The following is a 72089-nucleotide window of genomic DNA, read 5'->3' as shown; positions in this document are numbered from 1 at the left end:
TTTCGCTTTTTTTCCCCCTTTTTCTTCGAAGCTAATCTAGTCTATTTTGTTTGCAAGTAATAATTTACGAAATTGGTTTCTCTTTTCTGTTGATCATTTGTTTTTACCCGTTCGGCAATGTTAGATCTATCCTGCAAATCATGATTTGGGATATGTAGAGAACTATTTTGATAAAAAAAAAATTATCGGCTCGATTTTAGCAAGAAGCAGGGGAAAAAATAGTACCGTTCAGTTGTGATCTGTTTAGTGTGATTGCTATTAGGTCTACCTTTACTTCGTGCTGAGAAAATAGGTATTAGTTCCTTTTTTTCTCTTAGATTATGCTCTATGGCGATTACATTATGTTATATGTGAGACTATCCTGAATCCTGAATCATTGTTGAACCAACTATCCTGAATCCTGTATTCTAAAAAAATTATTGTAGGACTTGCTTTTCTCTTTGGCAAAGCGAAGACTTTGTCATCTTAATTACAAGTATTTTGTACCGAAAGTCCGCAATTTTTGTTCCTGTATCACCCATGTTGTTGTAAAACATGCCAGATCTGTTAATTTGAAAACTCAGGAAAAACATGACAGCGTCCCACCTTTTTTTGATTTTGTTCAAACGGACCAAAATACCCGTGTACTAAATAAAATCAGTTTTTCTAGGTTGTTAATAAAAATATTCTAAAATTATTTAAATTTACACATACTATTTCACTAAATTATATATATACTTTTTTTTTTTTAATATTTGTCCATAAAATGTTGAAAATATCAACAAGTGTTATTGCTCTCAGTTATTATTTTACTATAGTTTCCAAATTACGGAGTTTGGATAAAGGGAACAAAGCTAAAACTAAATGGTTTTACTAAAATTGTTCAGAGACTCTAGATTGTGTAGAAACACAAAGATACATGTATATGCTTCCAAGTATATTGCACCAACTTACATGTTTTATCCCTATATTTCTCTAAGAAATTAAATAATTATTAAGTGTAAACAATGTGAATAGATTAGAATCTGATAATTGAACAAAGTTTGTTTATCAGTGTCGCATAAACTTCAATCTAGAATAAAAAAAAACTTCAAAATGAAGTTAACCGTTCAACTTTGGCATTGCAGCAGAGCTTGTTGAAGTTGCAAATGAAGGAAATAGGTAGTGGATGGTTGGTGTGGGAGTTGTGGTTTAATGGTAAAGCTCAAGAGATTCAATTTGTGCAACAATAAACAAATAAATAGCAGATAACAAATGGTAAAGCTCAAGAGATTTTTTTTTCTTAAGAGAGAGTAAATTAAACATGTAGTCAGCCACACACTCAGCACTTGGAACCATTTTGAATCCAACAATAAACAAATAAATAGCAGATAACAAATGGTAAAGCTCAAGAGACTTTTTTTTTTCTTAAGAGTGTAAATTCAACATGTAGTCAGCCACACACTCAGCACTTGAATCCAACAATAAGCACAATCCAAGCCTCAGGCCATTTTTGTAATGACCTGAAAATAAAATGTTGCAATTGAATAGAGGATGAAAAGTTTTTCTAATGTGATGTCTTCATCTTTGGAGAGTAAATAGTGAGGCTTTTACATTTTATTTGATATTCCAAATCTCTCTCTATATATGATTAGCAAAATTTATAATGAGTATGTTGAGTGTTTTGCATCACTGGATCTTTGTCCTGATTTTTTTGTAGTATGTTGAGTATGTTGATTTTTATGCTTCAGTTGATTCAAAATGGATCTTACGGCTGGTTGACATCTTTGAAAGTTTTGTGCCCACTGGTACTCTCTCTCTCTCTCTCTCTCTCTCTCTGATTCTGTACTACTATTTTACTTTCACTAATATTTTGTAGATTTTGGTATGATGTTTTTGGGAGAAACCAAGAATTACAGTGAACTAGAGCAGACATTAATCCAGAAGAATTTTTCTGGGAGCAGCAACTGTGGAATGGCCTTCAAAACAACCATAAGAAAACAGAAAACACCCTTGGGATTTGCACCTGTGCTGTTTGAATCATTGCCTTCTTTCGTACCTTGGTCTCTTAAGATACCTATGAATGATGGATATCACGAATCTTTCTCTTTAGGCTACTGCTTCTTATAACATTATTCCTCGTTACTCTGACTTGCTCAAAAGATTTGTTTTGAGTCTGGATGTTAATCAATTATAGCATTATTTAAATGCTCGATTTAGCAATGCCTGGGTTCTTTGGTGTTCAAAAAAGGCTTGCAGATGCAGAGGTGCGTCTGAATGTTTCAATTCAATCTAATCTGGCAACTCAAAAGTTTTCAGCTGGATTTTCCTTGCAAGCGCAGCAGAATCCCAATTGTCCAATCATACCTGGATTGCCTGATGATGTGGCCAAGTTCTGTCTTGTTCTTCTTCCCCGGAAACAGCTCCCTGTTATAGGTGCTGTTTGCAAGAGATGGAGATCTTTTATTAAAAGCAAGGAGTTTCTTGTTATAAGAAAGGAGGCTGGGAAGATCGAGGAATGGTTGTATATCTTAACTGGTGATCTTGATGGCAGTGGGAACCATTGGGAAGTATTGTCTGGCTTAGGGGATAACAGAATGGTGCTTCCTCCAATGCCTGGTTCTAAAAAAGCTGGGTTTGGAATTGCTGTCATTGATGCTTATCTGTTTGTTATAGCTGGCTACTCAGTTGACATAGGGAAGGAGTGTGTTTCAAATGATGTTTATCAGTATGATTCTCGGCTTAATAGGTATCTCTCACTCTCCTCCATCATATTACATGCCTAGTTTGTCCTTGTAGCCTGCTTTGTATTGTTGAGTGTCTGGATGAATGGTGATTATGACTTAATTTGAAGTTCCTCTTAGTTTTACTCATAAGATGCTGAAATTTTCCATAATATTCCTTCTATAAATTGACACATTCTACCAAAAATAATTGTTTTTCATTTTTTGCTGTATTGAGTTTGCTCTCATTCTCGTCGCTCTCCTGTTCTACTTTTTGTATAAAAATTTTGTTCAATATAAATTCATCATGTGTTCAGGAACAAAAACTTGAAATGAGAGGATGGTTTAACAAAGGTGTATTCTTGAAACTAGATTACAGTGGTTTCAAGAGGGCTAGCATAGTTTTATTTTTTTCTATCCTTTTATTTCCCTTGTCTAATGAACCCTAATTTAACAGAACAACTTTAACATGGTTAAACAATGATAGTATTACTTTTTGTTGGTTTTGTTTCTCCAGGAAAAGAAATTCAAAATCTGTTTTCTTTATTCAGCTGTATGCCATCTAAAAAGATTGACAGTAGCATAAAATTCTAGGTTTACACACACATTTGAAATACATTTTAAGTATTAAACACTTAATAAGTATTATAGTTGAATATGAAATATAACTGGTAGTTGGATGAAAAAATCAAGTTGAATTTGTTTGTTTGAGTATCGATGCTACTTGCATTGTTATTATGGCAAGCCAGTAGATGACCAATACTTTGTCAAGACTACTTGTTTGCTTGAGTCCCTGTATTCAGCACAAGTCTGTTACTTTTCTGTTTTTCCTAAGTGCAAACGTTTTTCTTGGATTCGCAAAGATAACAAAACTGTGTCATGCTGAGATCTAATTCAATCCTGCAATCCCTAATACTAGGGAGGATTTTTACGTACATCTTTCTCAATGCTCATAGACATAACCTGTAGGGATGGAAAATTCACTTAAAGTATACTTTCCTCAATGTAGCGTAAGTGATCATTTGGGCATCCAAGTTACAGGGAGATGATCTGCTTTTTGGCAAGTAGCATGCTGGAGTATCTTAAAGGCCGCTGCCATCCAATTTGTTAAGAAATTTTAGGAAAAGAAAAGCTTATAAATTAGTATTCCACTAACTAAAGTTCTTAAATTCAGTATAGTTACTGATCACACTAATCAACTAATTGAATTATAGAAAAGGTTTGAATAAAAGTTGTTTTTGGTCATCTATTTTGGCCTGTTTTTGTGACTTTAATCGTCTGAATTAAGTTAATTGTAGGAGGTTATTGGTCCCAAAAATATAAAACAACCTGCCATTTATCAGATTAAAAGCTAAAACCCTTAGCTACAAGCTAATAACTCCTTTTTCTGAATCATTTTAATCATGTTAAGCAGATCTGTGTCATTGCTATTGATGTTAGCTATGCCCATTCAGTTTTTTCTTTCACGTCGATTGATTAATTGAAAAGCATTGCTTAAATAAGGTAGAATTTCAACATATGTAGTGGCTTTTTCAAGTAAAGAGATAGAACAACTTCGTTAGAAATTGCTTTCTTAGTAATGTGCTTTTGCATGGTGATTATATCTTGTTCTTTTAGTCTTTTCTCCTACAATTCGATGATGGAATCATACACTCTTATCTTACCCATCCAATTGGATTATCATGAATCATGTGGGATAAGCTTGCTTAATAATAGAATTAAAAAAAAAAGGACTATTTGAAAAGCTAGTTAATGATGACCTTCCATGGATTCACCTATATAAGCTGCGGCTAAGGTTGCAAAAATAAGAGCTTGAATACCACTTGTAAATAATCCAAGAAACATGACAGGTATAGGAACTGCTGAAGGGACTAAAGAAACAAGAACAACACCTACTAATTCATCGGCTAATATATTTCCGAAAAGTCGAAAACTAAGAGAAGTTTTGTTAAATCTTCTAGGATGTTAATTGGTAAAAGGATGGGGGTTCATGAGTTCTTGCCAATAACCATGGTCGTTGAATAGAAATATTAAACTGAAAGCCCATACAAAATGAGCACCCAAGAAAAAAGACCATATGCAGATAATGAAAAACCATAAGATTGAATTCCTTGAGATGCCTGTGCTTATAAGAAATCTAGGAGTCACCCATTAATAGTAATGGAACTCTGCGCAAAGTTTCCTCCTGTAATATGAGTTACTACTTTATCACTTATAGTACCCCAAACATTCGACTGCATTTTCCAACTGAAATGTAAAATAACTAACGAAATGGAATTGTACATCCAGAATATCGAAGAGTTAGCGCCGGACTAGATGAAAATCTAAGTTTATCGAAAGCTTGGTCTAAAATTCCCGAAAAATTAGCTTTTTATGATTACATTGGTAATAATCCGGCAAAAGGAGGATTATTTAGAGAAGGGTCAATGGATAACGGGGATGGAATAGCTGTTGGATGGGTTAGGGCACCCTGTCTTTAGAGATAAAGAAGGGCGCAAGCTTTTTGTACGTCGTATGCCTACTTTTTTTGAAACATTTATGGTGGTTTTATAGAATTGTGAGAGCTGATGTTCCTTTTAGGAGAGTAGAATCAAAGTATCATTGTAAATCGCTTCATAGAATATGATTGCTAAAACATAAAAAAAACAATTGCTTAAAAGAAAAAAGCAACTCAACATTTATATAGTGAACATAAAGTTGCTCAAAGTCAAGTCAACCTACTAGATTTAAAAGATCCCTCTTAAGTTGACACGATGTGTAACAGATTGATTACTGACGTCAGACATGATAGCGATTATCTACGGGCTAATGAGAAGGAATTGAGTAGAGCCTGAAGAAATCAAGGAGAAAATTCATCATTTGCTAAAAAAAGAAAATTTTGTTAATAATTGAGGGATGAATCCTCATACGACTAAATAGGTGTTTATATAGATTCTAAACCCTAAAACAAAGAAAAGAAAGAAAATCTCAATTTATGGACATTAATTCCTATCTCATAAAGAAAAGGAAATTTCTTGACAGAAATCGAAATTAATAAACAAGACCCTAAATCCTAATCTATGAATATCAAAAATACTTTAATATCATAAAAATAAAAATTACTAAAAATAGTAATAAAATCTTCGGAGGCTCCGACGAAGGCCTAAACATTATTTTTTGAGATCAAAACTTAGCGGTTACGGATTCCCTCTAACAATTGTAGATCTCTAAATTCTGCATGTGTGGCCACCGACAGAGCTTTATTTCGAGTTCCGAGTTAAAAGTTATAACCCTTTAAAATTCAAGGGGTGGTCCTACATCAATTACCAATTTGATGTAATCAAGCAATGAATATATCATGGCACTTTGTTTATCATGATTAATTGATTCATTCAGTACTGCTCTACTGCACATTATCAGTCCACAAATATTAATCTAATGAAGCGTTTCTTTTTTACAGATGGAGCACATTGACCAAGATGAATATTGCTCGTTGTGACTTTGCCTGTGCCGAGCTTGATGGTTTTATATACGCTGTAGGTGGAATTGATTCTCATGGTGATTGCTTATCAAGTGTCGAAGTGTATGACCCAAGCATAAATAAGTGGACCATAATCGAAAGTCTTCGTTGCCCAAGGTGGGGTTGCTTTGCTTGCAGCTTTGAAGACAAACTTTACGTGATGGGTGGCCGATCTAGCTTCACAATTGGTAATACCAAGTTTGTGAATGTGTATCATCCAGAAAGCCACTCGTGGAATGAGATGAGAAGCGGATGTGTTATGGTCACCGCACATGCTGTGCTCGACAACAAACTGTTCTGTATCGAGTGGAAGAACCAGAGAAAGTTAGCAATATTTAATCCGGTTGATAGTTCTTGGAATAAAGTTCCAGTGCCTGTTACTGGTAGCTCATCCATTGCATTCCGCTTTGGGATATTTAACCACAAGTTGTTACTTTTTGCGCTCGAAGAAACGCCTGGATATCAAACACTGCTCTATGATCCTGATGCTCCAGTAGGATCTGAATGGCAGAGGTCTTCACTGAAGCCCTCCGGCTTGTGCCTGTGCAGTGTGACAATCAAGGCATGAAGGTTCCTTATGTAGGTCGGCTTATCATTTCTTTGTTAAGTTGGCCTTAGTGTTGTTGTCGTCTTCATTAGGTGGGCTTTAGGTTGCTAAAGCCATTTGGCTTCTGCATTGTGTGTGATTTCAATTCAGCTCTACTATGAAATGTCTCTGATCCTATTTGAGTTCAGTCATATCACTCCCTAAAATGTGACTGCATAATATTTCACATTTGCTTCAATATTGAACTTTATTTACTTACCAAGCACTACTTTTTGCAGATCATTGGATGAGTAAACTAGTGGTATTAATCAGTTCCAATTGATACTGCTCAGAACTCTAAGCAGCTTAGTTCGATCATTTTTTTTCAGGATCAAGAATTTTGAGACATCAAGTCGAGATGAATATCTCATGTCTATAACATCATCATTTTAACTTCCAATAAGGATGGCACATATATGATCTGGGAGGGCTACGAGCCGATTAGTCTTATGTGGTCAAAATTGCAGTCTGATCAATCATTGTGATCCAAATAGGCTCATGAAGAACAGGAAAGAGTAGAAGCCCAACAATCAGTCAAAATGAATCAGGCAGTGTGATCAATCATTGTGAACCAAATAGGCTCATGAAGAACAGGAAAGAGTAGAGCCCAACAATCAGTCAAATGTAATACTTTTGCATTAGGGGACTCGTTGAAATCAAATCTCCAATGTGTATTACATTAAATTACATCCTACGTAGCTCATGGTAGAGACCTACCAAAACATCAGTTCATATTCCTAGTCCAGTTCCCTCCTTTCTTCCCAAATCAACCCAAAAGGACGAAATAATAAATGAATCTGGCAAGGGATGCTTGCACTAAATCATACCTTGACGTACCATACACATGACTCTCTAGGATTGGAGATGGCTCGAGCCTCTGCTCTGTTATAACTTGCAAAATTGGCTTCTGAGCTGCTGGTGGTGAAGGATGCTTGCACAGCTATCGTCATCTCATGTCGCAACATTGAGGTTTTCCTGCCTGCAGTTTCTCCCACATGCACATCATTTGCCTAGGGGACTGGTAATGAGCGGTGTAGTAATCGTTAATGCAACCGAACTGGCAAAATTTGAGGTTGTGGACGTACTCCACGGGGTTCTTAGTAATGTTGAACTTCTCCACCCACATGCCCATGCTCACGTCTTCCATCTTGAATAACTGCACAAGAGTAAACAAGTTACAGCAATGCCACACGTGCAAGAAAGAATAGCTGCAGTATCCTAAAACTTGTACCAGTGATCCTTTAAAGGTCTATCATTTTTCAGGCATATTTACTTGCATATAGTCTAAGCTATAATTAAAGATTTTGCTATCCCATAAAATGCAGTCCGCAAAAGTTAGGGATATTTTTACATTTTCTAAGGAATGAGTTCAAGTGGCACTTTTAAAATGGAAATGTGAATGTTGCTTAAAAAAGTAAAAAATGGAAAACACACGCACAACAAAAAAAAACGGTTGTTCAATGTTCAAGAGCAAGAGTATATTACTTTGGAACAGTGTTATTTGTCAAGTGTCAAGAAAAATATATTACTTTGGAGAAGTGTTATTAGGCATTTTGTATGTTGTGTGATTAAAAAACAAAAATGAAAAACACACGCACAACAAAAAAAAAAACGGCTGTTCAATGTTCAAGAGCAAGAGTATATTACTTTGGAACAGTGTTATTTGTCAAGTGTCAAGAAGAATATATTACTTTGGAGAAGTGTTATTAGGCATTTTGTATGTTGTGTGATACAATGCAATGGATTATAAATAAAATAGAGAATTCTGATAGAAACTATAATTTGGATCCTAATGTGAATTACAAGTGACTCCAGGTACTACATATCCACCAACTTTAACAAAGTCATGATGTCAATCTGAAACAGGAGAACTTGTCTCTGTGTCATACATTATGTGTATATTAACTGTTAGTCTTCTCTTGGACTACTAACTTGCTTATTATGTGTTGCTAAGCTGACTTGTATGGTCAATGCACCATGTAAATTACAGCAGGCTACTCCAAAAGTTTTTGTATTCTTCAGCTTTCTTCTTAATCCAATCTCCAAATTTTCAATTTAATAATGAGTTAAGCTTTCTCGAGGAACTAACCACTTGGTAGTCAATGAGGCATATTGATTTGTCAGCTTAATAAACATGTCCCTAATTGATGACTTGGAATTCATTTAACAGTGTGGCAGGCAGAAGTTTATATAAAAATGTAATTAGCATATATTTGTTACAAAATGAAGTATTGAACTGATCTGTTAAAATCAAGATAGGAGCTTACTCTCAGTGTATGCTTTTCAAACTCCGAAACAACATAATTTGCAATATCAGAAGATATAACATAGCCTGGACCATTAGCATAATGTGGGTAGTTCTCCTCTGGCCATTCCTGAAAGATAGAAATTTAATGTTACTAAACTATATAAAAAAATATATCATTAGAAATCTGGAGATAGGAAAGAACAGAAAAAAGGAAGAAAAAGAGAGGAAAAGGAGAAAAAGGAAGATAAGAAGCAACCAAGCAAAGAAAGGATTGAATTCATTGCATCTTAGATGATTCTCCTAAGTATCTTCTCCAAAATGTGAGCATGTCCTCTGTGCTATCCTTAGGTGAATCTATTGATTTGCTTTTTATGTAAAAAAATATTAACATGATAAAATTCCAAATAGTGAAATTTCCAAGTTCTTTCAATCAACTAGAGAGCCAAAGTTGCTATGAATATGTAACACACCATGTACTAAGTAACATCGATTGGATATTGTCTGTGGGATCTGCCATAGCAGTCTACAAGGGCTGGGGGCTTCTATAAGTAAAACAAACAACTGAAAAGAAAGATGAATCTAACCTCAAAACGTTGCTTCAACCATATGGATTTAAAAAGTTAAGTATGCATGTCGCTTGTGGTGAGATAACCACTAACCATACAGTGAATAAGTGGCCATCATTTAGAAAAAGGTGAAGCATTAAGTGTACCCACAAAAATAGTTAGAACATTTGTTATATATGAAAAATGCTTTCATAATCCTGAGAATGTGTAATCACCAATTAATTGCTCACTATCATCATTCCTCTCTCATTATCAGTGCTATTGCTACGTTCAGATTGACAATTTTTATTACAGTCAATCTAAAGATGGGAAAATGAAAGAAAGAAGAGTCATGTTTGGAAACTCTGTTTGGGAGAAATTTAAAACTAGGAGTCCTGTCAGGTTCTTTTGAAATTTTGAAAAAAGTTATATGTTATATGCATGCTTAGCTAGACATGCAAATTATCATGGTTGATTAGCATTCACTGTATATTTCTGTTTCGTGTTATATCTATTGCCTTCATTCATATACAAAATATCTATATGACATTTGATTAGTTAGCATGATTCGTTTAATTATTAAGTAATAGATGCAAAGTTTTCCTTACCATAATTGATTAGGTTGATTAATCTGATGTATTCTATAGTAGATGCTAACTTTGTGCCTTTCTGCAATATAACCAATGCTATTTTTTAAAAAAATGGACCACATTTTGTCGTGGCTCAACCACGTATCTTTGCACATGTTTTTTCAAACCTTCAGAAATATAATAAATAGCACATTCCTCCTCTTGCCATAAAGCATCAGGAGGCTTGTTTAGGAGCTTGCAAAATCTAATTACCATAGAAATGAAACATGAGCAGAAGAAAGTACATACCTCATATGTCACAGCCCATTTCCCAAAGCGAAGAGGCTTGTGGTAATAATTAATATTCCCAATGTAAAGGCTTCTATCGGATGGGATTTTATTCACTTCCTTGAGTACTGAGTCAAGCCTCACAAATGTGTCATCATCACACTTCATAATATATTTGGCGGATACTTTTCGAACCTATTTTTGCAGAGGACAAAAGAAGTATAATTATTACCAACTAATTTACAATTATGATTAAAGCTCCAGCAGTAAATTTTAACATCCAATAGGACTTACCCCATACTCACAGATAGCAACAGTCTTCAAAACAACTAGATCATAACTGTCCATGTAAGGTACTATAACAATATCCCCAAAGAATTCTGCTTCCAGTTTTAATTGCATGTTCACCTCCTTTCTTCCATTCTGTCCAGAAATGTGTCACAAGATGATAACCTAAAATAACTGAATTTAACAAGCAACTACAAAAAATTACCAGCGCAACAAAGAACCTTGCCAGCACATTTGATGATCTAGTTAATGCAGACATCCACGATTTTCTGACTGCCATACGTTCTGCAAAATGGTTTCCTGCAGAAAGGATGCCGATGAAAAGTTCTATAGGCTCATCAGTAAGTGGAGGAGCCTGCCACTGAGCAGACATCTCCAGTTCCCTTTTCAGGGAAAAACTAGGATGCCTAGCAGGCAATGAAACAGCATATATTGACTCAATGTCGAGATCTCCATTCAATGACAGGCCGGTGGCATCTTCAAGGGCGAAACTCTGTAGGAATCAAAACTTTAAAAATAGAACTTATAGTAAGTCAATTTGAAGTTAGAGAGAAAGATTTTAAGCTAAACTCACAGTACGGTATGGAAAGGATGCAACATGCCTCCCACCAACATTAATATGATAACCCTCTAAACCAGCAGTTAATGTTAAAACAAACAATTTGTCTTCAACAAATGGATATGGCCAATCAAATGAGATTTTTGCCGGACCAATTAATCTCTTAAACCACCATGACTTCTTTGTCTCTTCCACCTGGGTATCTTCATCTCGAGTCCACCCTTCACACTTAACCAGACCATCAACTGTAACATTTGACAATCCAATTCAGATAAAGAATGAAAAATATCATATGCATATTGAAGATTGATATTTTTTAGCATCAAAAAATAATCAGAAACTAGCCTAAAATTCCTAATAGAATTCACAAATGGGATTTGGATATTTACGCCAACGAGTATCCTGAATGTCCATACCTGTCTCCTCGCTGGACTTGGACTTCCAGCCCTCACATCGCTGAGCGGACCCCCACTGCATGCGGTAGCAGGAGTTCAGCTCCATCACTGGCTTGCCGCTCCAATCGCCCTTTAACCGGGGGTTAAAGTGGAGAATCCTTGGAGGGTCTTCGCCATCCACAGTTTTAAGCCCCTTTAGCTCCATCATGAACTGAGAAACCATCGGGGCCTGCTCCGAGTCCTTCAGAACCGATATCTTTGGGTCATAGTCGGGGTGCGCCCTGCGTGGCCTTGCCACCAGAGTGATATGGGACCCCAACGTCAGCCCACAAGGAAGCACCGTCAATCTCCCTCGCTCCTGAAACTCCGCTCCGGACAACATGATCGAGTTCGGGCAGTTCTGTTCCACCCGAATCCCCTGCGTTGGAGCCGCAGCAGACGGCGCCGGAGAAGCCTTGAGGTCTTCAAAAACCCTCCTCCCCACCTCCCACGCGTCCCACGCCGACTTATGGAGATCCGAAAAGGCTCCCCTACTGCTCGAGTTGAGCTCCAACTGCGCCAAACCGGAAACGATCAGCGATCGCGAGCTCAGAGTCTCGAGCGGCAAGCAGTGCGGGATAGGAGCTGCAGCGGAAACTTCCGGTCGATAAGGGAATAAAAAGGGACGAACAGGGGCATAGATCCCTTGGGTGTCCTCCTCGCTTTGCAGGGAGACTCGACGGGCCACCGCGTCGCCACCGAGGAGGCCGCCCGCGGCGCCAAGCGGCGTGAATCCGTGGAATACGAAGGGGAACTCACACAGGAGGAGGAAAGAGAGGTAGAGAATCCCGAGAACAAGGAGAAAGTGCAGGAACCTCTTCCGAGTAAACGGATTAAAGGACAGCTCCAGCCTCGACCGCCTCATCGTCGCACCCACCGATCCTCTACTGATCCGCCAGCCAGGGAGGCGATCAAATCGGCATAATAAGCGAGGAAATCGCCGGCGACCGTAACCCTAGAAATGGGAGCGACGCCGAGGAGGAGCCGAAGGGAGCGGAGCCGACTGCCGAGAGCAAAAGGAAATAGCCGTTTGAGAGGAGGGCGTGGGCTGGGAGTTGTGGTATTATAATTTCCAATTTGCGAACGCGATGAATAACCCGACGGTTTTATTATGGCGTGGGTCCCGCAGAGCATTTCGATTTCAAAGCGCGTTTGGTTTTTTACGGGTACGTGGTTGAAACGGCAAGCGAGGCGAGGAAGGAGGTTCGGCGCCGGCGTTGGTCAAGTCAATGAAAATAGAAGCCCTTCCACGTTGCCGTTGCAAATACAACAAAATTTTATTTATTTATTTAAAAAATGCACCTAAATTTCTTTGCAATAATTTATTTTTACATCTATATAGAAACACCCTTGGAATTTAGAATTCTCTCTATTTATGTTCAGTTTTTTAGATTTTAAGCTTACAAAACTTGTCAATCCGTTTTATACAATTTTCATTTTTGTTTTGTTTTTAAATAAAAGGCTCATTTTATTAATAGGGCACAGGTCGGGAGGAAGAGGCGCCTGTAGGGCACAGCGCCAAGAGAAAAAGGAAAAGGTAATTTGGGGCAGCGTCAGGAGGAAGAAGATGCGACGAGTTGGGGCAGGAGCTAGGGCACAGCGTCGGGAGGCAAGATGAAGGTTTCTGCAGGGACTTGTGGCGAGAAGGAAATTAAAAAGCGTGACGCGGACTTTGCCACGAGTGCAGTCCGCAGCGATCCGCAAATTCCAGTCCGCAGCATAGCGTCACTGATATATATATATATATATATATATATATATATATATATATATATATATATAGGGTCCTAGAGAAGGATTCATTGTACGTCTTATCTTACTTTTTGCAAGAAGTTGTTTACAGGATTCGAACCCGTGACCTTTTAGTCACATGGTAATAATTTTATCATTGCGCCAAGGCTCCCCTTCTAAACTTTAATAAACTCGATAGAAATTTAAGTGGCGTTTGGTTGGATGTAATGTGTCTTGTAATGTAATCAGGATTACATTAAAAGGCTGATTATTTTGTTTGATTTACTTTTAAACTTGTAATGTAATGTAATCTCGATTACAAAAGATAGTAAAGTTTTGTAATCTAGATACAAAGCAAATACTATGTAATTCGATTATATTACGATGTTATCTTTTAACCAAAATTTGAATACCGAATATACCTCTAGTCCCCCGATGCCACCTACCGCCGCCCGCCGCTGTTGCTCTTTCTTCTTCCTATAGCTCGTTGCTCTTTCAGCGATTAGTCCAAGAAGAGCTGTCTCGCTCTAATACCATTTGTTAGGACACTTTGAAAGCTAGAGGGAGTGATTAGCTCCAAACATTTTGTTGATGAAATGTTACAACAGAAAACTTGAAGTAATCGCTAATACTAAGATTTACTTGGTATCCACTTAAAGAGATGACTAATCCAAAGATCCACACAGTGCACACACTATACTATGTAAAACACTCATTTTCAAAAATAATCTGTAGGTGAAGAAATCTCGTACAAGCTCACAATAAGAAAATACACTAACGAAATGAATATACAATACAATAAATATCTTGCTTGATCTATTATAGCTTGTAGATGTCTCTTGATCGATTGGAAAGTACAGCAACACTTATTTTTCACTTGACTAACCGCAATTAGGACTACCCTTTGCCAACTTGTAGTCCTCCTTGATCCACTTAGACTTTCCTTTATTTAACCGCAGTTAGGACTTTCCTTTGCTAACGTGCGATCCTCCTTGACGTACTTAGACTTTCCTTTGCTTAACCGTAGTTAGGACTTTCTTTTGCCAACGTGCGGTTCTCCTTGACCTACTTAGACTTTCTTTTGTCTAACCTTAGTTAAGACTTTCTTTTACCAACGTATGATTCTCCTTGACCTACTTGGACTTTTCTTTGTCTAACTCTCGAATTAAGACTTTGCCCTTGCCTAACTCTCGAGTTAGTATTTTACCTTGTCTAACCTCCAGTTATGGCTTTCCAGTCAAGTTCTAGTCCTCCATAACTTACTTGAGTCTTGCCACACATATTGTTAAATATTCGGTCAACCTTGACATATTTAACATCTTCTCACATATTATCCCACATATTGACTAAACATTAAAACTCAAACTTGAACCCACTCAAGCTTAGTCAAACTGGTCAACCTTGATCACAAAGGTTACAAATGACAAAGGAGTAATCACCAATGATGAATGTGGCTTCATCTTGGTCAACATGAACAAATGAGGTCACAAGAATGACGAATTTGTCTTTGCAAGTCAAGTTAATCAAGTCTTTTATATTGATGACCCATTAAAAAAAGGATGATCAATTGTGCTCCAAGGGTGCGTTTGGTTGGGGGTTATCCTTGATAACCTTGGTTATCCATCCAAGATTATCAACAAAAATCCTATTTGGTTTAGGTAATCGATGATTCCCGAGTAATGTTTTATACCTGACACGTTAGCAAAAGGGGCATGCAACCAGGAATCGGAAAACCTCGAAAAATTGAGGTTTTTCTTGATTCCGGGGTTATCGATTTTTTTTACCCAAAATACCCTCGGATAAAAGAAAAATGTAAAGAAAAAAATGAAAAATAAATAAAAATAAAATAAATAAAAAAAACGTAAAAAAATTTTAAAATAAAAAATCATTAAAAAAATAATTAAAAAATAAAAATGGTAAAAAAAACTTTAAAAATAGAAAAAACATTAAAAAATTTAAAAAAATACATAAAAACATTTAAAAATTTAAAAAATACAAAAAATAGAAAAAACATAAAAAATTTAAAAAAATAAAAAATAATAAAAAATGTTAAAAACATTTAAAAAATTAAAATTGTAAAGACCCCAAAAAAATTAAAAACCCCTAAAAAAAAAATTGAAAAAGTAAAAAAAAATTTAAAAAAAAAATATATGTGAAAATAAAAAAATGTGAAAATATAGTAAAATATAATAGAGTTTAAATAATAATAATAATAATAATAATAATAATAATAATAATAATAATAATAATAATATTATTATTATTATGTATAGTTGTTTTTTGTAACTAAGGGTAATCTAATAAAATACCAAACTAGGTTATTTATTAAAACCTTCAAACAAACATATTTTTGTTGCATTACCTAGATTGAACCAAACAACATTTGGTTATGTTTTATTCCCCATAATCTTGATTATGTAATTACCTGGTAATCACATAACCAAGGTTATACATGATAACTTGAACCAAACGCACCACAAGTGTCAAATAGATGTTATAAGGAAGAGGATGATGGTTGGACTAGTATTCCAAAGTCTCGACCAATTGATAATGTTGATACTCATTGCATTCCTGTTCATCAAAGATACTTTAGATCATAAAATGAGGGTGTTTGGAAAACGAACAAGAAAAAATGATGATTTATGCTTTTATGTCATGTTTATTTTATGAATAAGAAAAGATACTTTATGTACTTTAAAAAATTATGTTATGCACTTTTATCATGTTTTTATTGTTATTATTTATGTAATATATATATATATATATATTATTTATGTTATGTTTATGTCTGTGATATTTTAATTATCCATATTATTGTGTAGATTTTAATATTGGTTTCATTTATGTTCTTATGCAGCAAAGAGCATAATGGGTCGTAAAAAGGAGGGGAAAAAACCTACAGTTGAAGAACTACAAGGATTAAATGAAGATAAGTTGCATGGAGTTATTGATGCATAGCTACATGGACTTACTAACGAAGAAGAACGTCTTGCAGATGTGCAAAAGAATAAGAGAGGAACTGCATTGATGGGTAAACTAAGTGCAGCTGCAAGATGGGGCAAAAAAGTAAAGATTGATTATGATAACATAGGGAGACCAGCATACAATACAAATGGAAGGACTTTAAATCATATATTAGTTCTATTGCTATATCCATGGTGTCAATTAATATAAAGTCCTAGCCTGATGCTCCAAAAAATATAAAACAACAAGTTTAGGAAGAGATCTCTGTAAGTATAAGATTAGATTTTGATGTTCATTTAAATTTGTTAATCCACTTTATACATAAAGTGTATATACAAAATGAGCTTGTGACACTCTAAACGAAGACATCTCTGCACAAAAAATTTATACAGCAAGTGTTTATACGTAATTCAATATTAATTAGTGTACATAAAATTATACAAATTTGTAATTGTATCAACTTGTTACATTTCAGCTTGTTATAAATATGTAATTGTATCAACTTAGGTTTCAGTTAATTAAAGTGCATATATTGCTTTAATCATATATTATTATACAAATCTGTAATGTATGACTTCATTACCTATATACATATACAGATTTTAGCATACTATAATCTGCATAGTATACATGTAATGCTTGTTATACTCCTTGTTATAATGTTGTAATTAATACATACCTATAATGTTGTAATGCATAGTATATATTACTAGTAGAATTCAACATGTAACAATTTAATTAAGGCATTATATTCTATACATATTTTTTTTGTTGAGAATTTGGTACATATATAATATACAAGAATTTATCATGCATACATAGTAGAATTTAGCATGCGACACTTTAATCAAGACATTCTATGCATATTTTTTTATCAACATTTTATATAGATATTTTTTTGAACATGTATATATATACGAAATGAAGTAATACCAACTATTTTTTTTTTTTTTTTTTTTTTTGCAAAATGTCTTCGAACTAGCTCCACAAAGTGAGTCTATTGTAATAAGTTCAACAGCTCAAAAGTGGCGAGATTTCAAAAACAAATCGACTAGTAGATTTGTATGGCCGAATAGGAAAAATCCTGAAAAATTAATTTCTTCACCAAGTCAGTATCAACTCCCAATAACAGATTGGAAAGCAGTTGTGCATGCGAGATTGGATCCATCATGGGAGGTATAATTTATAAATTGTCATGTTTCTTTTAAGAACTATTAATTTCCATACTTAACTACAGAACATAATGATGTAGGTTATTCATGAAAAAAAAAACGGACCATGCATTGTAAATATAACCACAGAATGTCTCGCAGGGGCTACATCGGTTTGGAGGTTGAACTGGTAAGCCATGAGCATTCTATTTGTCATTTTAAGCAAGTTTTTCATGTTCTTAAGCTGATGAATTTTAGAATTGTAGAGAGAGAATAACATAATTGCTGAAGATGAGGAAGTTGATAGATCAGTGCTTTGGCGTAAAGCCCAGGAAGACAAATCTGACAACATAACAAATGTAGAGACGTCAAAAGTTGTAAAAAAAATTATAAATAAACTAGAAATAAGATCTTTAAGGACATACATAAACGTCCTTATAATATACTTTTAGTGGCATCAAAGCTATGGTGGCATTACCAAAAAAATGTATTGAAATGCGGTGTTAGCATAGACCCTCTAGTATTCCTTACATTTGTATAATGTCATTATAAAATATCTATACTAACTTCAAAAGTATCTTAAATATAAGAATATACAAACTATCAAAAATGTCACGAAAAATATACTACAAGGACATTTATGTATGCTTTATTATTATCTTAATAAGGACAAATATAAATGTCACATAAACTAATTTATATTGATAATTATAAATGTTTTAAATTTTTTATATAAGGATAATAAAATATGTCAGTAATGATAATTTATAAAGTCATTTTAAATGATATTATTAAATGTCAATTATAATATTTTATATAGACATTAAATATCATTACTGATATTTATTCACAATACAAAATATTCATCACATAATAAAAAAATTATACATCATCACAATTCACCACTATATAGAATAGAAAAATTTTACATCCAAAATATCCAATTCATTCACCACATCATCACAATTCATCTTATCATCAAATATGTACAAATGCAATACTAATATAAAAGTATTGAATTCAACACTAAGTAAATACTAACACAAAACATTGAGTTTTAGAACTAACAAAGTATTATAAAATAAAAACCCAACTAATTTACTATCAACCATCTTCAACTATCATATGCAAAATCCATCTTCAACTATCATATGCAAAATTGGCCAACATAAAACAATCTTCATCCAATTTTAGTTGTTTGCCTTTGAAGACCCACTCACATTCAAATAAAGTAACTTTTCGACTTCCCCCATAATCCAACTCAATCACATTTTGGAAAATCTCATAATAATCAAGTTCACTTAACTGCAAAGACATGTCATATTTTGTTTAAAATTTTAATAACACAATAAATATAAAAAATTAATAATATTTCATTAAAAATTAAAATCATATCAGATGACAAAGTCAAACTATCATTCATCCAAGTACATCATCCAGATGATAAGGTCAAGCTATCATATTTGCTTTTTCTAGTCAAGTGGTGGTGGAGGATTGACAAATTCACAAAAATCCTTGAGATATATATTTGACAAAATGTCAATGGGATGCATCAGGTTGCAATCACCCAACAAGCTTCAAAGAAATTGTCAACACTAAGGGAGATGAACCCTATGCTCATGCAAACAAGATGGAATTGGACATTATGGGAATAGATGTTCCCAGCTCACTAAGATGTCCTTGTTGTGTGATTACTGAGAAATAAGGCTAGTGGCACAACAAAAGACTATTTATATTCTTTCATAATTTAGATACCATTAGGTGCTTGCTTTCTACTATTCCTTTAAAAAAAAAAAATTTATTATGATCTCAAATGACACAATACCTTTACAGCAAGAGGAACAAGCTCAAAGCGACCCAAAGATACCTTAAGCCAAATTCCTTTCTTCCTCTGCACATAAAATTAGAGTCAAAGACCAATAGTAAAGTTGAAACAATTCACAGCCATGAAACAAACACAAGATTAAATCCAAAAACAAGTGTTTTATTCATTTACAAACAATCAAGCAGGCTAAATTATGATAGAGATACACATCTTAGGCTTACTCACATTCCAACCAAGAACATGAAAAGAGGTATCAACTAGATAATCAAATGTCCAATTTTTGTGTTTATCCAAATGTACAATCAAGCAGGCTAACTTATCTCATCATAAGATACTAATCTAGATAGGCAAGTTTATTCAAATATCCAATTTTTGTGTTTCAATTTTCAAATATCTTCTGATGAATGTCCCAAGAGCATAAGCAAACACATTTGTGTTCCATGGTAACGTCTCTGGATTGACAATCATTCCCCTGAACTCATCTTCACAAGCATCAAGTAGCAAGTCCTATTCATAGGAAATCCAGAATCTTGCCTCGTCATTCAGTCCAATTTTATTAGAAGAGGCACTTTCCATAAACACTTTTGTAGCTACTAAATTAATATTATCTTCGCTTAATGTCATGGCAATGGTGTTGCAGTTCGTTCTTCACCGAGAATCCTGAATACAAAGAGCAAGAAAGGGGATTTTATATTACAGGAATAACACAAACAAATAAAAGGAGAACAAGGGAAATAAAAAAAAAGAGGGTTTTAGAAATTAAACATGCATTGCCTTTTGGATACAAGAAGCAGTTGCTCTTAAACTACACATATAAGGTAAATTAAGGCAAAAGAATTTGGAGTCAATTGAAAAAAAATGTAGGACATAATGAAACCAACCAATCTATGAGGACTATGAAATGCATGTCTTTCATGTTTATAGCCTTACCACAGAAGTATTATAAGATGAACTTATTTCACTCAACAAAGAGCACATCCCAGACAATGCCTTAAACTACACTAGCTTTTCCCCTTCCTAAGTAAAACTTAAAACCTCTCTAGTAGCTTACTTTTAGCATTCACAATAAAACATTATCCTAACATATGATCATCCCAAATTTATTACTTACTCATATGCTTAACTCTTCTTCGACTACCCCTAAATAATCATGTTCAATGTCTGACACTAGCTGCAACAATCTCAGTCAAATGCCAACACCCCAATGACCACACAGAAAAGTTTTAGCAAGCATAGATTTAGTAGCTTGTATGAGTTCAGAAAATTAAGGAACTTGAGATCTTTTAACCACAACATGGTAGATTGACACTGGCTGCGACAATCGGTGCCAGGCGACGAGGCAGCATCCGCCTCATGTGTAGCAGCTTGCGGTGGTAGCTTGTTGCCTAGAGAGGAGCGGTCACCCCTCCTTGCCTCGGCGGCCGGCGTTTGATGCCCCTTCATCAGCAATGGAAGTATTTACTAAGTAAGAAAAAAAAATTTTATGAACAGTTACCCGACGAGCAGAGATCTTGCTTCTTGCTCCTTGCCTCATCGCCTCGCGTGTAGCAGCTTGCAAGTCGACCGACCGTGAGGTGGTCGCTTGTTGCCTGGAGAGGAGCGGTCTCCCTCCTTATTGCGGTCGGCGCTTGCTGCCTCTTCATCAGCAATGGAACTATTTACTAAACAAGAAAAAAATTTACAGTTACCTGGCGAGCAGATATCTTGCTTCTTGCTCCTTGCCCCGTAGCCTCGCGTGCAGTATCTTACAAGCCGATCGACGTGAGGTGGTCGCTCGTTGCCTAGCGAGGAGTCGTCGCCCTGATAGGAACCCGGGGGCCTATCACGTGAAAAAATCGAAAGAGAAAAGGAAAAGGGGGATAAGGTGATCGCTTTGAGGAGATTCGCCTCCAATAATCAAACGAAATTGATTAATTAAAAGGGAAATTACTTGTCTTCCAAAATTACATAATGTCTCTTTAAATAGAGACCTAAACTACCTTTTCAAAAGAAAAGGTTTAAAAGAAAAATAAAATAAAAATACATTTTCAAGAGAAAATATCTTATTAAAACTTATCTAGAAGAAAAAAGAAAAAGTCTAAAATTTAATGGAAATAAAGTTAAAGGATTTATTTGAATAGATCCATTAAAGGATCTTATCATTCCACCGCCCTTCAAAACAACCTTATCCTTAAGGTTGTTTCTCAATAAACTCTGAAAATTTTTCTTGAATGGTATCATATAATTCCCATGTTGCATCATCGATAGATAAATGTCCCATTGAATTAATAGCTCAACCGTTACTTGATTGTTCTTCTTCACAATTCTCCTTTCTAAAATAGCATAAGTTTGAAATTTAACTTTACCATCTGAATTCACTTCAGGAAGGTATTGTTGAGGAGTAAATTTAACGCCTAGTTTTTTCTTTAAACAAGACACGTGAAATACAGGGTGTATTTTAGAATCTTGTGGAAACTCCAAGTGATAAGCAACAGGTCTTTTCACAAAAAGAGAATGCTCACGTAAAAGAGTGAGTACTTTATAAAGGTGATGCAAATGATCTTTGAATGATGAACTATAAACAAGGATATCATCAAAGAAAATCAAAACAAACTTGTGGAGATAAGGCCTGAAGATATCGTTCATCAAACTTTGGAATGTAGAAGGTGCATTAGTTAAACCGAAAGACATGACTAAAAATTCATAATGACCATCATGAGTCCGAAAGGTTGTTTTTGGAATGTCCAGCTGATAGATCCTTATCTGATGAAAGCCTGAGCGAAGATCCAATTTTGAGAAGAATGAGGAACCTCCAAATTCATCAAGTAATTTATCAATGATGGGGATGGGGTACTTATCTTTCACTGTAATTTTATTGAGTGCCCGATAATCTACACACATTCGTCAACTTCCGTCTTTCTTTCGCACAAGCAGTACTAGAGAAGAATACGGGCTTACACTTGGGCGAACAATACCAGCTTGAAGCATCTCTTGTACAATCTTCTCAATTACCTCATTCTGTATATAAGGGTAGCGATAAGGCCTAACATTTACTGGTGCACTCCTCGGTATTAGAGGTATATGATGATCATGTGAACGTGATGGAGGAAGTCCCTTTGGCTCAGCAAATATCATAGAAAATTTTGAAAGAAATGCCTATAATTCTGGAGGGGTATATGAGATACCTTTAGGATCATTTTTGATGGAGAGTTGCATAAGAAAAATGGAGCAATCTTTCTTTAATAACCGCTCTGCCTGATAGCTACTGATTGATGTGATAATATCTTGTCTCTTGTCTCTTGCCTCTGATGCAAACTTCTTTTCCTTGATCTTGGAAGTGCATTATTAGTTGAGAGAAATTTCATATTATGTCTTCTAATGTTCTCAACCATTGTGCTCCAAGTAGAACATCACATCCATCCAGGGGTAGAAGAAAGAGATCTGTGATTAATTCATAATTTGGTAAGAAAAATTTAATACCTTCGCATTTTCCTGGACTCGTAAGTGATCTTCCATCCGTCACCTTAACATCAAATGTAGATGCTCGCTCTATTTTTTGTTTAAACCTTCTTACTAAGGTTGAGTCTAGAAAATTGTTGGTGCTTCCTGAATCTATAAGTATCATTACTGGTTGTTTTTTAATGAATCCTTTTACCTTCGTTGTTTGCGAAGTTTGTAGTCCTTCTAAGGCATGTACTGATATTGCCATAGAGTCATCTTGTACTTCGTTGATATTATCTTGTGTTTCACCTTCATTGAAATCATCTTCTTCCTCAGAGTTCTCTATTTGTTCAATCATCAGTATCCTCTTTTGCTTGCATTGATGACCACGGTGCCACTTTTCATCGCAATGCCAGCATAATCCCTTTGTCATCCTTTCCTTGATCTCTTCTTTTGTCAATCTACGGGGTGTTGAATAATATGATGGGTTTTCATGAATTACCTTGTTATTTCTTCTTCCTTCCTCATTGATCTTCTCTTCTTGTAGTTGTGCAAAGGATAAGGCAGCCTTCATAGTGCGGGGTTTATTCATTTTTACTTCTTGTCGTATATCAAGGCGAAGCCCTTCAATAAAAGTGCCCAGTAGTTGCTTTTCTGACCAATCACGAGTTCGATTAGAGAGTCTCTCGAATCGTCCTTGGTACTCTAGTACGGTTAAAGTCTGTCGAATTTTGGCCAATTCTCCATCAACATTCTCATAACCGGAGGGACCAAATCGATTGGTGAGTTCTTCTTTGAATTCCTCCCATTTTGGAGGCCCATGGCATGCTTCAAGCCAGTCATACCATTGGATGGTATCGCCTTCGAGGTTTATAGATGCTAATTCTACCTTTGCATTGTCCGATGTGCTGTGGAAGCGAAAATATTTTTCATCCCTTGAAATCCATCCAATCGGATCGTTGTTCTCCCAACGAGGAAATTCCACCTTCATACGTGGATAGTTGTGCTCTCGATCTTCATTTGAGTTTGCTCCTTGGTCATATTGTTGTTGTCGAGACTGTTGATTTATTCCCCTTTTGATTAGTATGCTTGAGCTGAATTTGCTTCTAAACGATCATTCAATTCTTGCACTATTGTGACCAATGATGTAATAGTTTTTTCGAGTTTATCCATCCGTGTCTGGTGCTTAGCTTCAAATTCCAGAGCCCATTTGACGTCAGAATGAGATCCTCCGGTCGTCATGTTAGAGTGAATTTTCTTCTCTTGAAGTCGGGTTAAGACCATGCGCTTGTTGAAGTTGCTGAGAGATACTATAGGGCGAAGATGAAATGAACGTGCTCTGATACCAAGTTGATAGGAACCCAGGGGCCTATCACATGAAAAAATCGAAAGATAAAGGGAAAAGGGGGATAGGATGATCGCTTCGAGGGGATCTGCCTCCAATAATCAAACGAAATTGATTAATTAAAAGGGAAATTATTTGTCTTCCAAAATTACATAACGTTTCTTTAAATAACTAAACTACCTTTTCAAAAGAAAAGGTCTAAAAGAAAAATAAAATAAAAATACATTTTCAAGAGAAAATGTCTTATTAAAACTTATCTAGAAGAAAAAAGAAAAAGTCTAAAACTTAATAGAAATAAAGTTAAAGGATTTATTTGAATAGATCCATTAAAGGATCTTATCACGCCCTCCTTGCCTAGGCGGTCAGTGCTTGCTGCCTCTACATCAACAATGGAACTATTTACTAAACAAGAAAGAAATTTACAATTACCTGGTAAGCAGAGATCTTGCTTCTTGCTTCTTGCAGTAAGAGAAGGAAGGAGTGGAAAGGATGTGTTGTGCGGCTACGAGGGAAGTTGGGAAAATTTTAGGTTAAACAAATAAAATAATTTTGATTCATATGTTTATATAATGACATTTATAATAAATGTCATTGTAAGGGTTCTAATATGATATTTATTTTTAAAATTAATCATTTTTTAATTAATGTCATTATAGAGTATTTATAACTATATTTTTTAACAGGTGTCATAAACAAAGTGTCATAAGTCTTTATTCTAGTAGTTAATGTTTAGTTTTATTCAATTTCCATATTGCCTTGATAAATAAAATTATAATTTTTGGATTGATTTGTTATGTCTCTAATTGTAGAATGACTTGTTGGAAAAGAAAGAGAAAGGAGAGTTTAAATCTTCTAGAATGAATGATGTGCTAACCACTGTCTTAAGAAGCCAAGAACATTATAGAAGGGTTCGAGGTATGGGAGGGTTCGTAAAACCTCAAGTCTACTTTAAAACTCCAAGAAAGAAGAAATCAATCTCAAACACTATGGTCGAAAACTTCAAAGAACAATTGTAAGAGACTAAGAGGTTAAAGGCTGAATTGGAGAAATTGAAGGCTCAACTTACTAGTATTATGCTAGTCATCAATGATCAAACTTCTGAGACTGCAGTATTGAACAAGTGCTCAAACATGAAAGATCCAAAGGTGTTAGATGATGTGGAAGAAGTTTATAAACACGACATTTCAAATACGAAGGTTCTATATTTCTTGATTCCTAGTTAAATTACTTTTTTCACTATATATATATATATATATATATATATATATATATATATATATATATATATATATATATATATATCTTTTTATTCTTAAAAGGTGAAGAAATGTCACCTAGCCGTAAAACAACTTGAAAATGTGGTGGCTTATGGCACAATAATATCAGAAGGAGGCAGACCTTTTAATTTTTTCCAGGTATCTATTAATATTATCTTAGATGAAGAAGCAGAGCTTCCAATCCCAATTAAGTCTCGACCAAGAATTATCAAAGATGCAGTTGGAGTCATTGTTGGTTTACCTAAAGAGTTGGTAATTTTTTCAACAACAAAGATACTTTAAGTTTCACTTGATTTTGTGTTTGCAGTTTTTATATATGTTGCTTGGACAATAGTTTAGTTTATAATACTTGTATGAATATTCTAAATTGTAGAAGAAGGGAAAAACTCAACCATTTGCTCTATCAGATATTCTTGGTCATCGCGACAAGTTCAAGGATATTGAAAAGACATTACCCATGGCATGCAAGTATATCTACTCACATGTTGTTAGATTGATGAATGAATTGGAGAGCATATACATAGAGTTTAAGGACACTATGTTTGGACATCCTACAAGTGTACGATTGCAAAGAGAAGATATCTTGTGCTTTATGTAGATGAGAGAGATAGGTGTCAGACAAATTTTGATTTACATGGGATATGTTATGTCTAACTTACAATGTTTGTTTGCATTTTAATATTTTATTTGGAACTTGCCCACACTTTGAAATATAACCAAGTTATATAATCTTTGAGTGCAGTTACCTCTATAAATATTTGAGAGATGAAGACAGGGATGATTAAGTTTCATTTGTGGATCCCGACAACATACATACATGCCCACTTGGTAAAGATGGTCATAACATATCACAACATATTGCTAATTAGTTGGAAGCAGTGTGTAGAGACAGCATCTGCCTCATCCCATACAACACTTAATATTTTAATTATTTATCGATTCTTACTACATATTAGTCAATGTTATATTTTTATTTTTACAGGTACCATTGGATCTTAACTATCGTCAATGAAGATAAAAATATGATATATTTATTGGACTCTATGTCTAATAGAAACCAAGACGATGCATGAAAAACTATGGTGACCAAGTAGGTAGTAGATTGTGTTGATTTTGAATGCATTCACTTATAAATATGAAAAATATAACTTTTTTACTTTTTAAAATGTAGTTGGGTCAAGATGTATAATGCCTCAAAGGGTATTGCTAAAGCACCAGGTTTTAAGCAATTGACGGTATGTATTGTACATATATATTAAGACATTAATGGATAGTTCTTATTATTTGGATTGTAATTGTTGCATTACTTTTTTTATTACATTATAGGGTAATCTAAATCAAAGTGGTTCTATTGAATGTTGATATTGTGTGATGATGTACATAAGAGATACTTGAATGTGAAAATCCACAGTTGGAGAAGATGGTGAGTTTCTTCTTTATGATATATAATGAATGTAATATTGATTTTATAAATCTAATGCATTTTTTTTACATAAAAGTTTGCAGGAACAATAAAAAATCAATATTATAACCAATCTCAATATGATTTTTACTCAGATAGAAAAATTAGAAGAAAAAAAGATTTTTTGGTTAGACGCATGAAATTAGCTAAACATTTTATTCGAACAAATGTAGAACCAGAATGGATGGTTTTGTGCTTATTACCAGTTCTTCCTCCCGAATTGAGACCAATCATTCAGATAGATGGGGGTAAACTAATGAGTTCGGATATTAATGAACTCTACAGACGAGTTATTTATCGGAATAATACTCTTACCGATTTATTAGCAACAAGTAGATCTACGCCGGGGGAATTAGTAATGTGTCAGGAAAAATTGGTACAAGAGGCCGTGGATACACTTCTTGATAATGGGATCTAGGTGTCTAAATAGGTCGTGTAAATATTTTATTTTATTTTATAAATTTTTAGACATTCGTGGATACACTTTTGGTTTATGGATATATTTTTTAGTTATGCTTATTGATTTATGGATATATATATAAATTAATACATTTTAATATATATATATATATATATATATATATATATATATATATATATATATATAGTTATAGTTTAATTTTGATGAAGTGAAAAATATGTTTTTACTTCGTCACATTAAAATTGTGCCGAAGTCAAAGGTAACATTTACTTCACTACAGTTTAATAATTGTGAAGTCGTATCTTATCAATTACTTTAGTATAATATAAAACAATGAAATCTTGATAATCAAGTACTTTGTTAATAAATATAAACTATGAAGTAACATAATACCAACTACTTCGGTAAATAAAAAAGATTGTGAAGTTATAGATTATATTTACTTAGCCAATTAATATAAACCGTGACGTTACATATCATCTATTACTTAAGCACGTTACACAACCGATGAAGTAAAAGATATTTTTTTACTTCAGCAATCAATTTAAATCATGAAGTTATATATCATTTTTTACTTCGACACTTTACAAAACAAACGAAGTAAAAGATATTTTTTTATTTCAGCATCGGTCCAACTTTGAACTGATTTTGCCTCCTTGAACCAGTCAAAGACTTCGATTTTTTCCTAGATACGACTTCGGTAATAGGATGAAGTAAAATAGTACCCTATTACTTCACATGTGTCTACTTTGATAATTATCTATCTACAACTTCGATGAATATACGAAGTAAATTAAGGAAATTCTGCTAGTGTGTTATCCTTCAAAGTCTGCAACTAGAGCTTGTATTGCATCACACGGGCTTTTGAATGAGTAGCAAATAGGTTAGAGATACGAGACCAAAGTTTGGCAGAAGTTTGATAGCCAACCATCTGACCTTGAACACTCTCCAACATTGAACCTAATAAAAAGGAGCATAGAAGTTGATCTTGTCGGGTTCAAGTAACAAACAAAGGATTAAGAACTTCAGAATTCTTCTCCGTGGTGATCGATTTGGGTGGATGGGCGAAGAGACACTAATAAAAATTCTTGCCGAGATGCCAAGGAAGAAAATTCTCATCATTAAGCTTGATAATTAAGAAATTGGGGTTCAGATTAGGAATGATACTCAATCTGATGTTAGTATGTGAGGAGGCTTCCACTATGGCTCTGATACCAAGTTGAGAAAATAAAAAGGTACTCTATTAGGGTAAATGCTCGATGAACTTATTCATCAAACAGTGTGAGACTATATACAATTACAAGAGCAAAACCGACAAAAGGAAAAAAAGAATATTTTTTGTTAGTTTGTTACATATAATTAATCAGAGGATTTCTACACTATTCTACATTCTTCCAGAAGCCTTGCATATGCATCAGAGGGATGTACATGTGTGCCATCCATGGGAATGCTAACATCATTTAACTACCCCTAACTAATTTCTTTATACTATAAAAGTTATCAGTCATTATGTTATTAACAGAGATCAACTCTAATATCAATTGACAAATATCATCGTGACATCATTCTAAAAAATGATGTTCTATTTTGATGTTCAATAGTTTTGCAATAATTGATAGTTGGGAATAACAAGAAAAAATATCTTCCTATACTTTTCTTTACTAGTCTTTAACATATCATATAGTTTTTGAATTTCTGGTATCGGTATTTCATATTTATATTTGAATGATCAAGCATATTCATCACGTCGTTGCGTTGTATTGCCATTAAATGATGATTTCTTTTGAGCAAGAGCCAGATGACAATGTATTAGAATGTTCAATTGGCTTAAGCAAATAAGGCTTTCTATGATAATATTAGTTGTAATAGTATCCTCATGGAGGAAAGTTTTCGATATTTGCAATGATTATATGAACAACATAACTTGTCACCATCTATATAGTTTGGATAATGCTTAGCGAAGTTCAAAAACTCATCAACTCCATCAAAATATTTATCAGTAATAAATCCATTTATTAACCTATTATATATTTAATTTTTATTTCTATATATTGTAACCTAATGAAAAATAAATTTACAACATTATTAAATATGTAAAACTAAATATACATATAGTTAAAACTTAAACTTAATTAAATCATTAAAATCTAATACTATCAATAAATAACAATTCATCATATAAAGTCGTGTCTAAAGAAGTTGTCTTCAAAAAGTGTAAGAACACACCGAATAAAGAAGTCTCTTAAAAAAATATTATAAAGGCAACAATTAAATAGAGGGGTGCACAAACAACAAATAATACTTTTGATAATTTTTACCACAAAAAATATAGGTTTGCAAGTACACATCATGCACTCGGTCGCCCATGGCTGCATGATTGTTTGGCCAAGGCTGAGGTCGTGGTGGGACTTACTACCTCAATGCGAGGCCGGGGCTAAGCTCGTAGCCGGCTGGTGTTGAGTTCATAGTCGACCAAGACTAAGAGGGAGCGTACGGCCAACCTATCAAGCATTGCTCGAGGCTGCAGTCTGCCTCACGAGCACAACATAGCCTGCAATCATGGTCGAAGATGGGAGGGGAGGGAGAGGAGATGATAGAGGAAAGAGGATTACCTGTGTGTCGGAGAGGAGATTGCGTACCGGAGAGGACGATGCTAGCAATCGAAGAGAAATCAGCGAAAGAGAAAAAAAAAATCCTAATATTCTGATTAGCTATGGAAATTTAATTTCATCATTAATTATTTAACGGCGGAATTAATTTTCATTGCTAATTTAAATAGATTAAATATGATTTTTTTTAGTTTTTCTCGGTCTACTCAAGGTTTTCAACTCATATATTAGTCTGCTGATAAATGCATTGCAAAGTTCAATGGAATGAAGGATGAGACAAATTTGGATGGTCCTATCAATAAACTTGTTCAAATAGCAGAAATTGAAATCCAACGGTTGGCTTTATTGGCAAATGCGTCTTTATTGGCAGAAGATTTGCTTGCCACAGGCAGCTCTGAAGCTTTCTCCACTTTATCAAGCTAGTCTATCATATAGATGATACTCGTCGATGGGGCTTAGACATAAACATTCGTATGCCTGAACAAAGAGAATGAAAAGGAAAGCTACAGCGGTCTGTGGATAGATTACGTTATAGATTTTGTAGGCAGCATGCCTTGATCTTATATTCAAAGAAGATGGCGATACTCATTTGGGTGCAGAAATGTATATAAACATCGATTCTAATCTTGAGTATCCAGATTGGGCTCCTTCTCCAACATTTCAAGTATTTTTGTTAACATATTTAAAATATATTAATCTGGAAGTTCTACAGTTTGTGCTGTGTAAATTGCTCTAGGAGACATAGGACTATGATCAGTTTGCACAACAATAAACTCACACGAAAAAATGAATATTTTGAGAATTGATGGAGCACTGCGAGTACATTAATTCAACATTTCATAAATAAAAAATGAGGAACAGAAACCTCGCCAGGTGCATCGATGTGTCGGTTCCCAGGCCATCTGCAAGCGTGAGATCCACGAGCTTGAGATTTGCACCCCTTCTGCGCGCGATGATCGCATGCGTCGCACCCGATTCATGGATTTCTGGCTTGAACCCTCCGAAACCACCTGATTTGGGCTCAGCCCACGCATGCATGTAGGTCCCCTTAACTTTACTAAGCAAGGATGGAAGGGATCCATATATAAGGTCTTCCAACCTTCTTAGCTTAGCAATGTGGGACTAAATACATTCACATATGCATTACTATAACAACTAAAACTAAGAAAAATACTTTGAATTAAACACAAAACTCAACACTCATATGGTTAGGAACTTAATAGTCCAACTGCATCTCTCAGCACAATTCATATCCTCAGTCATATGCGTGGTACTGTCCCACATTATTGAGAGGGAGTTCAGTAAAAATTTAAATTGGCAAGGTGCATTGGTGAGGATCAGCAATGAAATCCCTGTCGAATTTCAACCTCCTGACTATTACAATTATTATCCTATCCACCTACCAACCAAGTCAATCCGGGAGCCTCATCCGTTAGATCTTGTGGTAGTTCCTAATGTGCATCTTTTCGGTTTATCTATATCTTTTCCTTGCCCTTTATTGATCTTGTGGTAGTTCCTAATGTGCACCTTTTCGGTTTATCTGTATCTTTTCCTTGCCCTGTATTGGTTCAAGCTTTTTCGAAACGTATGATTTTTCAAGTTTAAAGTCTGTATGCACTTTGTTATACAGCCAAAACTCTAGCTGGTACCATTCTCTTCACTTCGCATAGAGAATCCATTTTTCATTTGTCATTTTTTTATATAATCAAGTGTTTAGCTCTTACTATCCAATTAATCTTGAAAAATCGATTCCATTCTATAAAAATTTTTCACTGATCCTCAAGTTAAATCACAGAAGCACTATAGCAAGTCATCGGTAGTGAACCCCCGCAGTCTTCGCCGTCCTGTAAGATCATCCAATGCCGAATCAAAACCTCATTCATGAAGATAAACTCATGGACTTTTTATTCCCATGGGTACTTCGGCCGCCTAGCCCAAACTTTTCTACTAAATTGAATGTCAGTACATCTCCTAACACAGGATCGAATCGTAACACTCCCTTTAGCTATGCTACGCCTTAACTTCTACGCCCCGCGGGGGCAAAATATTAATATAAATGAAGTGCCATATTTAATTGGATGGAAACCAAAGGGAGAGAAAGGAATAGATGACGAACATAGGCGAAAGTTTCCTCTCTGTGTTTACTTGAATAAAAAGAAATGCTGCTCAAGTAAACAAAGAGCCACTGAGTAAATAACCATGCATCCATTTTATTTCTCTCCTCAGAAATAAGCAAGGACAAATATGCATTTAAAGTTCCTTGTTTTCTTGCATATTTCTTATGCAGATTTGTCTGCACTAAGAAACAAATATCCAACTGGCAAAGAACTCCTTTCAATTTTGTGCATCATTCAAACTTTTGTCCACAATTATTTGCCATCAGGTATTGTGGAGGAATTCTGTACTTATTTTATTTGGCACTGAGAAAATGAATCTCTCCCTGTGTGTTCACGTGGTGTTGTCAGTATAATCTGCCCGACACATTTATGTTTTTTTTTTTTTACCACGACAACAAAACAGTTATTTTATTTCTCATAAAATCAGACAATAAAAGCAAAAGAATTTTAAAAAAAATGAGAGGAGAGTTATTTTGATATTTTTAAAGGTGTTTTTTTTTTCCATTTTGGCCTTTATATTACATGAATGCACATGTAAACTAATAACGATCGAGCACCAACCAAAGTGTGGTTGGTCCCCTCCTTTTGATCCTACACTCATTCATTCTACCATAAAAGATTTTAAAATGATCCAAACAGCATCATATAGACTAAAGGCCATCTAATATAATACCGCGATTGAATCTCATCATTAGGTATCCGATCTTCTTTATAAAGTATGGGGGTACAACGACAGGTATTCAGGTTATCTCCCAGTTATCCATGGTTCGAATCCTAATTATAATGAATTTGTAAGAATTTTTCCTTCAAATGGGACATGCAATTAAAGGATGTTGGGCTCCTGAGCTACTTGCTGCAAGTACTTTCCGATTTACTCTGATAATCGATGAAAAATTTCCGTAGGACCAGACTGATCATCCCAGACTCGACATTACTTAACCTGATTAATCTCTTTTTTTTCTTTATAAAATATGGGACTACCCTGGAGGCCTTTAATATGATGGCCTCATTTTTTTCCGATAATACCTTAATTGAAAAGCAACAAATGAGTATTAAAAATTAATTTAATTAACTTATATTTTATTTTCTAATCAACACGAAATTAAACTTAACCAAATCAAAATTTTCAATTTAATTTCAAACAATTTTCTCTTTTTTTTTAATTTAAATTGTCAAGTTTAATTTAAATTAATATAATTACAATCTTAAAATTTATTTATTTGTATTTATTTTCTTTTCTTTTTTTCTTTAAATAAAAAATAATTTATAAATTTTTTTCTTATATTTCTTCCCTCCGTTCCCAATTTCGTCGTTCTCCTTCGCCACCGCCATGTCTTCCAGCCTCCTCCTTCTCCTCTTTCTCCACCTCCCTTTCCTCCCCTCCTCCTCCCTCTCCACGGCGGAGGAAGCCCAAACGCCGGCCTCGACGTTCAACAGTTCCACCATCTACGACATCCTCCAGGAGTACAGCCTCCCGGTGGGAATCTTCCCCGACACCGTCAAGTCCTTCTCCGTATCCTCCAACGGATACTTCGTCGTCGAACTCTACGGCGAGTGCTACGTCGATTTGGAGTACGTGGTCTTCTACGCCCCGCGCGTGTCCGGCTTCCTCGGCTACGGCTCCGTCTCCAACCTCGAGGGAGTCCAGATCCGGAACTACCTCGTTTGGTACGACGTCAGCTCCATCAAGGTCAACCTCCCCTACTCCGATTTCGTCTACATCCAGTTCGGCTGGGTCACTCGCAAGCTCGGCATCGAGCAGTTCAAGCACATACACTCTTGCAGAGAGGGTGTCTCTCTATTTCAGCGAGCCATAAAAGTTGTCCGCTCAGCGTTCGAGGTAATGCCTCTTTGTAGTTTGTGCGTTTATGATTAGTAGATAATTTTACTTTATACTATGGCATGAGTTGGGTTCATAATTATATTCATAGAACATAGTTTTTTTTCCCCTTGCAAGAATTAATCAGTAGTTACATCAAGAATGGTGGAGAACAACTATATTAATCAGTATTTTAATTAGAAATTTTATTAATGCTGCGTGAGAATGATGAAGCTCTTATGCTTTTAAGATCAATGAAGAAGGCCACTTTACTAAAGAGCTCGGGTAATTGATCTGCGGGGGTTGATTGACTTAGGTTGAACTAGTTTTTGGTTGGTTTAGTCAACATCACATTTGACCTTATAGAAACGGTTGAGTGTTGGTGGTTGTGAAGGCCTTCTTCCAGCTGTTTGTTATTGGAGTCAAGTCATAGGTCTCATGGCATCTGTGAGCTCCTCCGTGAAGCTCACCACGTCGTCGTCTTCAAGCATGGTGCTACAATTAGGGGCAATTTGGTCTATGCCATTGCCACTGATTCCGACTGCCTAGAGGTTATTTCTAGAGATTGAGGTTGTGGGTAGTGCCATGGTCACTAAATCTGTTCATGTCTCTGTCCAATGGGATCTATAGGCAATGTCTATCTCGTGATGAGGTTTATCTAATTTGGCAGAGGAGGTTTATCTACCTTGTTGCCTTGGCCACAACATGAAGAGGAAGACAGTCTCTAGGATTTTTCTTTCAATTAATCTGACAAAGTAACTATCTTCTCATTTGGCAGATGTAGTTAGAGAGATTGATATGATGTCATCGACTCAACAACAACAGTTGGATGGATACCAAATGGTTGATAGATATGACACTAAAACCTAAATGTTGTGATAGATTTGAAAATTTTTAAATGATGTGATAGGTATGAACGATATAAATTTTATGATAAATTTATTAATTAACCCTTTATGTTTACATCAATGATGAGAAATTTTCTTATCAATTAAATAATTGAAATATATTTTCTTCTTTCCTTTCAGAGTATTTTTGTACCTCAACTGTGACCGAGTAATATAAAAGAGAGAACCTTCATGTAAATAAATGATTCCTGAAGGTAAATTTGTCAGCTAGTTCTTATCATTATTTGTGCTACTTTTTTATTTTGGTTTGATGAAATTTGAAAGTGTCGGCATTCAATTCTTCTTTGATTTATACATTTAATAGTTTTTCACTGGTTATAGATGAGCATTCTAACCTTTAATATTAAACACGACTATTGCCTTCAAATATTTATTTGGTGTTTAAAAATATTTATCCAAAACCTCACAAATAAGGAAATAACTACTGAATTTTCTTCCTAAAAGCATTCAAAGCAAAATTAATTGACCTTAATTTTTCTCTTGTTGTAGCTTTACATAGTGCCAATTATTAGACATTCATGTAACCAACCGTAAATACTTGTGACTTCCAACTTCTTGTTGTTTTAAAAGTTTCATGTTTGTGCCCTCCTTATCATATTCATATGCCATGAACCATATTTTTTGTCATGTGGAAGGTTGTTGCTTGGTGAGTTAAGATAAATTTCCATAGACAACTTTTGAATGATTAAGTGGCCCAATGGTTGGTTACCATCAAAGGAACAGTCCTTGTAGACAAAATTTACTTTTTCTCTCAAGTGTCAAGGATTAGCCATTCACGTGTGGAACCAGAGTTGACTACTGATCACTCTGTAAATTTTCAGTTTTCTCAATTTGTTAAATACATTTCTGGCACTCCCCAATATTCTCCTGCACTTTATTTGTGAGGCATTCCTCACATGTGAGATTTTGTTACTCGAATGCAAAATGCTTCATAATTCAAATCGATTGATGGCACGCTTGTATAAATTTTAAACTGTGAACTTGTAGAAAGAAAATCTTCATACTAATCTTTGTCAACTGTTACACTTGCATAGACCATAGTCAACAAATAGAACATGTCTTGCTGTATAACTAAAATTCCAACAAAAATAAAAAGATTGTCAAAGCCACCACTGTTGATTAGCTGTTTTGATTTGCCATACCATTACAAGAGTTCTGATTAAATAAATGTCAATGATTATCACTCTATCACCGATGAGCTAGTCATACACGAGAACTTTAAGATAAACGACAATAGAGATTCACATTATTACAGTGTCCTTCGCATAGTATTTGAGTTTCATTTATTGGTTTTGCTTAATTGACAAGTTGATTTATTTTGTGTTTTTGAAAAAAAAATATGCAGCTCCTAGAACTCATTTGAGAGTAGCCAATATCAATTATCATGCCCGTCAAGGAATCATTCTAGTCCCCGAAATAATGGTATGTGAATGTTGATTTACTCTATCTCTATCTCCAGTTGGATCACTAGAAACACTTGGAGCCTGTGTTAATTTTATAGAATGTGTTACTAGGCATCTCCCTATGGTAAACAGAGTAAGACTGTAAATTCTGGGATGTTTCGATTAGATTTCTGTGTCTGGGATTGAAGGATGTTTAAGATAATAGTTGATCTATTGGTTGTGATGTTATGTTGGATGTTAGTTTAATTAAATTTGGTTCTTTGATAATTAAATGGTAAAAGTATTTTAGTTGGAAAAGAAGTTACAACGGTGAAATCAGCTTTCACCTAGTTTGGAGGTTAGGGTTTAGTGAGATTGTCAGTCGACGATGATGTGGAAATCTCAACAATACTTGCCATCCGGCGAGTGACATTTTTATACTCTAAATTGGGATTGATAGTCTCGCATCACGTCCATTCTCTTTTTCTCTTGTCTCGTGCAATAATTGATGTACTGAGAGGGAAAGATTTCTTTTCATTATAAATAAATATTATTATTTAAGGTTATTTGTATTGGTATCTACCTTAATATATATTAAAATATAATTCATATATCACATATTCATTATATCAATATATCTTTTTTATTAATATATTTATATTTATTTTAATGTTAACATTCATTATTTATTTATGACTTCACTGTCATTTATTTATCTTTATTTTTTATCCAAAATTTATTTTTCTTATTTTTAATTTTGTTATAAAATCTACTCATTAATTCTGTTAATTTACTAATGTTATAACATTCATTCATATATTGTAATACCTCGCCTCATGAACATCAACGTGGATGTTATAAGAAATCAGTTACAATAATTTTAATTTTCTTTTTTATTATCTAATTAAATAACATAAATTTATTTAGACATTTTATTTTATTGAAGGTTGAGAAAATTGAAGTAGTAAAATTAAAAATATATTGACCATATATTTTTTACATCAATTTTGAAAAGAAAGAATTTTTATTTTTTTTACTCTTTTGAATGAGTAAAAAAAATACACTTAGCTGTGGCTTTTTTTAACATAAAAAATAGAAACAAGAGTAGGATAATAATAATAATATTAATAAAATAGTGATTTTTAAAAAAAAAAAATTGTTACTCTCCGTCCACAATTTAATTCAAATTTTTTAAAATATCTTTTAAATATTGCAATTAGATAGATTGGGGTTAAATATTAATTCAAATAACTCCAGTCATAATAGATCTCACATTTCAATTATAATTTCATAAATTTCATGACTTTAGCCATTCATCACAAATTTACACGAAGTGATTGCTTCTTAAATTTATCAATTCATTATTGACATCAATTTCTACCGATAAAACTTATCCAATCCCCACGATACACTGAAAAGATATTCCAACAAATTGTCTATGACACAAAATCATATCATATCGTAGGATCAAAATATTTAAACTTCATAAGAGAGTTGGGGAAGAGTCCCCGGATTATAGTGCAATGGCAACGAAGTTTCAATAGTTCCCAAGTATTTTAATTCTTAGTTACAATGTATTATAGGATATTTTTCTTACACTTTTGAATTTATTGTGAGACCAAATTAGTCAAGTGATCTTGATTTTGGAGATTGTTTTAGGCTTACAAGTAGATCATTAATTTGTCAAGTTGTTACTCGACTTTGTTGAGTGTTTATTTTTTATTTATCTTTAAATAATTTTTATAATAATTATTTTGATCTCGCTTAAATATATAAATACGCCAATTTTCTTCGATAAGCATCATTTGACTTTCTTCAATGTTCCAAATCGGATTCGTCTAATGAAAATCCATTTCTTTTGCGGTCCTTTTCCATGAATTAAAAAAAATCAAAATTCACAGTTTGAATAATATTCTGAAAATCAATTTAAACGTGAATTACAAGGTAAAAGTCAAAAGGCATAATTTTATTATTATTATTTTCTTTTTTTTACTGACATAATATCTCATCCTATTATTCAATTAATCGTGTATAATTAACTAATTACTTTTTAGGGTTCACTATTGTTCTCCGCCGTAACTGCTATTCAAGGATTTATCTAGTCCTCTAATATTCACATTGTAGCGTAATATCAAATATACACATATTTCGTAGCGGCTAGCGCATAATCTATTTAGAAATTAGATAGAAAATTTAGACTAAAAATAATCGTATTAAAGATCTGATTTTTGGTTTGATTTGGGGAGGTGAGGGATGGCGAAGAAAGGGAAGATAAAGGATGGGAAATTTAGGAGGAAAGTAAAGGAAAGATAAGGAAGTATAAGTTTTAATCTTTTTTATAGAGATTTTCTTACATTTTGCATTAGGGAGATCAAATTCTTTGTCCTAAGATTTCTGTGTTCTCATGTTATGCAGTGTACATCAAGAGGATGTCATGACTATCCGAGAGGACATGAAGACACGAAAATCTTGAGACAAAGGATTATCTTGGAACAAAGGATTTGATTTGCTGAATTATGGTATAAGGAAAGGAAAGAAAAAATAAAAGATTTTTTATTCTAATTTGATCCCTATTCGTAATAGTTTAAGAAATTTTTAAATTTCTAATTTTACTATGCTCGAGCCCAATTCCCTTGCTTATTGAATTAAAGAGAAAAATCATTTTTACCGTCAAAATTTTAAAAAAAAATCAGCATTATCTTTCAATTTTTTTATTTGATATTTTCAAAATCATTATTTCTCATTTTTATTATTTTATTATCAGTCATTTATTATTTTCATAATTCCGTTATTATAGTATAAAAGAATTAATTTTTATTAAAAAAGAAACTAATTTAAACGATAATATAAAAAAATATTATTAAAAATATCTAATTTATATTTATAAAATAAATATTAATATTATAAAAATATCTAATTAAAAATAAGAATAATTTAATAACTTTCTCTAATTATCTTTCATTTCTTTTCCATTCCTCTTAACCAAAGTAACAAACCTTCCCTCCCTTTCATTTCCCTTCCTTCCCCCTTGTTATTTTTGTTTTCCGTTTCTCTCTTGTCAATCTTCTCTCACCCCATGCAAACTCTCTCAAAATTTACCGATAAGGAAATTATATATCTCAAATTATATATCTCAAATTTACCGATAAGGAAGTCGAAGTGTGTACGTCTGAAATATTCAATGAATATTCATGTGAAAATAATGCATTCCGACTCCCAAAAGGTTGGTTAGAGACTGTTTTTTCTCTTCTGCGGACGTGGACACCAACCGGTCTCTGCGACCTTTCATACGCCTCGGCGTGCCCCGGGCCCGGACGAAAATATCCAAAATTTGGTTGGCAGCGCGGAGGCAAGAGGAGTGAACACGCTTGAATGGCGCAAGCCCCGGCTGCGTGGCTTCGATCTGGATAATTAGCGTAGATCTGAATGGCGACGAGCCGAATTGGAAGAGGTTATTACACTAAACCTTATTATTGGAGATATCCGCCGGGAGGAAGGGAAGGATAGAACGGAGGTTTGGACTCTGCGAAAAGAACAACGGCGCCGTTGGTGGTGGGGGAGCGATCTTTCTTCCTTCTTTCGATGCCATCACGCCATCACAAGTCTGCATTTATCTTCCTTTAATTCTCTCCACAGCTTTCTTCTTCCACGCCGCTGTTAGGGTTCGAAATCTCTGAACCCGTCTCGGAGGTAGGCGCCCGACTCTTTTTTTTTTTTTTTTGCTCGCTCGATGTTATGCGAGCTCGGTGAATTGCTTTTGTATGATATCTTACATGCTTGTTTGGTTCTTGGGAGATACTCTTTAAGTGCTTATCTTTGTGCCCATGGGTACTGTTGCTAGTGGAGGATCTACGGCCTGTTAAAAACTACTTTTTTTTTTTTGCTATGGTTTGAGGATCCTTAAACTTTTGCTCATTCCTTCTAATAAGTTCGTTTTGTTTTGAGTGTGGTTGATAAGTTGGTGCTTGTATTGTGTGGCGTCCGCAAGAAAAGTATCGTCAAAACTCTGGGCGAGATAAATTTTCTTCTGTAACTAGGAGAGAGTACATGGTGCAAGGTAGGTTCGATCGTCAAAACTCCGAGTGAGATGGAAATTTGATGGACTTACTTTATTTTAACCTCAGTTTGATTGTAGGTTCACATTAATATAAAATTGGGCTTAGAATTAGGTCTAGGAATCAGTTGGAACAATCCTTAGCGAGGAAGGGAAGTTCCAGAAACAATTTTCGCTCCCCACTCAGTATTTAACTCTCGCAAATTTCCCCAAATTAACTTGAGCTCTGTTTTGCATTATTAATATAATCTAATATCTTTTGGGTCAAAAAAGCTTTGTGAAAATCTTTACTGATTTTGTCTACTTAACAAAACCATGAAAGCTTAACAACTTAAATATATGGTGACGAGTCCTGTGCATAACTGGGATTGATGCATGTTTCCCAAGTAGGTCTAAATTTGCATGCAATTGATTGTATCTTTTTTCCTTTGTGTAGGGAATTAAAGATTGCTATTTTCTGGAGGAAAATTGACCTTAAACTTTACTATGGTTCATCATTCAACTAGCGAGGAATCATCAGAAGAAGCACAAAATGTTCAGCCATTGGGAAGATTAGCTACTTTATCATATGGTGTTGGTCACATGCTAAATGATATCACATCAGCATGCTGGTTTACTTATTTGTTATTGTTCTTAACAAATATGGGATTAAGTCCAAGGTAATAGAATGGTGTTCCGGTGTTCCCTTTGCTTTCAACTTTTTAGTGGATTTTTTTGTCTTTCCTTTTTCTTTCAATTAGTACTTGCACATTGACAGATTAAAGTCACTTTGGTAAGAATATATTTTTGTCATCACTAAATTGAGTATGTCATAAAATTTGTCATTACACCTAAACATGTTATGTTCAATCCATTTGTTTGTTTTGTCTACTACTTTTGATCTTCTTTATTCATACTGAATGTAAAAAACATAAAAAAACAAGTTATTTATGAACAACTTATGGCAATCATTGATGGTTTATCCCTTCTCTTTTAGATTGGCATAGCTTCTTGTGAAATGATATGACCATAAAAAAGGGGAAAAAATGGAAGTTACCTCATAATGAAAGAAATAAGAGAAATTTTCCATAAGTTTTGTTGTGCCATATACTCATTGACAATCGTAAATATTACTTCATTTCCTTATCCTTTCTTTTCTTATTATACTTCTTGATCTTTAATTTCTTCTCTATAGAGCCATTCATGTTTTTTTCTCCTTTCATTTCTGGTTTTATTGATGAAGGAAACCAAGCTTCTGAAAAATATATTTGGTTATTCTTGCATGCCTGTGGTGGAAAAGAGATAGAGATGAACTTTGATTGATTTTAGTGTTTGAAGAGTAACATGTTATACATATGCAAAATCTTGAGAGAAAGGTGAAAGACTACCCAAATGATTCAATTGTCAATAGTTATAAGAATATCTACATGGCTAGGGGAAGGTTGGAACAAGAATATTCATAAGATCAGGATTAAGATTTCAACCCATGTCGAAGTTTCTGTCATCGATAGAAATAGTATAATTTTTTTTTTTAAAAAAGAAGAAGAGAACACTAAACTACATACTATGGTCATGCTAAAGTTTCTGTCTTCGATGGGAATGACACAACATTGTCCCTGTATTGTGTTACTTGACATGCTTTGGCATGCTTCAAAGTATGGCAAAATAAGTTTATATGAGTTTTATTTCTTAATACCCTTTCACTTAATGATGAAAATAAGAATGCATCAATTAGATAGTCAATTAAATTAAATTTTATCGACACAAGAAATGCACAAGAGACTAACCTTGTCGATCAACATTGAGTTTCATTAATTTACTAAAGCAATACATTTTGACAGTGCTACCCATTTCAAACTATGCATATGATTAGTAGGATTCAGCTTATGCATTGGTATATCACATATTCTTCTAAACTAAGAAAGTAATTGAAAGAGATGTCAAATTTGTTTGGGCTTCGAACAACTGAAATAGGGAGTGTCTCATGTTAGACAAAATTGAAGCCATACATTGGATTACGGATATGTTGCCTAATGTCATTAATGCATCATCTTAATTAATCTAATTTTTTGTTACCTAACAAACTCTTTCAAATTTTTTTGGGTGATCAAAACTGAGAATAGGTATGTGATATGTAAACAATTTTAAAATATTACAGGGATGCGGCAACTGTCATGCTATCTGGCCAGGTTGCTGATGCCTTCACCACAATATTTGTTGGCGAGCTGGTAAATATTTGTTTTTTTATTTTTCCAATAGACATGTTAGATTTATATCACAAGTATAATAGCATTCTACTATAAACATTCTGTATCAAATTCTTCTAGTAGCTTCTGACCAAATTTCTGAACCCTCTGTTCTATGTATAATTTTTACTTTTTAGTTTCACTAAACCTTTTTCTATTTGTTAGTTGATTGTTTACAGATTTTGATTGTTGAATAGATGACGTCTTCTTCATAAAATATATCCATGTATAGGTTTTGAGAGTTCCCTACATTCTTTTGTTTTTCAAAATAATTTTAGAGCTCCTTATATTTGTAATGCTAAATTTCTTTGTATTATTATTCTGCTTGCAACAAATTGGCACAATTTCACATGTGATTTATTTTTTTCCTTGTGATTTAATGCAACTTGAGTTATCATGAACCATAAACTTATCAGAATTCAAAAGAAACTCATAAATGGGATTCATGTATCTGAGAAATCTCCTTCACAATGAATTTTGTTTATATGACAACTTTGGGCTGTCTGATTAAAAGGTGCAAGTATTTATTTGTTTGATTTACCAGGTAATTACCTATAAAATCTAGTTTAACAGGTCAAATTTGAACATGAAAGTGAATAGTTAGAAGGATAAACTCTCTTAAATTTCTTTAAATAATATTGTCCCATTCCTTAAATGATAGTTTTTGACTTCATATCCGCAGCTAAAAGAATTTTAATGCATGAGGTCATCATACCATTGCCATTAGTTATGCTTGTCCTAACTATTTACGGTCAGCTATACGCTTAGACAATTTTTAACTCATGTTATCTAAGCCTAATGCAACTATAATCTTTTTCATACGGGATTGGGATTTAGGACTGACATTAATATCCTGCTAAAATCATACTAGCTTGAATAGTGTGATTTCTAAATTTAATGAAATACTGAAATACAATGTGACACTTTTTCTGAAAAGTATATTTGTTTCACCAGATAGACCGCTATGGACATTTCAAGTTATGGCATGCTGGTGGATCTTTATTAGTGGCTGTCTCTTTTTCGTCAGTTTTTGGTAGTTGCCTTCCCTGTAAAGTTATGGGCAGCAATTCCACTACATTGCAAACTATTGGTTACAGCACCTTTGCTGCAATCTTCAATGTAGGCTGGGCTGTTACGCAAGTTTCACACATGTAATGCTCTTCTTGGAGGATTCTTTTTAGTTATCCATTGATCTGTATCTGACTGTTAATCCATGATTTTTCCTCCTTTTTTCAAGGTCAATGGTGAATTGCATGACTCTTAATCCAACAAGCAGAGTTTCACTTGCAAGTTGCCGTAATGCCTTCTCAATGGTTATATGCCTTTCATCGTCTCTTGTTTATTGTGTGTCAGAATGTCAAACTTCTGCAATTAGTGATATGTTGCTAGATATAGCTCAAATTACTGAAAACCATTTGTTTCAATTTATTGTCATTGAAGGTGGCCAATCTTAGTCTTTATGCAATTGCATTATGCGTGTTCAGTGTCTATGCTAAAGACTATGTTGATATCAAGCTCCAGGTAAGTTCACATTCACTCCCAAATATTGTATTTCTCTCTTTTATCTTATATCTCCTTTTTATTGCACAGTACCATTGGATTGCATACTTGTCCATATTTTTTGGATGTTGCTTTGTAGTTGTGTTCCTGATTGGAACCAAAGAACCAAAGTAAGTTTTTTTTTCTATGTTCCACTCATATTCTATTCAAGTATTCTGTAGTGCCAGTTCTTTCAGCTGTTGAATTGTACAAGTTCAGTATGAGGTATACCAAGCTGTACAGCTCGATGTCATCAAAATTTGTGATAAACTTGGGCTGCTACCTACTTCAGATGATTTAACAAACTAGTGAATGTTTGCATAAACTCTGTATGTCGATCTTAGGCTATGTGTTTTATTTTCGTCATGCAGGTTGAAACTGCAATTTGAATGTAGAAAGCTTTCTGGTATCTCATGGACTCATTGGTTTAAGAAAATTCTCTATTATCAAGTTGCCCTTGTTTATATGCTCACCCGACTAGTGGCAAATGTGTCACAGGTAAACATGTTTCCATTTGTTAGTGTGTTGTCAGTTAAGATTTGAAAATGAATGTTCTATTCTTCTTGCAGTTGATTTCTCATGGTGGCAGGAGCTTATGATTGGTTAGGATAGTTTACTACATTACTTGTTATATTATGAGCACATGTAGCTAACCATATTTATCTATGTAATTTTAAAAAAAATGATGTTGGCCTGCTTATAGTTTCATGTTTTCTTGAATTTAAGTAGAATGAGTAAGTTGAAGTGGAAAAGGAATAATATTATTCTATGATAGAGGTGTTATGGTGCTTCCCCCTTATATAGTCTAACAATGGATCTTTTAGTTAATGTTATATTTAACAAAGCAAGATTTTTCTTTGCTTCTTTCAATAAAGAATTTGTTTCATGGGATATATTTTGGCAGTGCAAATTTTTGGAAGCTTCTTCATGCATTTGTAAACCAGAACTCCCATTTTATTTGCGATTGTTTGATATGATCTCTTTCAACATTGTTTTTTTCTCAAAAATGATGTACATATACTGTTATTACATATTTCTTTCATTTTCATGTTGTTTTGATGCGTGCTTTGAGTGGCCAATCTACTACATTCGTTCTGAAAACCATCATTTTGTGATTGTTAGCTGTCAAGAATTCATTTGAAATCCAAATAAAAGGAGTTGGTATCTCTGATTTTTATGATTTGGTTGGGGTTTGCAATGGCATTTACATTATTTTTTTGTCAGGCACTTCTTGCTTCTTATGTCACAAAGGAATTGGGTATGGGCCGTTCATCAAAAGCTTCAGTAAGAGAAAATACTTACCGTCCACTTTAACCAATTATGTTAACAATGCATGTGGATTCGTATGTTTATGAATGTAATTGTAAATATCAACTTTTTTAGTTGTGATTCGCTACTCTCTTGTCCCAATAGCTGAGCTAGTTAGGAAAGGATCCGACCTTATATTTATGATATCCTGCTTCAGGATAACACTCCCTGCACAATCAAGCTAGGTCATGGTTGGATATTAGGGAAGAATTGTGATAATAACCAGAGAGAGGACTAGCGAATTAGCACGGGAATAACAAAGAAAAGTAGGGAGAGCAATTTCATGACCTTAGCTCTAGTTTCATGTTTAGATTTGACTGGCTAACTGTTTATCTTAATAGCATAAACTATTACGAAATGTCAATTTTAAATTTATTCATTAGAATGCACTAGGGGTTTATTACATATTTGATTATCTTGATGGCATAAACTATTATGAAAATGCACTATTATGAAAATGCACCTTTCAGAAAAATGAAGGAATAAATAACAAATAAAGAGAGAGAAATCTATTTATACCCACGAGACAAGAATTTTAATGCATCGTTTGCAATGTCTTAAACGTGAATAATTTTTCCTTTGGGGTTTATTACATATTTGATTATTTTAAAATGAATAGTAAAACACTATTTATATGACATGAATTGTTTGTAGAAAGTACTTAGTTGTAGATTCTTCAAAAGTTCCAATATTAATTGGAATTTTTAGTAGACTGTGCTCGTGAATATAAATTCTAATCTTTTCCTCCTTTAATCTCAGGTTCCTGCCATAATTTATATTTGCAGCTTTCTGGTGTCTGTTGTTCTTCAGGTCTGTCTATCTTGATGTTGATATATTTTGCAAGTGTTCATAATTTAATAGCTCTAATATCAAGAGTAAAACGTGGAATTAATGCAGGAGATTAGATGGTCTGGATTTCGCCTTAAGATCTTCTTTACTGCTGGAGCCATTCTGTGGATCTTTTCTGGGGCAGGAGTATTTGTTCTTCCTGGCAGAATGCACAACCTGATGTACCCTCTATCTGTGATCATTGGTGCTGCTAATGCTTTGATGATGGTATGTTTATTACATTATATGGCACAAGAACTTCAAGTTGCTTGTCAAATATTTACTTAATCCCAAACTAAACTATCTGACAAATCCATCTTTATCTCATTTGTACATCATATTGGTAAAAGAAAAAAAGATGGAAAAAGAGGCTCCTTTATCTAGGAAGAGGTTGTTTGTCCCAAATTGATAACTTGTACGGAGAACCAAAGTATATATTTCAATCAACAATACTGCAGTCAACATAGTGTTTCATTATTCCTTTCTCGAAGGTGAAGTAGGAAACTCCGTCCAAGTTATAAGCCCAAAGAATTGGATTTTGAAATGCAAATCTAAGGGGGAAGCCTCCTAAACTGATTTGTCATTCCTGGCATATCAACCCAAGTAGCGCTACTGGTTTATTCACTAGTCACACTAACCATCTCAAGCTTTGAATCCTGACAAGGTTGACAAACAGTCAAACATGATATCATCAACATAAACAAAACTCTACCACCACTCTAGAAATAGCAATTATCCATTGTGATATGGGACCAATTTCTTGTGCAACATGATAATTTTTTAAAATCATGCTCTTTAAGTTAGTATCAAGTGAGATTTAGCACTCTGCACTGACACGCGGCACAATGGTTGATGTGGTTTGAAATATATTTGTAGATTGTCTTTTGAAGTTTGCATACGTGTAACTCTCCCCAGCCCACTATTTGCTGGGACAGAAAGTATGGGAGAGAAAATTTAGTGAATCAAGGAAGATAAATTTTGTAAAATCTTATTTCTTTGGGAGAAAAGTGAGGAAAGAAAGTTAGGAAGATTAAACACCCAACTTTTTTTCTGAACCTATGAAGATTTTTTTTTAAAAAAAAAAATCTCTCATGAAATTACCTATCTATCCCTTCTCCCTCTAAACTAGCACATCATCAACAAGCCCACTCGCTCAGTATCAGATGATCTACTCCGGTGGAACAACCTATAGTTGCCCCCACACGGATCACAGACCCTAGATTAGGAGTCCATTCCAACTCAAAATGAGTAATCACTTTAAGAGGATCTAACTTTAGTAAATCTAGACCATGGGAGACTCAATCCCTCATGCCCTTCCATGTCTCGTAGGTATAAACTTTAATATGTTTGTTCAAGTGACCCGAAGTCCATATAATTCCAAAATGGCTAATCATTTAGGAGGGAAAGTTATCTTAATATATAGACAATATGGATTACCGGCCCATGCCCATGAACTTCAACAATTACATTGGGGAGACCTTATATAGGCACAATGGATTACTTGCTCACGCCCATGAATTCTGATAATTACATTAGTAGTCTTAAAATCCAATTAGTTAGAGACTACATAGAGAAAAACAATTCATGAATTACTAATACTAATTAATTCAACTACTAATGATTTCCATACAAATTTACCTTGAATATACATTGTTAATTCCATAGCAGTTAAGCTCTTCTTTCTCATCTATGTTGAACTTGACTTTCAACCTTTTGATACAACAACAACCAAGTCTTATCCCACTTGACTTTCAACCTTTTGATATTGAATTTTAATTATGTTTCAATGCTTCTTAGAAGTTGCATTTTTTTTACTTAATGAAGTTTCTGTTTAAAGACTCATGCTTTCCTTTTATATATTAGCTTTGGGAATGTAAACTGAAGTTTGGTTATACTCTAAACTCACTTATGTAAAGTTGTCACTTGTATCTACCTTTTCTTTTTCTGAGGTAGGTTACTGGAATTAGCATGGAAAGCATGCTGGTTGGTGAAGATCTAAATGGAAGTGGGTTTGTGTATGGATCACTTAGTTTTGTGGATAAATTGTCGTGTGGCCTTGCTTTATATGCTCTTGAGTCCTATCAAGGTAAAATGATAAGCAAGTTACATTTGTGATCATGCTAATTGTGGTCCATATGACCCATCAATTGCTTTTTCTCATTGGTAGTAAGCTTGATGTTTTAGGTTCATGATGATTAGACTGATGTATCTTCTTTAGACTATTTTGTAATTATGACAATATGTTGAAGAATACTGCTTTAGCCTTCAATTGCAATCTCTTGTTCATTTTAGTTTCTTTCTTGTAGGATCCCATTCCTTTTCCCTGTAACTTTTTCCAATTTCATCTAACCATCAAAGCCTCCTTCATTCTGTTTTTCTTTATCGGATTGTTGTCCTTTTCTAACCGTCATAATAACTTGTTGTTACGATAAGATTATCTCTTTCAAGTTCATGTTTAATGTTCTTATTCAAATGAAAGAAATTCCTTTCCAGTTTGTCAATTAGATCTAAACTGACAACCCTTTTCTCTTCAGAATCATCTGATCCGACGCGGAAACTTGACAACCATATCAGCTACTCAGTAACAAGATATGGCCTGGGAGTGATTCCTGCAACTTGTGCTCTTATTTCTGCTGCTATCACGTATACCATGAAGCTACCTGATGCCCGTTCGGCCCGTTCAGTCACACTGGTTGAACCCCTTCTTGCATAACTTTACCGGAAACTGAAATGGATGTTCCATGCACACGCAACTTTGAATCTCTCGATTCAGGAGTTGATTTTGAGCATCGAGACCATCTGTTTCGTGCACATGCATCAGTTGTTTCTTAGTAGTAAGAAATAGAACAACCATATTCATAAGATTCTACTGTACAGTCTAACATCATATGAGTTGAAGCCATTCAACTCACCTCTTTGTAAATGGTGATGATCGATGCCAAGGTTTAAAAATCAATGTGTAAACATTTTTTCCTGGATTAATTTTTTGACTGATATAATGGGTAAAAAAGATTTCTGTCTAGAGCTAGTGATGCATAGATCTAGATTGTGTTCCAATTTATTGAATATTCTTCAGTTTTTTATGTTGCTTACATTTAAGTTACTATGAAAAAGAAGAACAATAATCCAAAATTACGTTTTGAAGTCTGGTAAACATTATCCTATATAGTGATTTTTACATCTTGTTCTTTCAGATTTTACAAAGAAAAACATTTTATTTTTCAAAGGCAAGAGTAACTAGGTATTTCTTTGATAAGAATGAAACGAGTGTCTATTGATGTAGGGATACAAACGAATGGAGTTGAATAATATGAAAATATTAATATTTGAGTTTAAGTTCGAAAATATTTATGATATTTGAAGTTTAGAAATATAAATAGTTTTGACTCGAACTCAATTTGAAATAAAATTCGAGCTCGATCAATTTGAAATAAAATTTGAGCTCGAATTCAATTTGAATTATTTGAAACTTGATTAGAGCATATTCGAATTATAATTGGAAATGTCTTAAATTTGAATTTGGTTCTAATTATTCAAATCTTAATTTAAATATTTTAAGTTAACATTATGTAAAAATAATTAGAATTTGATTCGAGTTCGGCTCACGAGTAATTCTTGAAATTGAACAAAATAGTATAGGTTCAAATTCGGCTCGAAAAAATATTCGAATATATTCGAATTCGATAATTTCGAATACGAATTGAATATTTTTTGAGCTGGCTCGAAACACTCGTGAACCGTCTTGATTCGTTTGCACCCCTAGTTAGATGAAATAAGAAAAATAATATCATAAAGATGAGTAATTATCTGCTTACAAATGTTACCAAAAAAACAAAGGTCATCTTCATTATTTTTTAAGAAAAACATCCTTTTCTCCTTAAAAATTCATAAATAATTTATTAATTACCTTCCAAGACTAATTCATTGCTAGAATTTTTTTCTAAAAAAAAAATACTCTGCCGATTTGCATATAAAATTGATCAAAATGTTCGGGCAATTTCTTTATTTATTTTATTAACTGATGTCAGATAGATAGAAAAATTAGTGAATCATTCTTAGTCATAAATTAATTTTCAAAAAATAAACACATAAAATAAAAATAATAAATTCATCACTTCTCCATTCGACAAAGTAATCCATCATGTTACAAGACAAATGAACGAAATAAATAAAATATATTATAGATGAATTTCTCCATTTAGAAATTTGATAAAATAATAATAATAATAATAATAAATTATTTAGGCTAATAACATAAGCCCTTTCCAACTACGAGTATTCAACTTCCCTCATTCATCTGTTCCCAGAGCATACTGCACAAGTATTTGGCCGCAATTGGAAAGTGGTTGATCCTTCAAGAACCCCAAAGAATTGGCATATCGAACATTCGAAGCGATTCCCACATTGTGAGTAACTACGACAGGAGCGTAGTTCCTCCCATCGTTGATCTCTGAACAATCACTTTGAGAACTCTCGACTAGTTGCATTCCACATGTTTCTTCTTGATGATCGTTGTCCACCGAGACATGATAAGTTCCCGACTTATCGGTCACCGCTTCACTTGTATAAGTGACTTCACCACTTGTAAAATTTTTGCATTGTAGCTTCACTTTTGCGCCTATTCCAAATAAAAAAGAACTAATTTATTCATTTAGTAAAGTAAATTGGAATGTGAGCCTTGATCCTTATATAAACACAATTTTACCGTCAACGTATGTGGTTGCGGTGGTTTCAAAACCGGCACGACAAGTATCGCAATACACACGCCCTTCTATGATGATAGCGGGATGCGAAGAAACAACGGTACCGACAAAGCTAAGGAAGGTCAAGAAGAGGCAAAAGGTAGCGAGCGCAAGGGAACGAATCGCCATGTTGATCGAGTAGAAACTTGTCGAAGACAATGGGAGATGAAAGCTATTGATGAAATTGTAAAGTTTTGTTCCCTATAAATATATAGTAATGTCTTTGATTCTTCATGGGGTGGTGCACGTTTCTCTTAACGGATGAAGGGTGACTTTCTCTATGAACCAATGAATAGGAGATTTTGTTGGTGTACCATTCGTGTATATGTACTTGTTTTTACTTATTTGTTGTAAAATATATTTAACAAAAAAATATTAGCATTGCTAGATCTCATATTCGTGGTTATATAAATATGATCATTACCTATGATATAATTTTATTGTTGTTTTCTAACTTTAACCATTGTAGATATTAGATTCTCCTCTTTAATTAATAAATTTAACTTCTAATGAAAATTAAAACCTTTTATTCTCTAATAAAATAAAAGATATATTTTTTACCATTTTATTTGCCTAGGAAATATCAGTTATCATGACCATATATGAAAATTTATTACATTAATTTATATTGGATATATGTGAATGAAGAAGAGGTGGAAAAGGTATGAAGTTATATTGTGAATAGGATTTAGTCCCATATTGGGAGTTTCAAGGTATATTTATTAGTTTATATTGATTCACATGAACTAATAATATGAACAAATATATAGGGAAAGGTTCCCTTTCACTTGTGTGTGCGAGGGGGGTGCAAATCTAGGGTTTATCTTGCATTGAACTAAGATGACTTGTGTGTAATTACAACTTATGCATGCCAAATTTATCAAAGTGGAACAACTAATATTTTGCCACAAATATTTTTGCTCCTTATTTAAGGTGTAACGAATACATTAAATTAAAGATTAATGCAGCTAGTGAAACATTGACATTTCACAGTTGATGACTAGCGATCATTAACAATGCCCATTGGTCTAAACTCCTATATAAGGAGGTTGCGACCACAAACAAAAGGTCATACACACAAAAAGCTTAAGCTCTCCATCTACGTTCTCCTCTTCCATTGTGGTGCGTCTCTTGCTCGGTGGAGTACCCGTGATAGCAGTCGAGTTCCTCTCAATTGGTCGTGACCATCGGTGCTTGGTGGGTTTAGGGTGTAACGAATACATTAAATTAAAGATTAATGCAGCTAGTGAAACATTGGCATTTCACAGCTGACGAATAACGATCATTAACACTGGTCATTGGTCTGAGCTCCTATACAAGGAGGTTGTGACCACAGACAAAAGGTTATACACACAAAAAGCTTAAGCTCTCCACCTACGTTCCCCTCTTCCACTGTGGTGCGTCTCTTGCTCGGTGGAGTACCCGTGATAGCAGTCGAGTTCCTCTCAATTCATCGTGACCATCGGTGCTTGGTGGGAATCACGGTTAACCGTTGTATTCTACAAAACAGACGACCTTAGGAAAACCTCGAAGCACAGCCGGAGGTGGGATGAATATGTTTCAAGGAAACCGCAACCCTCGCAAGCCTCGGTCCATTCTACCCGCTCGGCTATTCTGCCTATCCAACCATACTCTCGCCCAGCCGCTCGGTTCTTTGCCCGACCAGACGCTCTTGGCCCGCTCGAGCTGCTTTGCCCGACCAACCGCACTACCCGGTTGGTCACTTGGTCTGCGACTCGCTCATCCGCTCGCTTAGCCCTCCCGGTCGCTTGCTTTGTCCCCTCGGGTTACTGCATCACTAGAGACTCAACTGCTCTGCTCACCTGGTCGGGTACTTTATCTTACTCAGCTAGTTTGTTCTGCCCGATCGGGTGCTCTGCCTGCTCGGCTTCACTGCCCAACCAATTGATCTATCACTCAGGACTCCCGATCTTCTACTGTAAGGTCGCTCTATCCAATAGGACTCTCCCGGTTATCCTAGCTACCCGCTCGACCTCCCAACCCGGTCTGTCGCTTTGCCTCTCAACCCGATTTGCCGCTTGACCATTATGCAATCTGCGTTCGGCACTTGGTAGGAAATCAGTCCCTACTGATAGTCTGAGATTATCTCGATAGATAAATTGAATTTAATTAGTGTAATTTAAATTTAGCTAATTTTTTAATATCTCTAGCATCAGAATTGTTTTGTCCAATAATTTACAAAGTCAAGAAGATCACGAAACAGTTTACTAGAAAATAAGAATTTAATAAAAGCATTAATTTTATTAACTTATATATGAACCATTCCTCTATTTAAAGAGAAATGAAACCTAGAATTTATTTTTTTTAATTTACAATTTTTTTTTAGGTCGACTGGTTTGACCCGTTGGATCACTGATCATCTCGACCCGGTTCGCGAAAGAGAAGAACTCGGGCAGCAAGTCTAGTAAGAGAGCAAAGTAACGAATGCTGCGTGGCATCATGAGGTGCAAGTCTTCGGTAAAGACGAAGGATGAGGGATTGCGGGCGATTCGCCGACGGGAGAAGGAGCATCTTTGATTACATCTCTTGTTGTTGCGTGTTAATGATAAGATTATGATCAATAATCAATGGATTGAGGGAAAGAATATGTCTTTGTTAGTAAGGCTCTCTCTCCTAATTTTTTTTAAAAATCTAGTCCTAAGATTTTAATATAAATATAAAAAAAAACTATAAACTCACTTATACAATGAGGGAGGGATTTATATTAAGAAGTTTATAGCATAAATGGTATGCTATAAATCTCCATTGCATATGCTTTTAGTGACCAAATCATTTATTGTAATTAATGCGTGCATATTTATTGAGTGATGGACATTACATTGTATATATTCTGACACGCTCATCATTCACATTGATGGGGCAAACACACAATGGAATTGAAGTGTCCATCTGGGCAATGACTCCCATTATAACCAAAATTATATATATATCCATGAAAATACAATCTTTCTCAACCCTCCACAATCTACACCGCAGACTCAAATAAATATGTGATGACTGTCACTTTGTACACCAATCCCACCAAAATTACAAAATTCTCTTGCGGGCGAAAAGCAACTCAACGAACAAGGCCCCCCATATTTTTAATAAACTCGACGAGTGGAACACGGAATGCCATTGCCATGGCGAAAATGTTGCGGATTAGGAAAAACATGCAGACCAGAAGAGAGAACAGATACAGGCAATGACTTAAGAAGATAATACGGATTGCAAGGCGAGCTGTTGCTGAGGCTGCAGGGTGGACCAGGTTGAAGCAAGGACAGCGGGTGGCAGCGTCTGTTGAATTTGCCTCAAGAGACTGATGATTCTACTAACAGTCTGTTCCGTAGCCAGATCCTTCCCTCCGCACAGGACCTAGAGAAACAAAAGGAAGCATTTCCATGTCAGGAATTGAAATCCATTGCCACCAAATACAACAACAACCAAGTCTTTTCCCACTAGGTGGAATCGGCTATATGAATCATTTTACACCATTGAACTTTATCTCTTATTATATCATCATCTATATTTAAATAAATTTTATCTTGTTTTATTATTGCTAACCAAATCTTTTTTTCTCTTCTACTTCCTCGTTTGATATGTATGTTTATCATAATTTCACATCGCCTAACTGGAGCATTTATTAGTCGTCTAAGTACATGTCCGCATAACCAAGTCTTTGTTGCTAACCAATTGCCGCCAAATGCAGAAAAGAAAAAAAAAATCTGAATGATCTTTAGTTCAGCTACAAAGATTGGGGTTGCATGCTTTAGCATACGTTGCATTTGGTAGTGTACCGGATGGATTATGGTCGGAATGAGAATGGAATACAACAACAACAACAACAACAACCAAATCTTTTCACACTAGGTGGGGTCGGCTGAATGAATCCTTTTACGTCATTGAACTTTATCTCCTATTATATCATCATCTATATTTAAATAAATTTTATCTTGTTTTATTGTTGTTAATCAAATCTTTTTTGGTCTTCCTCTTCCTCGTTTGATATGCATGGTTATCATAGTTTCATATCATCTAACTGGAATATTTATTGATCGTCTAAGTAGAATAAGAAATTAAGAATGGAATAGCAAGAAAAAATAAATAGTAGGTGAATAGGCTAAATAGAGTATAATTGTAGTGTCCAGCCTCGACTAGATTAGACTGTTATCGACAAGAGATCGACGTACTCACCTCTGCAAACACAGCAACTATTTTTGGAATTTGCTGATTGTTTGGACCCAAAAGTTCTCTATCTGACCTGTTAACAAAATTTTCAATGTCATACCCAACAGAAGAAATGGAGAAACAGAGAAATCTTAATATATTTTCTGGCACAATTCATGATGTGCTAACTACCTTTCGACCATTGAACAAAGTTGCTCATGAACAATTTTGGCCTCGATTAAATCATTCTTTATCGGCAAGCAACTCAACCAAGCTGGGACGACCTGACAAGTATCGAGCAAAACAGCATATAGAAAATTTTAACATTTCAACGTATTCATTCAAAGAAAGAAAGAGAGCGGCACGAGTTAGAATGATTATAAGATGTTGCCAACTTGGGAAATAACTATAATGTGACTGCAAATTGTAAAATCTAGACGACATAAAAGGACATGGAAAATGAATTTTCATGCAAACAACAAAATGGAATCAGATAGCTATACAAGATTATAATTCCACAGTCTGATAATTCCTATAAAATAGTATCGATTTCAAATATAAAATTGAATAGACCACATATCAAAGTACATATAACCAGCATGATTTCTAGTGTAGACATGAATGTCCATGCAACCCTCAACTTTGATCAAAAAAAAACAAAGGGCAGCCCGATGCATGAAGCTCCCGTCATGGGGAAGGATCCATTGTACACAGTCTTATCCTACTTTTTGCAAGAGGCTGTTTCCAGGATTCAAACCCGTGACCTTTTAGTCATATGACAACAACTTTACCGTTGCGCCAAGGCTCCCCTTCCTCAACTTTGATCAAACAAAATATATATATATATATATTCTGCTTCATTAGTATTCTGCAAAAAACAGGTTCGAAGGGGAGTCTTGGCGCAACGGTAAAGTTGTTGTCATGTGACCAAAAGGTCACGGGTTCGAATCTTGGAAACAGCCCGCAAAAAAACAGGATAAGGCTGCGTACATATAACCAGCATGATTTCTAGTGTAGACATGAATGTCCATGCAACCCTCAACTTTGATCAAAAAAAACAAAGGACAGCCCGATGCATGAAGCTCCCGTCATGCAGGGTCCCGGGGAAGGATCCATTGTACACAGTCTTATCCTACTTTTTGCAAGAGACTGTTTCCAGGATTCGAACCCGTGACCTTTTAGTCATATGACAACAACTTTACCGTTGCGCCAAGGCTCCCCTTCCTCAACTTTGATCAAACAAAAAATATATATATATATTCTGCTTCATTAGTATTCTGCAAAAAACAGGTTCGAAGGGGAGCCTTGGCGCAACGGTAAAGTTGTTGTCATGTGACCAAAAGGTCACGGATTCGAATCTTGGAAACAGCCCGCAAAAAAAACAGGATAAGGCTGCATACAATGGATCCTTCCCCGGGACCCCGCATGACAGGAGCTTCGTGCACCGGATTGTCCTTTTTTTCCATTAGTATTCTGCAGTACAAGAATAATGACAGGCAAAAGAACATTTATAGAAAAAGTAACATTGTCTTAAGAAAAGGCAAATTGAAAACCAACAATATTTAGAATTCTCCTGCAAACGCAATCTCAGATGGCACTTGTTTGGCATTAGGAAATGTTAATGATTTAAATAGGTGAGATGCAACACGTAGAAAACCAAAATAAAACAAACGCATAATATGTCCTTATAATATCATGCATTAGAAACCAAGAAGTTCATAATTTGGGATGCTTTAGCTGATTACAATTATCAAATGCCAAAACAAAAAAAAAGAAGGGCAAGAAAACTGAAATATTTTGACAAATCTTCAAACAGCAAAATTGACAATCATAAAGCACATGAAACACACACAAAAAGAATTGCAAAGAAATATAAGCAATAACTATACCTTCGCTGCATCAATACCATCACGATGAAATTGGCATATTTTTCCAAGTGCTGAAACAGCATTATCATATGCCATTACATTATCTGATTGCAATGCATCAGGGTGTCCAATCACATTATTCAAACTAAAGAGAGCCTCTGTACAATAAGAAATATTGGACAAAGGGTTATTAGCAACAGCATTAAGGCATTAACTTGTATGTAAAAAATATCTTATACCTCCAACCAAAGGCCGAAACACAGAACCACCAAATTCAGCACAAACACCAACACCATAAACAGCAGCCTAGAAATGATTACTTATAAATAACAACCATATTCCATTGAAGTTTCATGCATATGTGCTGAATTGATAGCAAGAGCACTAGTACATATGATAGGAAAGAGGAAGGATCACTCCTCACCTGCCTAACATCTGCATTATCATCATTACATGCTTCTAAAAGGAAAGGAAGGTAGGTATCATAATATCTGCCAAATTAGAAAACAGAAATATTAGATACTTGTTTTGTTGTACATAAACAAGCATGACAACAATAAATTGCCTAAAAATCATACCTAAGAGCTGCTTCCCGGCATTGTTCTGCAACATCATCAAAGATGCAAATGGCAATCCTTCTCTCCTCAGGTGTTTTATCCTTCCCCTGCACAAAAGTCAATGAAAGAACATGCTAAACTACAAGTTTGTGAAAGTAAATGAATTAGTACGCAAAACAGAGGAATTAGTTGCTACTAGTCCAAGAGCATCATAAAACAAAGCAAGAGAGACAAGGAACTGTACTATGAAATTGAAAATTAAAAGAAACTAAACCTAATGAGTAAGAACAACATGCAAGTAGAAAAATTAGCATAAGAAACTTCTGTCGACAGTCCAAAACATTATAAAACAACAACAAAAAAAGGTTTAACTGTCAGAATGAAGTCATAGCAAAATAAACCTTCTAATGAGCAACAATGATGTGCATAGAGGTGTATCTATGGACAAATAAATATCAGTATCAGTAAAACTTAACAGAGATGCCGCTTAAACAAGGGGAACGAACATTAGTAGACAGCATAGAAGTTGATTCCAGATTCCAAGGTATTTAACAACCATCAGTTTGCAAAAACTTCACCATTCATAGGATAATACAATATTAATTCATGGATTAAAAATTACGATAAGATAAATTTTTCCACAATTGTGTCAGAAATACATATTAGTCCTAAAAAAAAGCTTCAGTTTTAATCTACTGTTCAATGTCTTGGTGATTCCAAGAATATATATACTTTATTTCTACTTCAACTAGCTCATGATGTTTATCAAGAAAATTCAATTACTGAAGGAAAAAATGCATAGCATTACAACAGAAAAATATTCTCAAAATCAAACTATCTTCAAATAAAATCATGTTGATAAAAAGAAAATTGTTGTAGTCAACATAGGTATTGGAGTAATAAGCAAGAGTGTGTCAAGCATACCAGCATCGGAGTAATATAAAGAGAGAGCTCATCAAAGAACGGAAGGAAAGACGCCTTGAAGGTCTTAATCAGAGTTCCAAGGCAATCCCCAATCTGAATTAGATTAACCAAAGAAGCTGATAAATATTCAATAAACTGATTTCACAAGTTACTTAATAACCTGTCACTTTCAATCAAAAGGATCTTAGTACAAATTCATAAAAAATGACATTTTTCAAACTGCATTAATAACCTGATCAAAGACTTCTTCCTCCTGTTCATTTTCTTCCTTAAGGATTTCCTCTTCCTCTGCATCAAAATCCTCGGCTTTGGTCCTTTCTGCCCTTTCCTTTTTCCTAGCTGCACTTGCAGTTATCACATGTTTTATCTGTTCAACTATGCTTCTGACCTGGTCTTCACTAAGAAGTGATCCACTTAGCTGCATAGGAACAAAAAATTAGAACAACTCAGATGTAGCATGTCAATTATATGTATAAACAAGGAAACCTGGCCAGATTTTAACAAACAAACATAAGCAGTATTTTGGCAGGTCAATAGATATTGTATATACATTATGAATAGGGATGGCAATGAGGCGGGTTGAAACCGGCCCCATAATAAACCTGCCCCGGCGGAGCGGGTTTAGACCCGCCTAAACGTGTCTCAAGGCGGATCCGGGGCAGGTCACGGGTTTAACCGGACCCGCCCCGTATAATATTTTTTTTATTAATTATTAATTGAATTAAAATTGATAGATTTTAATTTGTGATAATATTTTTTGGTTACAAAATATTATTAATATAAATGTTGAAAATAAATTTAATGTTTAATTAATTTTTAAAAAAAATATTTTGTATTTCAAAATAAAATAAAATATGGCGGATCTAACTCGGATCCGCCCTGCCGGGTTCGCATGGCGGAGCGGGTCCCAGGTTTGGCCAAACCCACCCCAACACGACCCATTGTCATCTCTAATTATGAAGGCACATGTGCAGCAAATTATTAAAATATATATAATAATAATTATACTCAAATATATGAAAATAAAAGGCACATAATAATTAATTAAACTTATCATACGTAATGTTTGTCAAACTACCAATATACTTTTCATTAAGAGATCCCTTCCCTTCATATCCAGTTGATTCTTTGTATTAATAATCAAGTAAACATAGATCAATGATCTTCTGGTTATCTAGTCTTTCTTTATCTGATCTTAGATAATAACTTGCGATGGAAAAACTAATCATGATATTGTTAATATACCAATAAAACAAGTTCCTACAAGTCGGGGTCTAAAGTTCATTCCAAAATGAGACTTCTGTATTTTGTCTTGCCAACCTTCACCAAGGATGACATCATGACTTTGAAAGTTGAAAATGACAAGAGACATCACAATCCTAAATCCTTTACTAAATAGCATATTTGACAATAACCCAAATCCAAGTAAATAGAATTAATAAATGTCTCTAATAAATCTGGAATTATAAAAAGAATATATACTGTAGAAAACCAATCAGAAAACTAAAGATGTCCTTTCAGCTGTTTTTTTTCCTTATAAACATCGGTAAGTTGAACTAATGATGCTGCTAATTATAATACTACAAGTTGACTAATGAGTAGGTAAAAAACAAAAGACTCTACAATTCAATTTATGTGGAATGATCATGGTTATAAATAACAATACTTATAAATGGCAACAAAACACAGATTTTATTCATCTGAATGTGGAGAAAATACTAGTTTTTTTTTCCTTTTTAGGCGTTCGTCCTATTAAAGAAATGTCATCTACTAAAAGCAAGGCAGGGCTTATTAAAGCAATTTTACTATGCCCATTCTACTGGAATTCATTGTGAAATATTGGTTTGCCACATTGAAGTTTATGATTGCCCCCATTTGCTTGTATTCAAGACTAAAAGCAGGGCAGGGCTTATTAAGGTTTATATTTAGTGTTCCTGAATGTCTTGTAAAGCTAGTCGTAAATCATGATGTGATATTACAAGGGCACTACTGTTCCTTATCCATAGAATAAATGATAATAAATTCCTTGCTACAAGGACATACCTGCATGCACTCATTCAGTGAATCAAGCATGCTTGCACAGATTTCTGTTTCTGGTTCCTGCAATAAGAGAATCACAGTAATAAATATCAATAACCACATACATTAAAAGATCAAGACCATTGCCTTAGAATAACCTTCTGCAATGCTTCAACAAGAGCTGGAATTATGTAGTCTGATAATTGCTTAATATATGATTCATCACGACCTTGTGCTTGCCCCTTCTCAACTGCTAGTTTTGCAGATCGTAGTAATTCCGGCATAGCTAGAGACAAAGTAGAAAGTAAAGATATAACTCTTGATAATTTTAACCTAGCCAAAAATCACACACAAAAAAAAGTGATACAAATAGATACCTGCAACAGCAGCCTTCCTTACTTCTTCATGGAAATAGAATTTAAGTAGAGGTACCAATGTTGGGGCAACCTACAATTAATTTGCATTGTATAGAATTAGCCTTTAAGAAGTGCAATTCCATATCAATTTTTTTTAAGAAATGATAAATGATGATCAAAATTGACCTGATCAATCCATGGATAGAATCCCTCTTTTAGCTCGTCAGCATAGCAACAAAGCATGTTACAAGCAGTGGCTTTCTCCTCCAACACACTTGTCCGAATTCCTATCCTTTTATCTCCAAGAGTAATGGTCTCAACACTGCAACAAATGCAGCATTAAGAGTAATAGAAGTATATGATTGCAGCACGCTGTTATAAAGAAGATTTGTCTCATAAAAATATCATATCTGCTTCATAGAGCTGAGTACATTTCATCCTTCGCAAACCGAAATTTGCAAAAGCTTAGTAGATCAAGTGATCAATAAACATGCATGAGAGAACATGATAAATAATATGTTGCGAGTGAATCAAACCTTTCATCATCTGAATCGTCTATGTCATCATCTGAGCCTGCAGATGTGATAGTTACATCTGGTTTCAGTTGGGCGGATTGAAGCAATGGAGGCATAACAACACTCATGTACGGTAGAAAATCCTGCCCTAGACATTTGCATAACCTGGCCCATGCCTATCATAAGAAATTGAAAATTAAAAGTTAGCTATAGCAATATCATTTCCTGACATATTGATCTACGCAAACTCATATACACCTGAAGCATATAGCTTGTAGTAGGGTCATCTGTCTCCACTTGTGATCCTTGCAGTGCCAGCAAAACTTCCATTACCTAGCATAACAGTAATAGGTAAATGTAAAAAATTGTAGTAAGAAATAAAAAAAACTATATGAAATTTCTTCACTATATTACTGCAGATAAACAAATACCAAGATTATAAAAACATATGAAGGCGATATATCCTTATTTTGACAAGAATAATATAAATAAAATATGCATATACCACTAAATAAAATTGTTTATTGTGATCGTGAATGTGTTTTCGTTCTGATTGATTAATATACTTTGTTGCATAGATATGTTAGTCATTTGCAATGTTTATATTAAATTAACAATTATTTTAATATTTTTAAATTTCAAGCACATGTCCCAATATAACAAATGTGTGCTATAAGCTGACCGCCTGCTATCTGAAAATGTCTTTTAGGACCTTGTATTTCCATGTCTGCATGCATATGTAAAAATATGTGGACATGCATTCATAAAATTGAAAATATTTGCAGTGAAATTCAGTTATCATTTTTAAAAACATATCAAGTTTTAATTTACAAGCTCAATGTAGCTGAAAAATCAAAAACTTGCTCCAGCACTGCCAAACAATCTTTAACTACTGAGAGGTTCAGACTTTAAACTTTATTCTTGCACTAACATTGGGATAGTCAAATATAACTTGATATATATATATATATATATATATGAGAGAGAGAGTGATATCCAACTCGACCGCGACACGTGTCCGCGACTGAGTGGTCAATGCGCCCGGAAGTGATTTGGCCACCCCGAGTGCATTCATTTCGGGGCGTCTGGATCACTTCCGTGTGCCACAACCACTCAGTCGAGGACGGGCAGTTGGGCAGGATATCAATTCCATGTGTATATATATGTGTAATGGCCTCACCTCTTAACTTTTTCATTCACTCAGAGCAGAAGCTCTATTTCTCATAGTAAAATTAGTAGTGGGGTAAAATAGCTTACTGTAGAATAGGCTTATAATCCTCTTTACCATAGAATCATTCACCTTTGCTGTTCACTAAATATGAAAAACTTTCAAAAACAGATAATTAAATGTGATTGTACCTGTTTAGCATCATCCCTGAACTTCTCCTTGCCCACTGCCATTCCCACCAAACTTATGCACTCCATTGATTTTGCACGAAGCATTCTGTTTGATTTGTTAGTTGCATTCATCAATATGGCTTTGAGGTAAGGCATAACAGCATCGTAGTACTTCTGAAATTGTTCCTGCATTGTGAATTACCAATTGAATTAGTGTGGTCAATGCAATATGTTAAACAACTTCACGAAAGTGGCTATGACAAATACTTGTGATGAATCTGCAACTGAAGCTAAAGCTGTTAAAGCTCCTTCTTGAACCATCTGCTTCCCATTCTGAATAAACCAATTGCATTCACATTTATACACAAATTAACATCCAAGAACTACGGAGACATGCAAAATGTACTAGATCAATGGAAAAATTGGCATGATACCTGTAGCAGAACAAGTAACTTTCCTACAATTCCATCTAGGTAAGGTGTCAAAATATCAGGAGTGCAATTTTCACAGAAATTTAGAACAGCTGAAGCTGCATGAGCCTGCAAATCAATAAATACAAATTGAGAATGAAGGATTAAAATTTTTTTTAAAAAAACATGTGATTCAAAAAGTAATTGATAATGAATCTCAAATATTTGACAGATAAGTGTAGAACTTTAGAAAATCATCTACCTATTACATGAAAGACAAATGCCAAGCAACTTAATAATTAGAGAGAAGACAAATTCCAATCATAACATTAAAATATAAGCTGCTAATTATGCCATCAAGCAGAACTTATATAATAATACACAAGCAAGCGGTCAATGGGTAAGCACAAGGCACAAAATCTCAAGCCATGCCGAAATTTCAATATTTGACTGGAACGATACTATTTTGTAATCTTGCCGACAATACTATTTCAGTATTGTGCCGATATTTCGATGCATAGTGTCGGTGATAGATTGGAATTGAAGAAGGAAAGAGATAAAACATAGTGAGAAGACATTCTCTATGTTGAGCATGGTTTTAATCTTGTACCATGCAGGGATGAAAGAGTCGAAACATATTATTCTTATAAATTCTTGAAACTTGATACCACTCAACGCAGACAATGTCTCCTTCCTTTGCTTCATCTCCTTTCTTCAAAGCATCGACACGACATGAAACATCTTTTCAGTCAAACTACACGGCTCAAAATTTTGAACCTTGGTGCCGAGTGGTATCGAGTGTCGATGATTTACCAAAACGAAACATTTCGACCATTTCAACAATTTCAATCGTTTCGATCAACAAGATACGAAATTTCAAACCATGGGTAAGCATAACTCAGCTATATATGGTAGCAAATTAAGATTAGGAATATATTAAATATTTGTTCCTAAATAATATTATTTGTTTGTTATATATTAAATTGCAATTGATAAGATTGTTACATATTTATTAAACATTAAATAAACACAGGATAATATTAGTTGAAGTAATATTCTCAATTCATTAATCACATTAATAATCTGACAATTTAAAAACTATTAAGATTCATAATTAAACTTTATAATATCATAGGTATATATTATAATGTTAATTAATAGTTAAATAATTAAGTGTATTACAACTAGTAATTGTATCTGAAATTACCATTTCTTTCTTTATTCTCGTGTTTAAAATTTTTCATTGAAGGGGAGTCTTGGCGCATCAGTAAAGTTGTTGCCATGTGACCAAAAGGTCACGGGTTCGAATCCTGGAAACAGCCTCTTGCAAAAAGCAGGATAAGGCTACGTACAATGGATCCTTCACCGGGGCCCCGCATGACGAGAGCTTCGTGCACCGGGCTGCCCTTTTTTTATGTTTAAAATTTTTCATTGTAAAAAATATTTTCTTTATTTCCAATTATAACAATCATGCCCGCTTGAAGAAGCCTACTCTTAGCTAGCATGGCCTTAAAATCATTGTGAATGGTTAAATAGAAAAACCAAAGAAAAAAAGAGGACTTGCATATTGTTGGAATCAGATAAGTTATACGAGCTACATACACATATAGTATGTTAAATATTTTCCAAAGCCAACCTAAGTTTGTCTGGCTGCTTCAGCGTATGCTTGGAAATGAAATGAGAGATGAAAAATGCTATTCATTATTCTACCCAGAGAGATAAAGTTCAAAGCACTGAAAAGTTGTCATTCACATGAAATATTATTCATGGTAATAATGTGTTGATTGATGAAAATGTAAGAGGATTAAATTTGGAGCTTCAATTCGGGAGAAAAACTTTAAAAATTGGATATAAGCGTCGTAGTTTCAATGATGAGAGAAGAATAAGGGAACAATTAATATGTATGGGCATACAATTCTTAAAACTAAATTTAAATTCATCATTTAAGGAGATATTGTTGATGTCACTAATACAATAAAATAATGGATAGTTGAAATGGAGAATATTCTGAGTCGGTAGGTCTAGAATTGATGTGTGCTCCTTCAGCTAGAAGAAGTTTTTTTTGAGATTGTGGAGTGGTCATGATACTTTATTGATCAGCATGTTGAGATATTAGCAACCATGTACAGTAGTAGATGGCAATCCTAAGAGTGCAGGGATACTAGAAAGAATAAAATAAAATAAGGATTAGGCAATAGCTCCAATAGATGATAAAACAAGAGCAAATAGTTTCAAATGGTATTAATAGATTGTGTAGTTACAAGAAATGAAGAATTAACTAGAGTGGATAGTGTAATGACAAAGGTACCAAAGTAATCAAAGTAAACTGTAATTAATGTAATAAAAATTGATTTAATTGCTTGAATAAAATCCAGAGAGCTAACCCTAAACAGTTCGGACAAACAAAGCTTGATGGCGATGATTGATAGCAACTATTTAATCTATTAGTTAATGTTAATATAATTAACATTAATTATTTATTTACCTCTTATAAAGGCCTATACAATTTGCAAACTAGATAATGCAAATGAGGAAAAGGAATGAATTTGAAATTCAGATCATAGTTGATTTTTTATAATTATTCTACTTTAGATGTCAAAAGTTTAGTATATTATAATATAGTAGGAGTTTAATAGAGTTAATTGTATTTCCAGATTTACCATATCTGTTTCCTAGTTTAGTTAGGGTTAAAGTCCATAAAAGAATTTTCATCAATATAATGATCATCTTTCAGGTACTAATAATAATAATAAACTTAGTTAATGGTAGTTATCCATATGCTTCATCATTAGTGTTCCAATTATCTCTGTGAGTTTAAGGTTTAATTTGCCTTTGCATTATTAGATATCAACATTCACCTACTTCTATTAGATGAAGTGATCTCCAATTTTGTCGTTTGTGTTGCTAACTTGCTCATCCCTCGAGGCTCTAGTAGCACTCTCCATCATGTAGCTTCTCAAATCAACCACCCTAGGCATAGCAAATTTTTACATTATTGTCAATTGGTTCTTGCAACAAACACCTTGCCCCTTCCGTTACTTGATGCTTTACTTATCCTCGCTTAAATCAAAATCACCTTTTACTTATGGTTTTTCTCCTTTTCTCCTATCTATCCCCTCATGTTAACCCTATCTAGCAAAGAATATATTTGGGAAAAACCATGAATTTAACAAATTGGTCAAGTGAAGTCTAATTGATTTTGAAAACAACCATAGATTCTTTTGCTCCTCGGTCAAATTGCAACCAATTTTTATGTGATAGCTAATTGGTTCCAATTGTTTTCTTAAGGTAAACTGGCATATCTCAGTAGGGTGATTGATCTTGCTGAATCTTTTGGCAAAAAACAAATCAATCATCACAGATTTTGATCCGACTAATCCACTATATTAGATCAATTGAGTTTGTAGGTCATGGATCAGTGGGATATTCACTACTTCAGACTTGCAGAAACTACATTTGAAGTCTTTCAAACAATATATAAGATAATTATTTTCTAAATAAAAAATATGTTTAATAGTCATTAAGTAACATGTCCCACGCATTTCAATAATCTCCATCACTTTCTCCCATGTAAGAGCTCTTCAAGATTTAAAAATGAAAGTAAACAGAGTATTTCAACATTGTATGTTTCTCAAATTGCATTTATTTATTTGGTTTAATTTATATAAATTTTTATTTTCTCAATCAACTTTGATTGCAATTTTGATAGCTAAATCCACAGTATTCCGCATTAACTAACTTGAATCCCAATATTAAATCTCAAGTACGGTAGTAATAAATGACTCCAACACAAGACACAGATTCAACTTGTCTTTCAGAAAAATGCAAACAAAAGTAGCAAGAAATTCAAAAGACAATCCCATGCATGCCTTAGCATATTTACAATTCTAGTCAGAACCATGGAAGTCGGTTCTTTTCAATGACTAGAAACACAATAATGATCCCAACTGGAGCTATCAGTTTGCTTATGGCACTCGTATCCAGACATACTGTGTCATGACACAATACTTCTATCATCACGATGCATACATTCTAGGACTTGAGAATTTCATTTCGATATAGGGCTAGACGAGCCAAAACTCACTTCCAAGCAACCAACTATAATTAAATGCAGATCACTTAAAAATAGGACCCGGAGCAGTTAAAGCTTAATGCATGAAGAATGCTAATATTAATTTGGAGACCATAAGATCCATCAAGCTGAACTGCCAAATAAAAATCAATTTTCAGAACAAATTAGGCCTTGTTAACATATAACTAACCCATAAATTGCTTTACATACAACAACAACCAAGTCTTATCCCCTAAATTGCTTTACATGTTGGGGAAAAACTCTTGAAAGTTTTAGCAAAATCCCTTCCAAACATTCAGACACATCCTAGTGAAAATTGTCTTAGTATCTAACTTAATCTATTGAGATAAGCATAACCATGAGTGGATTTATCATAGACTAATGTATAGATGAACTACTTAAAGACATCAACAAAAGATGGAAAACACACAGAAATACACATAATTTCTGTTTCTAGATCAACTATGCTTGAAAAGAAAAAACTCAAACTCAAATTAGAAAGTTTAATACTCTCCAAAATACATGCCTGCACACGAGGATTCTGAAAATCATCCATTGCTGATGCCAATGCCGGAAGCACCCTCTGATGATACTGAGTTTGGAGATCTGGCCCCAAATCAGTGGATAACTGTCCAATAGCATTAATTGCTGCCCAACGAACACGTGGATGAGGATCTTGAAAAGAGCATAGGACCATGGTCACCACTTGCTCCAAATTTTTTAACATCACCTGCACAGTACAGGAACAAACCCAACTTCAGAACGTGTACAAAATCCATTGCTTGAACAATACTTTAAAAGACTTTTGAAACAAAACAACATTCTATAAAGAACAGACAAATCATATAAAGATCATGGAACAACCTTTGAACAACCCTCAGCAATCTGTGCAAGGGCGATAAGGGCAGCATGGTGTTTCTGCCACTCGGAAGCAGCCAGGAAAGCTGGTAACAGCTCAGAGGCTACCGGAACGACTGTGTTTCCACCAACTGCTATTGCAAGACGGTCAAGACACTCCTGCGCGACACCATAGTTGCTAGTTTCCCCAGCATCCTCATCCTGAACCTCAGCAGTGTACCAAGCAGGATCATCCTCTAAATCAAGAAGCATCTTCATGAGCACAGAAAAGAGTCTGCTAAGAAACTGAGGGAGTTTCCGCATCATCCCAGGGGCACGCTCCCTCGCTTCAGCAAGAGTGATGATAAACTCAATAGCCAAGTGTCGTGTACCCTCCTCGAGTCCATCTGCCTCAGCAATTTGCATCATGGCTCCAACAACATCGCCAATCTGACGACGAAGAAACCGTGGCTCTGCACCTGCAAGTTCGACAAGGAGCTCAAGGGCCTCCTGAGCTGTAGCTTCGTTACCAGAGTTGAGAGACTCAGTAAGGGTTCGCATCATGGGAGGGAGGAGGTCAGCTAGGCGGTTACGATCAGCAGCAGACTCCAAGGAAGTGACAAGGTTGACGGCCGCAGACAGTGCAGCGACGCGGACATCTGGAGAGGAAGGGTGGGAGAGGGCGGCGAGGAGGAGAGTGTGAAGGGTGGGGAGGTGAGAGCCAATGAAGGACGCGTCGTCGGCGAGGACATAAGCGATCTGGGCAAAGATGAGGAGGGCAGACTCCTGTAGACGAGGAGGGGTGTCGGAGGCAGAGACAGAATGAAAAAGGAAGGGGAGAAGATCAGGCCAGGCGGAGTCGGGGAGGAGGGAGACGGCGAGGGCGGAGATGGTGTCGGCGACCTTCTTGGCAGTGGAGCGGTCGGACTCCTGATGGAGGACGGCCAGGAGGAGGGACTTGAGCGAGGTCTGGGAGGCGGAAGAGAGGCGGGGCCAGAACGGAGCGTCGGAGTCGCGGTGGGTGAGGAGCTTGCGGAGAAGGACGGCGGACATGGCGCGGAAGTCCAGAGCGGGGGAGGCGTGGAGGACGGCAGCAAGCTTCAGGGCGAGGGCGTCCGGGTGGAGGTCGCGGCAGAGGTTGAAAAGCGACTCAGCGTGGGAGCGCTGCTCGTTCGCCGCGGACATCAACTGACCAATCAAAGATTCGAAGGGGCCGGACTCCGCCGAGCCAAGAATCACGGCGATCTGCTGTTGCTGTTGTTGATCCATTCTTCTTCTGCCCAAAGTTAACGGTGCCGAAAGGAAGACGAAGAAGAAAATTTAGGGGTGGCGATGGCGAGCGGAGTTTTCTTTCTTACACGGCGAGCTTGTCTACCCTTTTATTATTAGGGTTTTCGAGAACAATTTTACTGGGTTTACAAGATTAAGTTAGTTCGAGGTTAGTCGTGGGCCGGAAGTTCTAGAAGTTTAGGAATCAGTTTCAGATTTATTTTTTTTTAATAAATTATCTATATAATAAATAAATTATATATATATATACATATTTTTCATGTAGTACCCGTAGTTAAATTAAATTATTTTTTTATCTAATCAGAATTTTAAAAAAAAACTCCATTTCCCCTTTAAAAAAAAATCTAAATATTTCTAACTCCCTCCAAACTCCCTTGTTTCCTTTGATATCATGATTATACATAGCCATCGATCATCATCTTCATAGATCAACTCTTTCGGTATCGTATCACCTCACTGAACTTATCTGTAGCCTTTCATCTATAATGTGTTCCCCCATATACATGTCGTAAAATATTGTCACTCCATCCAAATGTTATAATCCATAGCAGATGCAGTGTTATAGTAGATATGATTATGTAGTTGATACAACATTTTGATTTAACCACGTTGAAGTAACTATGGTTCCATAGCTAATATAATATTTTGGTCTAACCACATTGTAGCAGCTACAATTTCGTAGTTGCTACAACATTCTTAGACCAGCAAGTTATTGGTCCAGGTGCGATCGGCAATAGAGGTGAATTACCTGTAAAATAAAACTAACATCTTCTCGTTCTTTCAACTTGGATTAATAGCACAATTATAATAAATTAATTAAACAACTAATGAAACAAAAAAAGACAGAAGAATTACTTAGTTGCAACCTAGGTAGTTGTTAATCAAAGGCGTTGAAAAGCTCATAAAGAATTCTCCTTCGTTGTAGGCGAAGATGACTCTTACAGTAGTCGACAGCTCAAAAGAATGATTAGGAAAAAGTACAAGACTTGTTGTTCAAGTTGTTGATTATTTCCTAACTGCAGATATTTTTTTATAACTCTTGGAAAACTTTATCTATGAGTGGAAGGCGCCTTCAATAGGGTACAAGGCCTCTTAAAGTGGAAAACTTTATTTGCAGAAAGATAAAGGTTTATCTTCGGCTAACGGCTAGGGAAGGCGCCTTCAATCGGCTGGAAGACACTTTTAATTGGCTGGAAGACGCCTTCATTACTTATCATGGAAGGCACTTTCCAAGCCATTGAAGGCGTCTTCCCTACAGCAAATCGGCTCCTTAGCTGATCTTCATCCTTGGGCAATCTTCCACTCCCTCGGAAACGTCGCGCGCTTCCTTCTTATCTATCAGAATACTTTTCCGCAACACCTCATCCTTCAAACATATCGAGCCCGTTGATTTGTTCTCGTGTCATCATTCTCGCTAGCTGCGTCTTTCGCTCGACTTCTTGTGATCCTAAGTTTTTGCACACTTAGACACAAAGTTAACACAACATGCCTAAGTTAATTTGGTTGATCATATCAAAACTATCACGGGTACTTACAATCTCTCTCTTTTTGATGTGTATCAACCCAAGTTAAAATTAGAGTTAAATCATAATGAAAATAGGACAGTAAATTACAAGTTAATATTGCAAAGAATATACAAGGATAAAAATTATCATAGCTCCCCCTTAATTCTTCTTAACTTTAATCAATTTCTCCTCATTTGATCACATAAAAAAATAATTAAAAAATATAAAAAAAATACTTAATTTTTGAGAAGTTGTCTTGAGGGATACGAAGAGAATATCCAATAAAGTAACATTTTAAAAAATTATTTTTAAAAATTTTCGAATTTTAACTAAAATAATATTAAAAACTATTTCTTGATTTTGAATTATCCTAAAAAAATTCGTCAAACTCAAAAAGACAACGTTAAATCAATATACAAATTTTCACAAATAAATATTTTATACTTCAATAGAAATAAATCATTTTAGTACAGACATTTATTTTTTCAAAACTAATATTTAAAAATATAATTTTACGTCTAAAAATTCTGTTAAATTTTCTAAATCTGTATAACAAAAAGTAGAACAGTAGAAAAATAAAAAAATAAAAAAAATTCTATTTGTGTGAATTTTTAATATTAAAAATAACTTTTTGATAATTAATTCATAATAAATTTATTATAAATCAAACAAATTCGGAAATATTTACTCTAATAGAAACTTTATTGTTATATCAATATAAAAATTTTAATAAGAAATTTGAATATAAAAAATATTTTAAAAAATTCTTATTAAAACAATTTCTATCCTAATAATTCAAAAGATTTGTAAGTTTAATCTAAAAATGATTTTGGAATCCAATATATGTCTACCTACTGGATTTACAAAGAACTTTGGTGGTACTTTTTTCTTAGGGATTTTTCTAATTTATCTCTGGTGATTTCTAATGTACCAGTTAATTCTATTATAATTAGGGTTGTAAATGAACCAAACATTTGTGAACAAACTTGGTGTTCGGCTTAGTAAGAGCTTGTTTATGTTCATTCAATAGACACAAAATTAATTAAACAAATAAGTTTGAACAGCTCGTTAAACTAAACAAACAAGCTTGAACACATATGTGTTCAGTTCGTTAACATTTGTAAACAACGTTCGTGAACAATGTTCATGAACAATATTCGTGAACAATGTTCATGAACCATATTTATTAATAAAATTCTTTTCAATATGTGTTGATACCCCGTGGTAGTTTTGATGTGATCAACCAAGTCAGGTTAGGTCCTATTAGTGTTTAACCCTTATGTCTAAGTGTGCAAAAGCTTAGGAACACAGGAAGTCCAGTGGAAGACACAGCTAGCGAGAATGACGGCACAGGAGAGAGCCGACGAGCTCGGTGCATCCGAGGGACGAGGTGCTGCGAAAGAGTAC

At 34.6% G+C, this 72089-nt stretch overlaps 6 protein-coding genes across 10 annotated transcripts in view; 3 read left to right on the top strand and 3 right to left on the bottom strand.

Moving 5' to 3' along the window:
• The window catches only part of LOC121976992 (F-box/kelch-repeat protein At1g67480-like), a 7243-nt gene extending 254 nt beyond the window's left edge, over positions 1-6989 (top strand). The window contains exons 2-4 of one of the 4 annotated variants that reach the window (XM_042529452.1): positions 1710-1766; positions 1862-2707; positions 6121-6989. In XM_042529452.1, the coding sequence (XP_042385386.1) occupies positions 2166-2707; positions 6121-6748 (1170 nt within the window). In that variant the 5' untranslated portion in view covers positions 1710-1766; positions 1862-2165 and the 3' untranslated portion in view covers positions 6749-6989. Of the gene's footprint in view, positions 1-1678; positions 1767-1837; positions 2708-6120 lie in introns of all 4 variants that reach the window. The other 3 variants (XM_042529450.1, XM_042529453.1, XM_042529451.1) reach the window with 3 other exon arrangements.
• A 378-nt stretch (positions 6990-7367) lies between these two features.
• LOC121976991 (hydroxyproline O-galactosyltransferase GALT6-like) lies at positions 7368-12767 on the bottom strand. Its single transcript, XM_042529449.1, has 7 exons — positions 11680-12767; positions 11279-11508; positions 10910-11197; positions 10711-10839; positions 10438-10611; positions 9034-9141; positions 7368-7922 (listed from the first exon to the last, which is right to left on the bottom strand). Exons 1-7 carry the CDS (start codon positions 12560-12562, stop codon positions 7713-7715), a joined length of 2022 nt encoding a protein of 673 aa, XP_042385383.1. The 5' UTR covers positions 12563-12767; the 3' UTR covers positions 7368-7712.
• Positions 12768-33306: 20539 nt separating this feature from the next.
• Positions 33307-36421, top strand: LOC121976990. The gene is made up of 3 exons (XM_042529448.1): positions 33307-33859; positions 34867-34940; positions 36092-36421. The coding sequence occupies exons 1-2, from the start codon at positions 33350-33352 to the stop codon at positions 34888-34890; spliced, it is 534 nt and encodes a 177-aa protein (XP_042385382.1). The 5' UTR covers positions 33307-33349; the 3' UTR covers positions 34891-34940; positions 36092-36421.
• A 3032-nt stretch (positions 36422-39453) lies between these two features.
• On the top strand, positions 39454-49106 carry LOC121976989 (major facilitator superfamily domain-containing protein 12-like). 2 transcript variants are annotated; one of them, XM_042529445.1, is made up of 13 exons: positions 39463-39818; positions 40619-40841; positions 42320-42389; positions 43362-43558; positions 43645-43720; positions 43848-43928; positions 43998-44077; positions 44318-44444; positions 45171-45230; positions 46014-46064; positions 46152-46310; positions 48036-48168; positions 48617-49106. In XM_042529445.1, exons 2-13 carry the CDS (start codon positions 40669-40671, stop codon positions 48793-48795), a joined length of 1386 nt encoding a protein of 461 aa, XP_042385379.1. In that variant the 5' UTR covers positions 39463-39818; positions 40619-40668; the 3' UTR covers positions 48796-49106. The 2 variants fall into 2 exon arrangements, with proteins under 2 accessions (XP_042385380.1, XP_042385379.1); XM_042529446.1 differs by lacking the exon at positions 48036-48168 and having other exon boundaries at positions 39454-39818; positions 48617-48699.
• A 1265-nt stretch (positions 49107-50371) lies between these two features.
• LOC121978747 (major pollen allergen Lol p 11-like) lies at positions 50372-50953 on the bottom strand. Its single transcript, XM_042531047.1, has 2 exons — positions 50788-50953; positions 50372-50700 (listed from the first exon to the last, which is right to left on the bottom strand). Exons 1-2 carry the CDS (start codon positions 50951-50953, stop codon positions 50372-50374), a joined length of 495 nt encoding a protein of 164 aa, XP_042386981.1.
• A 2765-nt stretch (positions 50954-53718) lies between these two features.
• On the bottom strand, positions 53719-69292 carry LOC121976988 (importin-5-like). The gene is made up of 20 exons (XM_042529444.1): positions 67915-69292; positions 67577-67780; positions 63003-63107; positions 62836-62901; positions 62590-62754; positions 61489-61563; positions 61252-61406; positions 60902-61037; positions 60737-60806; positions 60518-60645; positions 60384-60440; positions 58573-58758; positions 58341-58433; positions 57438-57523; positions 57284-57350; positions 57099-57165; positions 56881-57017; positions 55184-55275; positions 55019-55085; positions 53719-54199 (listed from the first exon to the last, which is right to left on the bottom strand). Exons 1-20 carry the CDS (start codon positions 69154-69156, stop codon positions 54035-54037), a joined length of 3363 nt encoding a protein of 1120 aa, XP_042385378.1. The 5' UTR covers positions 69157-69292; the 3' UTR covers positions 53719-54034.
• Between the last annotated feature and the right edge of the window lie 2797 nt (positions 69293-72089).

Source organism: Zingiber officinale, chromosome 4B (genome assembly GCF_018446385.1).
Source record: "Zingiber officinale cultivar Zhangliang chromosome 4B, Zo_v1.1, whole genome shotgun sequence".
Lineage (NCBI taxonomy): Eukaryota > Viridiplantae > Streptophyta > Magnoliopsida > Zingiberales > Zingiberaceae > Zingiber > Zingiber officinale.
This window is presented reverse-complemented; position numbering and strand designations above follow the sequence as displayed.

Excerpts from the sequence above, each read along its gene's own strand:
- LOC121976991 (XM_042529449.1), bottom strand. The coding sequence starts at position 12,562 with ATGAGGCGGTCGAGGCTGGAGCTGTCCTTTAATCCGTTTACTCGGAAG. Across the intron at positions 11,509-11,679 it reads CAAGTCCAGCGAGGAGACAG|TTGATGGTCTGGTTAAGTGT; the intron begins GTATGGACATTC and ends CAAATGTTACAG. Across the intron at positions 9,142-10,437 it reads AATGGGCTGTGACATATGAG|GAATGGCCAGAGGAGAACTA; the intron begins GTATGTACTTTC and ends TCTATCTTTCAG.
- LOC121976990 (XM_042529448.1), top strand. The coding sequence starts at position 33,350 with ATGTCTTCCAGCCTCCTCCTTCTCCTCTTTCTCCACCTCCCTTTCCTC. Across the intron at positions 33,860-34,866 it reads TTGTCCGCTCAGCGTTCGAG|AGTATTTTTGTACCTCAACT; the intron begins GTAATGCCTCTT and ends CTTTCCTTTCAG.
- LOC121976989 (XM_042529445.1), top strand. The coding sequence starts at position 40,669 with ATGGTTCATCATTCAACTAGCGAGGAATCATCAGAAGAAGCACAAAAT. Across the intron at positions 43,559-43,644 it reads GTTACGCAAGTTTCACACAT|GTCAATGGTGAATTGCATGA; the intron begins GTAATGCTCTTC and ends CCTTTTTTCAAG. Across the intron at positions 48,169-48,616 it reads TGCTCTTGAGTCCTATCAAG|AATCATCTGATCCGACGCGG; the intron begins GTAAAATGATAA and ends TTTTCTCTTCAG.
- LOC121978747 (XM_042531047.1), bottom strand. The coding sequence starts at position 50,953 with ATGGCGATTCGTTCCCTTGCGCTCGCTACCTTTTGCCTCTTCTTGACC. Across the intron at positions 50,701-50,787 it reads CGCAACCACATACGTTGACG|GCGCAAAAGTGAAGCTACAA; the intron begins GTAAAATTGTGT and ends TATTTGGAATAG.
- LOC121976988 (XM_042529444.1), bottom strand. The coding sequence starts at position 69,156 with ATGGATCAACAACAGCAACAGCAGATCGCCGTGATTCTTGGCTCGGCG. Across the intron at positions 60,807-60,901 it reads TCTATCCATGGATTGATCAG|GTTGCCCCAACATTGGTACC; the intron begins GTCAATTTTGAT and ends AATTAATTGTAG. Across the intron at positions 58,434-58,572 it reads AGGAAGAAGTCTTTGATCAG|ATTGGGGATTGCCTTGGAAC; the intron begins GTTATTAATGCA and ends AATCTAATTCAG.